The sequence below is a fragment of the Caretta caretta genome, chromosome 5 (genome assembly GCF_965140235.1).
Source record: "Caretta caretta isolate rCarCar2 chromosome 5, rCarCar1.hap1, whole genome shotgun sequence".
Classification (NCBI taxonomy): domain Eukaryota; kingdom Metazoa; phylum Chordata; order Testudines; family Cheloniidae; genus Caretta; species Caretta caretta.
The window spans coordinates 85,619,662-85,691,750 of record NC_134210.1 but is presented as its reverse complement, the minus strand read 5'-3'; the positions used below and the strand labels follow the sequence as shown (position 1 = coordinate 85,691,750).

General features: G+C 42.2%; 1 long non-coding RNA gene across 1 annotated transcript; it reads left to right on the top strand.

Moving 5' to 3' along the window:
- Positions 1-32,181: 32,181 nt before the first annotated feature.
- Positions 32,182-36,653, top strand: LOC142072024 (uncharacterized). Its single transcript, XR_012668306.1, has 2 exons — positions 32,182-32,316; positions 35,512-36,653. It is a non-coding gene; the product is annotated as an uncharacterized LOC142072024 (long non-coding RNA).
- The last annotated feature ends 35,436 nt before the right edge of the window (positions 36,654-72,089 follow it).

The following is a 72,089-nucleotide window of genomic DNA, read 5'->3' as shown; positions in this document are numbered from 1 at the left end:
TTTGCTCCTAAAAATTCTTTATTATGCTGCAGAATTAAGCAAGATTAGAGAAAGGTGTGTGGAACCTTTAATTGTTTCATCCCCAAGCATACAGTAAAATGCTTGTGAGGACCCAAACTCATCACAAACCTGGATGGGCACAATAGCATGCTTTTTTGCAGTCAGTGTAGAGCAACAGAAACCCTTTGCTGTAGAGTTATTTGGAATTTTTCTGTCAGAAAATGAATGGTTGAAATAGAAATATCTGGTAATATGATTTTGACAACTCTTTCAATGGAAATCAACCCTCAAATGATTTTGCAGCACTCACTAACATCAGTGACCGCAGCAAAGGATTGGCACTTAGTAAACACGGGACAGAGACAGTGGGCAGGGGCTACTGGAACTATTAATTGAGTCAGAGAGCTTTAAGCTATATATTTAGGACTGGGAAATTGTATTATTGCTGAGAAACATGGATATGTAACTTGCCTCAGGAGTCTCCTCTTGGTATTACCCCCTGAAATGGGCTAAGGGCTTGCCCTGCTTGGATAAAAGCATTGTTTTATTGCGGAGGGCCATGTCCATTCCTGGGGTCACCTCCTGCCTCCTCAGAGGAGGTTGATGCTGATCAGAAGCAAGGGGGTTGTCTCAGGTACGTGGGCTAGGACCCAAGATCCCCTCCACCAATCCCTGGGCCCCCTATTGACAGTGACATTCTCTGATTTCTCACCAGTGTTCTGTGACGTGACAAATCTCCTGTGTGCCTCAGTCTGGGTGACTGTCAAGAATTATAACCTTTGCTTACCTTACTTCACACTATTTTATTTTCTCACTCCCCAAATTCTTTTATTTGTTGATGTTTGCACTCTCTAAGAAGCAGAATCTTGACAGACTTGTGGGAATGGGTGGGGGAAGGGTCTTCTCTGCTGGAGCCCTGAGGAGCCCCCATTTTCTCCCTCAAGATTCTGCACAGAAATCATCATTAAGGCACAGGACTCCCTTCAGAGTCCATCACCTGCACTCCAGTAACTGGGGAGAGGGTTTGCTGTTTAGCTCTGTGAGGCTTTTCCTGCTGGGGCTGAGCATGCTGCCTTCACAGTGCTCTTGGCTCCTGTCCTGATTAAATACTGGCATTTGAGTGATGTCTGTCTTTCCTGAATTTCACAGGGGAAAGAAATTAGTCAGCATTCTGCTGCCACAGCTAGTCCTTCCCCTACCGAATGGTACTTGAAGCTGAATTTAACGTCTTGCAACTTCCTCTCTTACCATTATGCCACATACTCAGAGGTTTTTTCCTTTTTGCAGGCTGACAGGCCTTCTGTCACTGGCAGAAACTGATTCTGAATTCCTAGAATGTACATAGGAGGAGCCTTTACATCTTGAGACTGATCATCTTGAGACTGATCACCATGCACTTCAGGGAAAAAGCATTTGCTCTGCAAAGAAATTTCATCCTCTACCTCACCACATGATTCTGCCCAGACTGCAGCAGCATTGGGGACTCCTCCTACCTGTGTTTTCCCCCACCCCCGCAAAGTCTTTCCAGTAAGGGTAACCTCTAACAGGCTGAGGAAACCTCAGGGCCGTTTCCTGTGCATGAAGCTTCTGGTAAGCAAACGATTTGCGTTCCCTTCCTTGTCTGCATCAAAGCTGGAGGGACAGCAGTGTTTGAGGAACGCACGGCCGCTGAGACCAACATGCTTCTATTTGCCTTGCACTTAGGAAACAAAAAATATTTTGAAAGCTCCCATGATTGCCTGCTATAAAGCTCAGCAAGGAAGTGCTTTGGCTGTGGTGCTTGATTCATGTGTGTGTGGGTGAGACAGCAAAATTACCCTCTGAAAACCCCTCGTCTGCTCACAGAATAGAGGCTGCAGGCTAATTTACAAGTACTTGTGGTACAAGAACTCTTTGTATTTAAAATACATTGTGGAAGGTAACATAACCTAAGTAAAACAAGTTAACACATTTACCTGCAGTCCTAAAACGCTCATTATTGTGAAACACAATTAATTTGTCATGACTTGTATACACAAGAGCCAGGGTCACAATAATTTAAGCTTCTCTTTAATTGAGCTAGTGTTTGAAGATCTTTCCTGCTATGACTAGACAATTGTCCAATGATTCTGGTTATAATATTTTGGTTTGCTCTATATTTTTTGTCTACCCTTGAATGGCAATCCAAGGTAAAATTACTTTTCATTGTCTTGCTGTACTGACTTTGGGCCTAACTGTTCTCACTTACATCACTTTTACACCATTTTACTCCTTTCATTTCCATGGAGTTGCTCCTTTTTTTACGCCAGTTTAAGTGAGATGAGAATCAAACTGCTTTGTTATTTTTCCTGTTTAAATTGTGCAAACTAATGTGCAAAACTGGTACAAAGTTGTATTACAATTGTGACATATTGGCATGATAATCCATTGTAAAGAACTGGGAGCAACATTTTGATTGAATAACACAGCTGTTACGCTGACTTGCTACCAAATTTCAATAACTTTACTAATATGTACTAAACTTCCCTCTTTAATTATGCATAGGAAGTTAGGAGTAAAATAACACACTATCTGAAATCTATTCTCTTTTAGGTCATATGATACCCAACCAGGGGTGAAAGTAATATGAAACACTTACCGGTACGGGGGCCTGGCTCCTGGCCCTGGAAGGGGCGGAGCCTCAGACAGAAGGGACGGGGCTGGGGGTCAGCCTCCTCCAGCCAGCCCATCTGCACTGCCTGGCCTGCGCTTCCCAGGGCTCTGGCAATGATTTAAAAGGGCCCGTCAGTGGCCCGGGGTAGGGGAAAAGGGGCAACAACATTAAAGCGCTGTCACGGCAGCACTTTAAGGAGGGTCCGTTGCTGTGGCGGCTCTTTAAGGAGAGTCCTTAAAGTGCTGTCCTGGCAGCACTTTAATGTTGCTGTCCCTTTTGCCCCCCTCCTCCCCCCCAATCGGTGGCCCTGCCGGTAGTGTGGGGCAAAAGGGGCAGCGACGTTAAAGTGCTTTAAAGTTGACTGCATGCAGGCTGATACTGGCTTCTTACCGGCCTGTACTGGCCTACTTTCACCCCTGTACCCAACCCATGAAAGCCATCCATCTCTTGTTTCACTGTGACCACTCCCCTCCATGGTAGCTGTGCATCCTATCTACCATTGAGCCTTCTTGAAATATGGATCCACCCTGTTAGAGGGTGGATTGGCCTTTTAAGTCATAGGCTTGCCACACCTATGACTAAGGCTGCGATTTTGGTCACAGAAGTCATGGAATCCGTGACTTCCAAAGACCTCCGTGACCCCAGCCAGCGTGGGCTCGGAGCTGCAGGGTCCCCTGCTGCCTCCAGAGGCAGGGAGCTGTGGGCTACCCCTGCTGCCCTGGGCGGCGGGAGCTCCCTGCCGCTCCCGGCTGCTGTGGGAGGTAGGGGGGACCCTCACAGCTCAGAGCCGCCAGCGGAGCTCCCAGCTCCCATGGGTGATAGGGGCCCCTGGAGCTCCCAGCCCTGGCCCAGTTGTCCAGGTTCCTCATTTTGTCATGGATATTTTTAGTAAAACTCAGGGACAGGTCATGGACTTCTCTGAATTTTTCATTATTTCCTGTGACCTGTCTGTGACTTTTACTAAAAATATCTGACAAAATCGTAGCCTTACCTAATTAACTACATCCCAGGTGATTGGTTTGAGGCCAGGGATCAGATGAGAGCATGCAAGTCACCTGATCCTTAAAAAACCCAACAAACCAACCAAAAAACCACCCCCAACAAGCTGCTTAGTGGGAAGCGAGAGCTACTGGGGGCCAGATTGGTCTTATGCAGGATCCTATCCAGGACAAAAGAAAAAGGCCTAGTTGAACTGTTTGATTTATGTTGGACAGTTCTGGTGTTGAGAAATAAACCCATCACTGAAGAAAGCAAGAGATTTTATTCCGCCACAGCTGGGAGCTGTATTTGATGCACTGGCCAGTGAGATGGCCTACTGGTTTATACACTCTATAAAAGGTTTGGCTTAAAAATTGTCAGCGCTCTGAAACATTTTATAATTCGGCTGTGAAATGTTAGAAATAGAAATGTTTGTTCCTTTCTGGGTTCACAGAGGCCAGATCTTATGTGTGCATCACTGAACTTGGGTTTTATGGGGATGTGTTGGCCCTATTCTAGCAAATGCTTTAAGCCTGTGCATAAAGTTTAGAAGCGTGAATAGTTCTATTGTGGCCAATGGGACTACTCCATGTGCTTAAAGTTGAGCATGGGTTTAAATTGCTTTGCTGGATTAGAGCCATATACATGTATGTCTGGATTTTCTACACCTAGATTGACCTCACTGCTCCTATATGTCAAGCAGCTCCCCTCTTTTCTTTCAAATCCCTTCTTATGTCTCCCCTTTTGGCTGTCTCCACTGCCACTCAAGGCAAATCTCATTCAGATGTATATATACATATTTAAAAAAAGTTGATTAAAAAAAGTTTATATGCTGAATAAGATGAAAACACAAGTTAATAATAATTGGCTGAAATGTAGTTGTTAGGGTCATTGGCAAGTATTTCAAAAGGCTACTTTATCTGTGTCCCTTTATGCTAACTTCTTGCCTACCAGCAGGTTTTAGAACGTAAGAGTGGCCATACTGGGACAGACCAAAGGTCCATTTAGCCCAGTATCCTGTCTTCCGACAGTGGCCAATTCCAGGTGCCCCAGAGGGAATGAACAGGTAATCATCAAGTGATCCATTCCCCATCACTCATTCCCAGCTTCTGGCAACAAAGGCTAGGGACACCATCCCTGCCCATCCTAGCTAATAGCCACTGATGGACCTATCCTCCATGAATGTATCTAGTTCTTATTTAACCCTTTTACAGTCTTGGCCTTCACAACATCCTCTTGCAAAGAGTTCCACAGGTTGACTGTGTGTTGTGTGAAGAAATACTTCCTTTTGTTTGTTTTAAATCTGCTACCTATTAATTTCATTTGGTGACCCCTAGTTCTTGTGTTATGAGAAGGAGTAAATAACACTTCCTTATTTATTTTCTCCATACCAGTCATGATTTTATAGACCTCAATCATATCCCTTCTTAGTCGTCTCTTTTCCAAGCTGAGAAGTCCCAATCTTATTAATCTCGCCTCATACGGAAGCCATTCCATACCCCTAATAATTTTTGTTGCCCTTTTCTGAACCTTTCCCCAATTCCAGTATATCTTTTTTGAGATGGGGTGACCACATCTGCATGCAGTATTCAAGATGTTTAAAAAAGCTGGACGTGCACAAGTCCATGGGGCCGGACGAGTTGCATCCGAGAGTGCTGAAGGAATTGGCGGCTGTGATTGCAGAGCCATTGGCCATTATCTTTGAAAACTCGTGGCGAATGGGGGAAGTCCCGGATGACTGGAAAAAGGCTAATGTAGTGCCAATCTTTAAAAAAGGGAAGAAGGAGGATCCAGGGAACTACAAGCCAGTCAGCCTCACCTCAGTCCCTGGAAAAATCATGGAGCAGGTCCTCAAAGAATCAATCCTGAAGCACTTGCATGAGAGGAAAGTGATCAGGAACAGCCAGCATGGATTCACCAAGGGAAGGTCATGCCTGACTAATCTAATCGCCTTTTATGATGAGATTACTGGTTCTGTGGATGAAGGGAAAGCAGTGGATGTATTTTTTCTTGACTTTAGCAAAGCTTTTGACACGGTCTCCCACAGTATTCTTGTCAGCAAGTTAAGGAAGTATGGGCTGGATGAATGCACTACAAGGTGGGTAGAAAGCTGGCTAGATTGTCGGGCTCAACGGGTAGTGATAAATGGCTCCATATCTAGCCGGTATCAAGTGGAGTACCCCAAGGGTCGGTCCTGGGGCCGGTTTTGTTCAATATCTTCATAAATGATCTGGAGGATGGTGTGGATTGCACTCTCAGCAAATTTGCGGATGATACTAAACTGGGAGGAGTGGTAGATACGCTGGAGGGGAGGGATAGGATACAGAAGGACCTAGACAAATTGGAGGATTGGGCCAAAAGAAATCTGATGAGGTTCAATAAGGATAAGTGCAGGGTCCTGCACTTAGGACGGAAGAACCCAATGCACAGCTACAGACTAGGGACCGAATGGCTAGGCAGCAGTTCTGCGGAAAAGGACCTAGGGGTGACAGTGGACGAGAAGCTGGATATGAGTCAGCAGTGTGCCCTTGTTGCGAAGAAGGCCAATGGCATTTTGGGATGTATAAATAGGGGCATAGCGAGCAGATCGAGGGACATGATCGTTCCCCTCTATTCGACATTGGTGAGGCCTCATCTGGAGTACTGTGTCCAGTTTTGGGCCCCACACTACAAGAAGGATGTGGATAAATTGGAGAGAGTCCAGCGAAGGGCAACAAAAATGATTCGGGGTCTGGAACACATGAGTTATGAGGAGAGGCTGAGGGAGCTGGGATTGTTTAGCCTGCAGAAGAGAAGAATGAGGGGGGATTTGATAGCTGCTTTCAACTACCTGAAAGGGGGTTCCAAAGAGGATGGCTCTAGACTGTTCTCAATGGTAGCAGATGACAGAACGAGGAATAATGGTCTCAAGTTGCAGTGGGGGAGGTTTAGATTGGATATTAGGAAAAACTTTTTCACTAAGAGGGTGGTGAAACACTGGAATGCGTTACCTAGGGAGGTGGTAGAATCTCCTTCCTTAGAGGTTTTTAAGGTCAGGCTTGACAAAGCCCTGGCTGGGATGATTTAACTGGGAATTGGTCCTGCTTTGAGCAGGGGGTTGGACTAGATGACCTTCAGGGGTGCCTTCCAACCCTGATATTCTATGATTCTGTGATTCTATGTGGGCATACCATGGATTTATATAGAGGCAATATGATATTTTCTGTCTTATTATCTATCCCTTTCTTAATGATGCCCAACATTCTGTTTGCTTTTTTGACTATCACTGCACATTGAGTGGATGTTTTCAGAGAACTATCCACAATGACTCCAAGATCTCTTTCTTGAGTGGCAACAGCTAATTTAGACCGTCATTTTATATGTATACAGACGCTCCCTGGGTTACACAAGACCCGACTTATGCAAATCCGCACTTACGGAAAAAGTTCTGTAAGTTAGAAATAGCAGGGTGGTGGGTTTTTTGGGTTTTTTTGCGTAATGGTCGGGTATATGTTTCCGACTTACACAAAATTTGAGTTACGGAAGGCGTTCCGGAACGGAACTATTGAGTAAATCGGGGAGCATCTGTAATTGGGATGATGTTTTTCAATGTGCATTACTTTGCATTTATCAACATTGAATTTCATCTGCCATTTTGTTGCTAAGTCACCCAGTTTTGTAGCTCTTCGCCATCTGCCTGGGATTTAACTATCTGGAGTAGTTTTGTATCATCTGCAAATTTTGCCACTTCGCTGTTAACCCTCTTCCAGATCATTTATGAATATGTTGAATGGAACTGGTCCCAGTACACACTCCAGGGGGACAACACTATTTACCTCTCTCCAGCCTGAAAACTGACCATTTATTCTTACCCTTTGTTTCCTATCTTTTAACCAGTTACCGAGCTATGTGAAGACCTTCCCTCTTATCCCATGAGAACTTACTTTGCTTAAGAGTCCTTGGTGAGGGACCTTGTCAATGGCTTTCTGAAAGTCTAAGTATACTATATCCACTGGGTCCCCTTTGTCCACATGCTTGTTGACCCTCTCAAAAATTCTAACAGATTGGTGAGTGATAATTTCCCTTTACAAAAACCATCTTGACTCTTCCCCAACAAATTATGTTAATCTATGTCTGACAATTTTATTCTTTACTATAGTTTCAACCAGTTTGCCTGGTACTGTAATTGCCAGGATCACCTCTGGAGCCCTTTTTAAAAAATTGATGTCACATTCACTATCTTCTAGTCATTTGGTACAGAAGCTGATTTAAATGATAGGTTACAGACTACAGTTAGTTCAATTTGAGTTCCTTCAGAACTCTTGGGTGAATACCATCTGGGCCTGGTGACTTATTACCTGTTTAGTTTATCAGTTTGTTCCAAAACCTCCTCCAATGACACCTCAGTCTGGGACAGTTCCTCAGATTTGTCACCTAAAAAGAATGGCTCAGGTTTGGGAATCTCCCTCACATCCTTAGCTGTGAAGACCAATGCAAAGAATTTATTTAGTTTCTCCACAATGGCCTGATTGTCCTGAGTGCTCCTTTAGCATCTCAATCGTCCAGTGGCCCTACTGGTTGTTTAGCAGGCTTGCTGCTTCTGATGTACTTAACGTTTTTTTTTTGCTATTACTTTTTGAGTCTTTGGGTTGCTGTTCTTCAAATTCTTTTTTGGCCTTCCTAATTATATTTTTTACACTTCATTTGCCAGAGTTTATGCTCCTTTCTATTTTCCTCACTAGGACTTAGGCATCCTTTAAAAAGTGGAAGTTTTTTGCCTCTCACTTAGTTCAATGAACTGATTTAATATTACTGTTTGAAAATACTGCCTGCTAATATTATCCCCAGGAAATAATTTTGTCCTCTGCACAGATAATACAAATTGGAGATGCCCACAGAATTCCTAATCTCCTTCTCTTGCAATGAGTTAAACTCCCTTTCCTGATCTACTCCCTCAGTCAATATTTAAAGATACATTAATTTAAGCATTAAAAACAAAACCTGGCTAGCATAGCAAACTTGACCCAAAGTTGTACCATGCTGGCAACATTTGTCCTATGTAACAAAGCTCAATAATAAATATCCTGGAACATACTCATGCAAAACAATGCAGATAAATGAAGCACGTCAGTCTAGCCTGTTTTTGATTGCATGTGTATAGATCTGACCTGCAAGCAAACATTGGTTTAAAAAAGAATCATCTAACAACTCTTCTGTCTCATAGTAATTGTTAGAAGACACTGCACCATGAAAGGAATGATAACAAATCAATTCTAAAAACTGCCTGTTTGTATTTTAGCTCCTCCCTTACTATAGTGCACCAGCACAGTTGGAATTTTCTCTAGGGTTGTTCACCTTTTGTTTTTACAATTCATGGCACTTAGAATGACTTGTCAAACAAAAGAATAGGCCTGATTCTAAGAAGAGCAGAGAAATTCAGGTCCCACTGAAGTCCATGGTAACTGTGTGTGTTCAACAACTTAAACAAGTAAGCAGGGCCACAAAAATGTGCCTGAATGTATTTTCTTGCAATATTTATATTTATACATGGAAATGGGAATTTAGATAACACTCTTCTTCATTTTGTGCGCACAAATATGCGGTTTACATGTCCAAAGTGTGCACATGCAATTTTTTTTTGAGACTACCAAGACACCCTTATCTAAAACTTTGGTTCACAGAGTGGATTTCTTTTGTTAATTTTTTAAAAAAAGGGAATTTAGTGTTTCTGAAAGCAACTGGATTGTGAGACCTGGTGAAGAATAAAGTCATATTTATATAATGTCATTTGTACAATGTCAAGGAATATATTTAATTTCATGTAATCAAATAATACGCACACTTGTATGTGTAAGACATACATACACATGAAAATGAGAGACTTTATTTACCAGCCATCATAATATTGTTTTGCTGAAAAGTGTTAATAGCTGCCATCAAGTGCGTCTTTGATCATTAGAAAATCACAGACCTGGTTAATTTTGATGGGTGGGATAAGCACCCTTCATTCAGATAAAGGGAAGAAGCAGTTAAGTCCCTTTTTATGCCAAGGCACTGAGCTGCATGGGAAGAACTAACCTAGGGAGAATACGAGGAGTTTCCCAGGGGCTGGTTGCAAATGCAAGGACTAAGGGATTGTTTGACTGTGTCTAGGGCCTGGTCTACACTTGGGGGGGAGTGGGATCGATCTAAGATATGCAACTTCAGCTACGAGAATAGCGTAAAAGTCGACGTATCTTAGATCAACTTAAAATCACTTACTTCACGTCCTCGCGGTGCGGGATCGACAGCTGCCACTCCCCCGTCAACTCCGCTTCTGCCTCTCGCTGTGGAGGAGTGGGCAGAAAACAAGAGAAACAGACTCAGTTGTTAGTGTGGTGGGGGGACACAGAGCTCCTCGGGGCCGGGAGTTCACTGGAAAGACAAGCTTGTGAGGAAGGAAACTGCCTGCTGTTGTCTGTTTTTATTGTGTTCAGGGAAACTGGACTTTGTGAATGTTCTGTGTAAACAAACAGAATTGTTAGGGGGCTTATTCCTTCAGCCACTTACTTCCCTGGTCCTTCTCGCATGAACAGAGAGCAACGATACTCAAAGTCCAAAGTGCAAACAATTCGATGTTTATTGGGGTGAACTTCCAGCAAGCATGATTCCAATTTCCTTCCTTAGTGTCCCCCTTCCCAGCTCTGACACCACAGAGCCTTACAACTGTGTCCATGTTACCATTCCCCACCCCTTAGCAAAACATGATTCCAATTTCCCCACCCCCATCATGAGATTTTCTGTTCATTAAAACACAGTAATGCTAGCAACAAGACAAACACCACAGACAAACACAAAACACAGATCCATGGTATTGTGGGTTATTTTTCCCGCTGGCGCCAGCTCGCTTGTAGAGTGTCTGAAAAACAAAAGAAACAATTTCCACCCCCCTGGTGGGGACAGATTATAGCTTAATAATAATACTTTCTTTTACAAATTTCCTTGCTAATTGCAGGGAAAACAGAAGAATTACCTCCAGGCTGTCCTTATTTTGTTCTATTGTCAGGCTAGTGAATTACCCCACTCACTAGTCATTTATGAAATTCATGAGGTGGTGTACCTCAGTTTCCCCTCTTGTACAACAGACCATGTCTGCAATAGTTTCTCTGCTGTACCAAGCTTTAAGTTTGCAGATGATGCAAAGCTGGGAGGTATTGCCAATTTAGAGAAGGACAGGGATATCATACAGGAGGATCTGGATGACTTTGTAAACTGGAGTAATAGTAATAGGATGAAATTTAATAGTGAGAAGTGTAAGGTCATGCATTTAGGGATTAATAAAAAGAATTTCAGTTATAAGCTAGGGACGCATCAATTAGAAGTAACGGAGGAGGATAAGGACCTTTGGAGTACTGCTTGATCATAGGATGACTATGAGCTGCCAATGTGATATGGCCGTGAAAAAAGCTAATGCGGTCTTGGGATGCATCAGGCGAGGTATTTCCAGTAGGGATATGGAGGTTTTAGTACTGTTATACAAGGCACTGGTGAGACCTCACCTGGAATACTGTGTGCAGTTCTGGTCTCCCATGTTTAAGAAGGATGAATTCAAACTGGAACAGGTACAGAGAAGGGCTACTAGGATGATCCGAGGAATGGAAAACTTGCCTTATGAAAGGAGACTCAAGGAGCTTGGCTTGTTTAGCCTAACTAAAAGAAAGTTGAGGGGAGATATGATTCCTCTCTATAAGTATATCAGAGGGATAAATACCAGAGAGAGAGAGGAATTATTTCAGCTCAGTACCAATGTGGACACAAGAACAAATGGATATAAACTGGCCACCAGGAAATTTAGACTAGAAATTAGATGAAGGTTTCTAATCATCAGAGGAGTGAAGTTTTGGAATAGCCTTCCAAGGGAAGCAGTGGGGGCAAAAGACCTATCTGACTTTAAGATTATACTTGATAAGTTTATGGAGGAGATGGTATGATGGGATAACATGGTTTTGTTAATTAAATATTCATGGTAAATAGGCCCAATGGCCTGTGATGGGATATTAGATTGGGTGGGATTGGAGTTACCCAGGAAAGAATTTTCTGTAGTATCTGGCTGATGAATCTTGCCCATATGCTCAGGATTTAGCTGATCGCCATATTTGGGGTCGGGAGGGAATTTTCCTCCAGGGCAGATTGGAAGAGGCCCTGGAGGTTTTTCGCCTTCCTCTGTAGCATGGGGCACAGGTCACTTGCTGGAGGATTCTCTGCTCCTTGAAGTCTTTAAACTACAATTTGAGGACTTCAGTAGCACAGATATAGGTGTGAGGTTTTTTGCAGGAGTGGTGGGTGAAATTCTGTGGCCTGCGTTGTGCAGGAGGTCAGACTAGATGATCATTATGGTCCCTTCTGACCTAAATATCTATGAATCTAAGTTTATTCTCAGGTAATAGCTGAGACACAGCTTCAGATTTTAGCACTGTACACACACGCACACCCTTAAGGTTAACCTGTCCCCCTTATTTTCAGGCTTGACTTGTTTTTTCACCTCCCTTTCCTGTAGGGCCATAATCTGAGTCTTCTAGTAGCTTGTTTGCTGACCAGATGTATTCATTATTTGCAGTTCCTTTGTGCCCATCAGCTAGGTAATTTGCATTTACACAGAGGCTTACTAGCGTGCTTTTCAGAGTATGTCAAGGTTCCTCCCCCACTCTGAACTCTAGGGTACAGGTGTGGGGACCTGCATGAAAAACCTCCTAAGCTTATCTTTACCAGCTTAGGTCAAAACTTCCCCAAGGTACAAAATATTCCACCCGTCGTCCTTGGATTGGCCGCTACCACCACCAAACTAATACTGGTTACTGGGGAAGAGCTGTTTGGACGCGTCTTTCCCCCCAAAATACTTCCCAAAACCTTGCACCCCACTTCCTGGACAAGGTTTGGTAAAAAGCCTCACCAATTTGCCTAGGTGACTACAGACCCAGACCCTTGGATCTTAAGAACAATGAACAATCCTCCCAACACTTGCACCCCCCCTTTCCTGGGAAATGTTGGATAAAAAGCCTCACCAATTTGCATAGGTGACCACAGACCCAAACCCTTGGATCTGAGAACAATGAAAAAGCATTCAGTTTTCTTACAAGAAGACTTTTAATAAAAATAGAAGTAAATAGAAATAAGGAAATCCCCCCTGTAAAATCAGGATGGTAGATACCTTACAGGATAATTAGATTCAAAAACATAGAGAACCCCTCTAGGCAAAACCTTAAGTTACAAAAAAGATACACAGACAGAAATAGTTATTCTATTCAGCACAGTTCTTTTCTCAGCCATTTAAAGAAATCATAATCTAACACGTACCTAGCTAGATTACTTGCTAAAAGTTCTAAGACTCCATTCCTGGTCTATCCCCGGCCAAGACAGAATATAGACAGACACACAGACCCTTTTGTTTCTCTCCCTCCTCCCAGCTTTTGAAAGTATCTTGTCTCCACATTGGTCATTTTGGTCAGGTGCCAGTGAGGTTACCTTTAGCTTCTTAACCCTTTACAGGTGAGAGGATTTTTTTTCCTCTGGCCAGGAGGGATTTTAAAGGGGTTTACCCTTCCCTTTATATTTATGACAGAGTAGCAGCCATGTTAACCCCGGTCTACACTAGGACTTTAGGTCGAATTTAGGAGCGTTAAATCAATGTAAACCTGCACCCGTCCACACAATGAAGCCCTTTATTTCGACTTAAAGGGCTCTTAAAATCGATTTCCTTACTCCACCCCTGACAAGTGGATTAGCGCTTAAATCGGCGTTGCCGGCTCGAATTTGGGGTACTGTGCACACAATTCGATGGTATTGGCCTCCGGGAGCTATCCCAGAGTGCTCCATTGTGACCGCTCTGGACAGCACTCTCAACTCAGATGCACTGGCCAGGTAGACAGGAAAAGAACCGCGAACTTTTGAATCTCATTTCCTGTTTGGCCAGCGTGGCAAGCTGCAGGTGACCATGCAGAGCTCATCAGCACAGGTGACCATGATGGAGTCCCAAAATCGCAAAAGAGCTCCAGCATGGACCGAACAGGAGGTACGGGATCTGATCGCTGTTTGGGGAGACGAATCCGTGCTATCAGAACTCCGTTCCAGTTTTCGAAATGCCAAAACCTTTGTGAAAATCTCCCAGGGCATGAAGGACAGAGGCCATAACAGGGACCCGAAGCAGTGCCGCGTGAAACTGAAGGAGCTGAGGCAAGCCTACCAGAAAACCAGAGAGGCGAACAGCCGCTCTGGGTCAGAGCCCCAAACATGCCGCTTCTATGATGAGCTGCATGCCATTTTAGGGGGTTCAGCCACCACTACCCCAGCCGTGTTGTTTGACTCCTTCAATGGAGATGGAGGCAATACGGAAGCAGGTTTTGGGGACGAAGAAGATGATGATGATGAGGAGGTTGTAGATAGCTCACAGCAAGCAAGCGGAGAAACCGGTTTTCCCGACAGCCAGGAACTGTTTCTCACCCTAGACCTGGAGCCAGTACCCCCCGAACCCACCCAAGGCTGCCTCCTGGACCCAGCAGGCGGAGAAGGGACCTCTGGTGAGTGTACCTTTTAAAATACTATACATGGTTTAGAAGCAAGCATGTGAAAGGATTACTTTGCCCTGGCATTTGCGGTTCTCCTAGATGTAGTCCTAAAGCCTTTGCAAAAGGTTTCTGGGGAGGGCAGCCTTATTGCGTCCTTCATGGTAGGACACTTTATCACTCCAGGCCAGTAACACGTACTCGGGAATCATTGTAGAACAAAGCATTGCAGTGTATGTTTGCTGGCATTCAAACAACATCCGTTCTTTATCTCTCTGTGTTATCCTCAGGAGAGTGAGATATAATTCATGGTCACCTGGTTGAAATAGAGTGCTTTTCTTCAGGGGACACTCAGAGGAGCCCATTCCTGCTGGGCTGTTTGCCTGTGGCTAAACAGAAATGTTCCCCGCTGTTAGCCACAGGGAGGGGGGAAGGTTGAGGGGGTAGTCACGTGGTGGGGGGAGGCAAAATGCGACCTTGTAACGAAAGCACATGTGCTATGTATGTAATGTTAACAGCAAGGTTTACCCTGAAAGAGTGTAGCCACTGTTTTATAAAATGTGTCTTTTTAAATACCGCTGTCCCTTTTTTTTTCTCCACCAGCTGCATGTGTTTCAATGATCACAGGATCTTCTCCTTCCCAGAGGCTAGTGAAGCTTAGAAAGAAAAAAAAACGCACTCGCGATGAAATGTTCTCCGAGCTCATGCTGTCCTCCCACACTGACAGAGCACAGACGAATGCGTGGAGGCATATAATGTCAGAGTGCAGGAAAGCACAAAATGACCGGGAGGAGAGGTGGCGGGCTGAAGAGAGTAAGTGGCGGGCTGAAGACAGGGCTGAAGCTCAAATGTGGCGGCAGCGTGATGAGAGGAGGCAGGATTCAATGCTGAGGCTGCTGCAGGACCAAACCAGTATGCTCCAGTGTATGGTTGAGCTGCAGCAAAGGCAGCTGGAGCACAGACTGCCACTGCAGCCCCTCTGTAACCAACCACCCTCCTCCCCAAGTTCCATAGCCTCCACACCCAGACGCCCAAGAACGCGGTGGGGGGGCCTCCGGCCAACCAGCCACTCCACCACAGAGGATTGCCCAAAAAAAAGAAGGCTGTCATTCAATAAATTTTAAAGTTGTAAACTTTTAAAGTGCTGTGTGGCATTTTCCTTCCCTCCTCCACCACCCCTCCTGGGCTACCTTGGTAGTCATCCCCCTATTTGTGTGATGAATGAATAACGAATGCATGAATGTGAAGCAACAATGACTTTATTGCCTCTGCAGGCGGTGATTGAAGGGAGGAGGGGCGGGTGGTTAGCTTACAGGGAAGTAGAGTGAACCAAGGGGCGGGGGGTTTCATCAAGGAGAAACAAACAGAACTTTCACACCGTAGCCTGGCCAGTCATGAAACTGGTTTTCAAAGCTTCTCTGATGCGTACCGCGCCCTCCTGTGCTCTTCTAACCGCCCTGGTGTCTGGCTGCGCGTAACCAGCAGCCAGGCGATTTGCCTCAGCCTCCCACCCCGCCATAAACGTCTCCCCCTTACTCTCAAAGATATTGTGGAGCACACAGCAAGCAGTAATAACAGTGGGAATATTGGTTTCGCTGAGGTCTAAGCGAGTCAGTAAACTGCGCCAGCGCACCTTTAAACGTCCAAATGCATATTCTACCACCATTCTGCACTTGCTCAGCCTGTAGTTGAACAGCTCCTGACTACTGTCCAGGCTGCCTGTGTACGGCTTCATGAGCCATGGCATTAAGGGGTAGGCTGGGTCCCCAAGGATACATATAGGCATTTCAACATCCCCAACAGTTATTTTCTGGTCTGGGAATAAAGTCCCTTCCTGCAGCTTTTGAAACAGACCAGAGTTCCTGAAGATACGAGCATCATGCACCTTTCCCGGCCATCCCACGTTAATGTTGGTGAAACGTCCCTTGTGATCCACCAGAGCTTGCAGCACTATCGAAAAGTACCCCTTGCGGTTTATGTACTCGGCGGCTTGGTGCTCCGGTGCCAAGATAGGGATATGGGTTCCGTCTATAGCCCCACCACAGTTAGGGAATCCCATTGTAGCAAAGCCATCCACTATGACCTGCACATTTCCCAGGGTCACTACCCTTGATATCAGCAGATCTTTGATTGCGTGGGCTACTTGCATCACAGCAGCCCCCACAGTAGATTTGCCCACTCCAAATTGATTCCCAACTGACCGGTAGCTGTCTGGCATTGCAAGCTTCCACAGGGCTATCACCACTCGCTTCTCAACTGTGAGGGCTGCTCTCATCTTGGTATTCATGCGCCTCAGGGCAGGGGAAAGCAAGTCACAAAGTTCCATGAAAGTGCCCTTACGCATGCGAAAGTTTCGCAGCCACTGGGAATCGTCCCAGACCTGCAACACTATGCGGTCCCACCAGTCTGTGCTTGTTTCCCGAGCCCAGAATCGGCGTTCCACAGCATGAACCTGCCCCATTTGCACCATGATGCATGCATTGGCAGGGCCCATGCTTTCAGAGAAATCTGTGTCCATGTCCTGATCACTCACGTGACCGCGCTGACGTCGCCTCCTCACCCGGTATCGCTTTGCCAGGTTCTGGTGCTGCATATACTGCTGGATAATGCGTGTGGTGTTTAATGTGCTCCTAATTGCCAAAGTGAGCTGAGCGGCCTCCATGCTTGCCTTGGTATGGCGTCCGCACAGAAAAAAGGCGCGAAACGATTGTCTGCCGTTGCTCTGACGGAGGGAGGGGCGACTGACGACACGGCTTACAGGGTTGGCTTCAGGGAGCTAAAATCAACAAAGGGGGTGCCTGTACATCAAGGAGTATTTCAGGCAGGACTTCACGGAGGGGTTCCAATAAGAAATGGTGCACCTAAGTTATCGTTCTTATTGGAACAAGGAGGTTAGCCTGGCCTCTGATTGATACATGGCTAGATTTACCTCGCTGCACCTTCTCTGTGAGTGACTCCAGTGTGACCTAGAGGAATGAGTCCCCTAGACAGGGGAGGAGGCAAATGAGTACAAAACAAATCTGGTCTATTTCTTGTTTTGACCCACTCCATCTATCTTTTACATCTTTGGCTGGCAGCAGATGGTGCAGAAGGACTGCATGCCATCCACATCTCATGGCTGCTCGGCAGAAGATGGTACAGTACGACTGCTAGCCATCCCCATCTCTTGCCTGCCTGGCAGAAGATGGTACAATACGACTGCTAGCAATCCTCATCTCTTGCCTGCCTGGCAGAAGATGGTACAGTACAACTGCTAGCAGTCCGTATCGCCTGCCTGCTCACCATAAGACGGTTCAATAAGACTGACTGCAGGACTAAAGAGAATGACCTGGTCAAGTCACTCCAAATTTAGTCCCTGCGCCCATGTCTGCCCAGGCGCTCCCAGCCGACGTGGCCAGGAGCACCTCGGACACGACGAGGACGACTACCAATCGTATTGCACCGTCTGCTGCCAGAAGGCAATGGGTTGCTGCTACTGTTTAGCAATGCCGTACCGCGTCTGCCAGCACCCAGGAGACATAGGGTGACGGTTACCTGAGCGGGCCCCATGCTTGCCGTGGTATGGCGTCTGCACAGGTAACTCAGGAAAAAAGGCGCGAAATGATTGTCTGCCCTTGCTTTCACGGAGGGAGGGAGGGAACGGGGGCCTGACGATACGTACCCAGAACCACCCACGACAATGTTTTAGCCCCATCAGAGTGCTCCATTGTGACTGCTCTGGACAGCACTCTCAGATGCCCGATTGTTTGCCGTTGCTCTGATGCTGGGAGGGGCGCTTACAGGGTTGGCTTCAGGGAGCTAAAATCAACAAAGGGGGTGGCTTTACATCTAGGAGTATTTCAGGCAGGACTTCACGGAGGGTTCCAATAAGAAATGGCGCACCTAAGTTATTGTCCTTATTGTAACAAGAAGGTTAGCCTGGCCTCTGATTGATACATGGCTAGATTTACCTCGCTGCACCTTCTCTGTGAGTGACTGCAGTGTGATCTAGAAGAATGAGTCCCCTAGACAAGGGAGGGGGGGAAGCAAATGAGTACAAAACAAATCTGGTCTATTTCTTGTTTTGATCCACTCCATTTATCTTTTACATCTTTGGCTGGCAGCAGACGGTGCAGAAGGACTGCATGCCATCCACATCTCATGGCTGCTCGGCAGAAGATGGTACAGTACGACTGCTAGCAGTCCGTATCGCCTGCCCGCTCACCATAAGACGGTTCAATAGGACTGACTGCAGGCAGGACTAAAGAGAATGACCTGGTCAAGTCACTCCAAATTTAGTCCCTGCACCCATGTCTGCCCAGGCGCTCCCAGCCGACGTGGCCAGGAGCACCTCGGACATGACGATGACGGCTACCAGTCGTACTGTACCGTCTGCTGCCACAAGGCAAGGGGTTGCTGCTACTGTGTAGCAATGCTGTACCGCGTCTGCCAGCACCCAGGAGACATAGGGTGACAGTTACCTGAGCAGGCTCCATGCTTGCAGTGGTATGGCGTCTGCACAGGTAACTCAGGAAAAAAGGCGCAAAATGATTGTCTGCCCTTGCTTTCACGGAGGGAGGGAGGGAACGGGGGCCTGACGATATGTACCCAGAACCACCCGCAACAATGTTTTAGCCCCATCAGGCATTGGGATCTCAACCCAGAATTCCAATGGGCAGCGGAGACTGCGGGAACTGTGGGATAGCTACCCACAGTGCAACGCTCCAGAAGTCGACTCTAGCCTCGGTACTGTGGAAGCGCTCCGCCGAGTTAATGCACTTAATGCACTTAGAGCGTTTTCTGTGGGGACACACACACTCGAATATATAAAACCGATTTCTAAAAAACCGACTTCTATAAATTCGACCTTATTCCGTAGTGTAGACATACCCTTAGTCTTTATTCACAAAAAGAAAAGGAGTACTTATGGCACCTTAGAAACTAACACATTTATTTGAGCATAAGCTTTCATGAGCTACAGCTCACTTCATCAGATGCGTTCAGTGGAAAATACAGTGGGGAGATTTGGATCCAAAGCTATTAGCAGCTCAGAGACTTAAAAGGGAAACATTCTACTTCCACTAGAGTTCTGATTACTTTCCACTTTCATCTCCTGCTCCAAAACACACAGAGATCTGAAAAAGAAAGCACAACCTATTGTGGCCCCTTTTGGAGCCCTAATAGGATTTTAATTAAGCACCATGTTTTGTTTGCATTTCTTTTACCCCTTTTCCAATATACACTGCACACGTCCTGGGAAAATGCACATTCCTTCCATAGTTTAACCTCCATAACATTATATTAGCCATATTCATTTTACACAAGGTGTAACTGCCTCCCATGCCCACAGAGTTTTTATGCACACCCACCAAAGCAACAATCTGATCCCCCAGAGCCACCTCAAGGCTCAGTGTTCCCATCAAGGATTATACCACACAATATACCCGACACATATAATTAACTCCTCTTAATGAAAATAACAGGGCAAAACCTTGAATATTGCCTAACTGTTCAGCCAAGGGGCAATAGTATGTATAGTGCAACTTTCAGGGAGTGAGGCTTCTAGCTGCCCTTTGTGTCTTCTGAAAATCTCCCACATGTGAGTATATGGATAACCTGTGTACTGAATAGGGCAGGGGTTTGTGCAGCACTTAGCACAATAGGGCTCTGATCCTGAGGGGGCCCCTGGGTGCTACTGTAATAAAAATGGCTGACTTCAACCAGATTTGGACAAGTGCCTTATATAGACCGCCTTGAACTGTCAACAAGCCCTTTAAAAATGCTTCTAGAGCATGCGGCAAGTACAGATTCAACTGTTCCTAGAAATAACAAGATCTCAGGTCAATCTGAACTGAAAACTCGAAAAGACACAATAGCTTGCTGTTTGTCAAAGTCAAATCCTGCTGGATCTGGTTGTTTTGAGGGAAGCAAGAATGGGTTTCCAGCAGCTGACAACTGTTTAGTGACTTATGTGCAAATGTGTTTGTGATCTCCATCGTTCCTAGTGGAAAAGCATTCACATCCCAAACACAGTGACGGTTGGTATCAACAGCCACTATTGCTAATAGTTTTGGCATGAAAAATGTACTCCCATTTTTCTTGTGGTCATGGTTCCTTTGTGTCAGGGTTGGGGGATATTGGCAGATGATGAAGGGGGAACTTGTACTGCTATTGTCTGTGCTTTACCTGTCAGTAATTAGGGCCCCCGTCTGGCAAAGCACTTAAACATAACTTTAAGCATGTGAACAATCTTATTAATTAAATAACTGGGTCTACTCATGAGCTTAGAGTGAAGCATGTACTTAAGCACTTTGCTGGATCAGGGCCTAGGGGGAATTTATTTTTCAGTGGTGTCAGTTTGACAGCTTTCTCAAGCACCAAAATCACTTTATAAAAATCAACTGTAGGTGTGGTAAAAATTGAACGTGGCAGAAACCAGCTTTCCAGCAACCAGTACTTGTGTTGCAGTTCTACTGCTGCAACGGGTGTTATTTTGTTAAGACCTAGGGATCAATAACTACATTTATAGAAAAGCCAGCTTCTTAATGGTTAGTGGTTGGTTGTAATATGTAGAACATTTACTGCTCTAGGTATTCAGTGAACCTATGGAATGTTATCACCCCATGTCCGCTTATATCCGTCTTCTTTTTCTGCTATCCCGGAAACAAAAGGGAGAAAAATCTGCAAAGTAGCTTCACTAATGTTAAAGAGGCAAATATGACATGCTCTTTGCATGTATGAAAACTGACATTTGTGGACTGCAGTTTTCATTTCAGATACCACCATAGTATAATGTAAAATCTGGGACAAGTACGATGTGTAGCACTTCTTTGCGTGATGTGGGGGACAATGCTGGGGACATGTCAGTCAAGAGTGGGTGAAGAGCAGCTGGAACAAAGAATACAATCATGCAGGTATAATTTAAGACAAACAATGCTTCCCTCTTCCCCCACCCCCACCGCCATTGGGAGAGGAATGAAAACTTCAGCTAAATGAAGTGATGTAGAAATGGCAACAGCAATGTTCTCATCTCATCCAGGAGTTGCACTAAGAAAAAAGTAGGGTGCACCCAGTCTCAGAAGCATAGAAATGTCCCTTGCGGCAAACTGATGAACAAAAATATGACCGGGTTTGCTTTTTGGACAACGCAGACAAAGAAACCAAAACCTTCATAATGCACCTCTGTAAGCACTGGACCGTTAAAACACTCAGGAGCTCCCAAGTGATTGAAATATATGGAGAAAGTGCAGAACTGCAGATGATTCCTGCTAAATTGTATAAAGACAGATTCAGGCTATGAAAGGAGAACATAACTATTCTACTCTTTTAAGTTCTTTTAAGGTTAGGTGTTATGAACATGACTTGATATCTGAACTTTTTTACTTATCCTATATTTCGGAGGAGGGGTAGCTCAGTGGTCTGAGCATTGGCTTGCTAAACCCAGGGTTGTGAGTTCAATCCTTGAGGGGGCCATTTAGGGATCTGGGGCAAAAATTGGGGATTGGTCCTGCTTTGAGCAGGGGGTTGGACCAGATGACCTCCTGAGGTCCCATCCAACCGTGATATTCTGTGAACTATAAAATGAGTCACCTTAACATGCCCAGAACTGAGAAACAAGGGTTTGAAAGTAAAGTGTGGTAAATTAGGCCCAAAATAGAGTTATTTTTTGTTTGTAGTTTTTATAAAGTTTAGCACAATAGAGAACTCTTTTTAAAAGGAATTAAAAATTATACAGTGAAATCAGTGTTTTTGTTGGGAATTGAACAGAGGCAACCCAAACACTGAACCATTGCACTGGGCCCATGAGAATCAGAGAAGGAAACTGAGTCATAAAAACAATTAAAACTGAATAGTGTGGGGTTGGTACTACAGTGTCTCAGATCACAGTACAAATAATCTGATTTCAGTGCCTGTACTAAGAACCAGATTGTGCTCTTACTCTGTGGTTGCACAGAAGAGGTGGAGAGAGAGCAAATTGCACTCCTCGCCTGTTTTTTTGAGCTCCTGAACAGTCTGTGTTTCCCTGGACTTCAGGGTCTGTTCCTTCCTTACATCTCCCAGGGTGCAAGGCACTCAAAAAAGGTTAGAGAGGAGGTGGGGCCATCAATACACCCTCACCTTACACACAAGTCAGCATTGTTGGCTAGCAACAATAGGGAATCAGCTGCAGCAGCTTGCATTCTATCATAGCTTTCCCTGGGGTGAGTGTCTCTGCACTGCTCCAATGTGGTGCTCTATCTTAAGTGCCTGATACAATGCCCATTAAAATCAATGGAAAGACATCTATTGCCTTTGATGGGTGCTGGATCAGATCCTGAAGGCACATCTGAACCCTGAATGAAATGCAAAATGGTGAAAAGTGAATGAAACCTCAAACAAATCTTTCCCTTTCATTGCTCTAAGAGATGTAAGTAAAGCAGGTAAAGGCCCTTTTTAGGAAACATTTTTTTTAACCTAATGAACATCCATTCTGAATTTCAGCATAAGTGGATTCATGCTGCCAGTTGGTTTAGTAATCTGAAGAGATGTGAGAAATGACATGTTCCTAGCATGCTTTGGACTTTGGGCTCCAGAGGGTTTTTGCCAGATTGCATGTGCCTTAAGAAAAAAACGTTTGTGGGCAAAAAAAATTCCTGCCTGAAATACCTTCTCTTGGGATCCCTCCTAAAAAACTAACAAAGAGTTTGGGTGGTTTTCGCTGGGAGTTACATAATGTTGTTTTCTCAACACCATAATCATATGCCATTATTTGCAGACCTGAGCTGGTTTAATAGTTGCATTACTTTTCTTCATTTTCTGTTCAGCGACCTTGTGCACCTGAGGGATTTCAGTCTCGACATGTCATTAAGTTCGATGAGCAAATGCTTAGTTGTCTCTTTTTCGAACAGGAAAAAAAATATAATAAAACTGCCTGATTTAAAAAGTAGAAGTTTTTTTTTTCTTCAAAAGTTACTATCTGTTAAAACAATTTCTGTAAACTCTAGTCATGATTTATTCATTCCATCTCAGTAGATAGTTCTGCACACTTTTCCCAATTGTTAGCTTATTAGAGGCTCTTTTACCACAGCAATTTAAAGCTGAACTGCAAAGCTATTATGAAAATCTTGCTAACATTTAAAGCCTCACTCACTAAGAATGTACATGTAGACTGGAACCTTCTAAATACATTTGCATTTGGAACAGCCCACTCTTGAGTTCAGAATTTTCTCTTTCCATTTTAATGGTTGATGGCAAACCCTTAAATTGAATCTCTTGCCAGGTCTGATGCTGTCAGCTGTTGCAGTGGAAGAAAAAAAATCCTGAACTCAGAATTTAAGGCAAGTCACTCAAGAAAAACTAAATTGACAAATATTCTAGTATAAAGTTCATGTGCCCCTGATTTAAAATGTAGCACTTTCTCCCAATGGCTGATTTCAATACTACAGTCCCTTTGCCTTCTCTTCCCATAACCTAAAGAAAACAAATGGAAGAACTCTGTCAATGCTCCAGTCATTTCTAACTACAGTATTTAATAATGACCATCTCACTTATTACTTCCTGTTTTAACTGCTACTGTCATAGGACCTTATCCAAGTCACAGGATACAGAATGTGGCCTTCTGGAGTTTACATATCAAGCCAAACTAATCAGGAGAATGTCAGCTCAGTATGCAAGGCCACTTCCTGAGCCAAACTCCACAGCTGCTTGAGGAGCAGCATATTCACCTAAATGACCTCTCCACCCCTTAAAGTGCTACTACAGCACCTCTTCAGTATTTTCTGCTGACATTGAGCCCCCAGCAGCTTGCTCTTTTCTTTGGTATATCTCTAAGACTGCTTTAACTGTCTCCCCGCCCTGAGCAGCCCCAGGTTGGTGTGAAGAAAAGCAAAGTCTCCTCTTCCACGGGGCTCTGATTTTAAAAAATGCACATGTTGATGTGATGGCTTCTTTCTCCCCCACTATTCCTGCTAGAGCTAGTGGGAGGGTGATCCTACCCCCGAACACTTGTCTGATGGTCAGGGCACCTGCTCTATTATGGGGGTTCTGTATTCCTCTTTGCTTCCCTATCTCTATAGAGGAGGGGCACAATCATTAGTCTGATGGGCCTTTCCTCTGCTGGATTATAACTTTCCAGCCAGTAAATTTTTCATGACCTCTTTAAGAACTTTCCTCTGCTGATTGAACATTCACAAAAAGAAAAGGAGTACTTGTGGCACCTTAGAGACTAACCAATTTATTTGAGCATAAGCTTTCGTGAGCTACAGCTCACTTCATCGGATGCATACTGTGGAAAGTGTAGAAGATCTTTTTATATACACACAAAGCATGAAAAAATACCTCCCCACTCTCCTGCTGCTAATAGCTTATCTAAAGTGATCACTCTCCTTACAATGTGTATGATAATCAAGTTGGGCCATTTCCAGCACAAATCCAGGTTTTCTCACCCCCCTCCCCACACATATAAACCCACTCTCCTGCTGGTAATAGCTTATCTAAAGTGACCACTCTCCTTACAATGTGTATGATAATCAAGGTGGGCCATTTCCAGCACAAATCCAGGGTTTAACAAGAATGTCTTGGGGGGGGGGTAGGAAAAAACAAGGTTGAAATAGGTTATCTTGCATAATGACTTAGCCACTCCCAGTCTCTATTCAAGCCTAAGTTAATTGTATCAAATTTGCAAATGAATTCCAATTCAACAGTTTCTCGCTGGAGTCTGGATTTGAAGTTTTTTTGTTGTAATATCACAACTTTCATGTCTGTAATCGCGTGACCAGAGAGATTGAAGTGTTCTCCGACTGGTTTATGAATATTATAATTCTTGACATCCGATTTGTGTCCATTTATTCTTTTACGTAGAGACTGTCCAGTCTGACCAATGTACATGGCAGAGGGGCATTGCTGGCACATGATGGCATATATCACATTGGTGGATGTGCAGGTGAACGAGCCTCTGATAGTGTGGCTGATGTTATTAGGCCCTGTGATGGTGTCCCTTGAATAGATATGTGGGCACAGTTGGCAACTGGCTTTGTTGCAAGGATAGGTTCCTGGTTTAGTGGTTCTGTTGTGTGGTATGTGGTTGCTGGTGAGTATTTGCTTCAGGTTGGGGGGCTGTCTATAGGCAAGGACTGGCCTGTCTCCCAAGATTTGTGAGAGTGTTGGGTCATCCTTCAGGATAGGTTGTAGATCCTTAATAATGCGTTGGAGGGGTGTTAGTTGGGGGCTGAAGGTGACGGCTAGTGGCATTCTGTTATTTTCTTTGTTAGGCCTGTCCTGTAGTAGATGACTTCTGGGAACTCTTCTGGCTCTATCAATCTGTTTCTTCACTTCCGCGGGTGGGTATTGTAGTTGTACGAATGCTTGATAGAGATCTTGTAGGTGTTTGTCTCTGTCTGAGGGGTTGGAGCAAATGCGGTTGTATCGCAGAGCTTGGCTGTAGACAATGGATCGTGTGGTGTGGTCAGGGTGAAAGCTGGAGGCATGTAGGTAGGAATAGCGGTTAGTATGTTTCCGGTATAGGGTGGTGTTTATGTGACCATCGTTTATTAGCACTGTAGTGTCCAGGAAGTGGATCTCTTGTGTGGACTGGACCAGGCTGAGGTTGATGGTGGGATGGAAATTGTTGAAATCATGGTGGAATTCCTCAAGGGCTTCTTTTCCATGGGTCCAGATGATGAAGATGTCATCAATATAGCGCAAGTAGAGTAGGGGCGTTAGGGGACGAGAGCTGAGGAAGCGTTGTTCTAAGTCAGCCATAAAAATGTTGGCATACTGTGGGGCCATGCGGGTACCCATAGCAGTGCTGCTGATCTGAAGGTATACATTGTCCCCAAATGTAAAATAGTTATGGGTAAGGACAAAGTCACAAAGTTCAGCGACCAGGTTAGCCGTGACATTATCGGGGATAGTGTTCTTGACGGCTTGTAGTCCATCTTTGTGTGGAATGTTGGTGTAGAGGGCTTCCACATCCAGAGTGGCCAGGATGGTGTTATCAGGAAGATCACCGGTGGATTGTAGTTTCCTCAGGAAGTCAGTGGTGTCTCGAAGGTACCTGGGAGTGCTGGGAGTATAGGGCCTGAGGAGGGAGTCTACATAGCCAGACAATCCTGCTGTCAGGGTGCCAATGCCTGAGATGATGGGGCGCCCATGATTTCCAGGTTTATGGATCTTGGGTAGTAGATAGAATATCCCAGGTCGGGGTTCCAGGGGTGTGTCTGTGCGGATTTGATCTTGTGCTTTTTCAGGGAGTTTCTTGAGCAAATGCTGTAGTTTCTTTTGGTAACTCTCAGTGGGATCAGAGGGTAATGGCTTGTAGAAAGTGGTGTTGGAGAGCTGCCGAGCAGCCTCTTGTTCATATTCCGACCTATTCATGATGACAACAGCACCTCCTTTGTCAGCCTTTTTGATTATGATGTCAGAATTGTTTCTGAGGCTGTGGTTGGCATTGTGTTCCGCACGGCTGAGGTTATGGGGCAAGTGATGCTGCTTTTCCACAATTTCAGCCCGTGCACGTCGGCAGAAGCACTCTATGTAGAAGTCCAGTCTGCTGTTTCGACCTTCAGGAGGAGTCCACCTAGAATCCTTCTTCTTGTAGTGTTGGTAGGGAGGTCTCTGTGGATTAGTATGTTGTTCAGAGGTATGTTGGAAATATTTCTTGAGTCGGAGATGTCGAAAATAGGATTCTAGGTCACCACAGAACTGTATCATGTTCGTGGGGTGGAGGGGCAGAAGGAGAGGCCCAAAGATAGGACAGCTGCTTCTGCTGGGCTGAGAGTATAGTTGGATAGGTTAACAATATTGCTGGGTGGGTTGAGGGAACCATTGCTGTGGCCCCTTGTGGCAGTAGTAGTTTAGATAGTTTAGTGTCCTTTTTCTTTTGTAGAGAAGCAAAATGTGTGTTGTAAATGGCTTGTCTAGTTTTAGTAAAGTCCAGCCACGAGGAAGTTTGTGTGGAAGGTTGGTTTTTTATGCGAGTATCCATTTTTGAGAGCTCATTCTTAATCTTTCCCTGTTTGCTGTAGAGGATGTTGATCAGGTGGTTCCGCAGTTTCTTTGAGAGCGTGTGGCACAAGCTGTCAGCATAGTCTGTGTGGTATGTAGATTGTAATGGATTTTTTACCTTCAGTCCTTTTGGTACGATGTCCATCTGTTTGCATTTGGAAAGGAAGATGATGTCTGTCTGTATCTGTACAAGTTTTTTCATGCAGTTGATAGATTTCCACTCCATACGGCTAAATGCAGTGCCTTGCATAATGACAGGTTTCAGAGTAACAGCCGTGTTAGTCTGTATTCGCAAAAAGAAAAGGAGTACTTGTGGCACCTTAGAGACTAATCAATGTATTTGAGCATAAGCTTTCGTGAGCTACAGCTCACTTCATCATAGAATCATAGAATATCAGGGTTGGAAGGGACCCCTGAAGGTCATCTAGTTCAACCCCCTGCTCGAAGCAGGACCAATTCCCAGTTAAATCATCCCAGCCAGGGCTTTGTCAAGCCTGACCTTAAAAACCTCTAAGGAAGGAGATTCTACCACCTCCCTAGGTAATGCATTCCATTGTTTCACCACCCTCTTAGTGAAAAAGTTTTTCCTAATATCCAATCTAAACCTCCCCCACTGCAACTTGAGACCATTACTCCTCGTTCTGTCATCTGCTACCATTGAGAACAGTCTAGAGCCATCCTCTTTGGAACCCCCTTTCAGGTAGTTGAAAGCAGCTATCAAATCCCCCCTCATTCTTCTCTTCTGCAGGCTAAACAATCCCAGCTCCCTCAGCCTCTCCTCATAAGTCATGTGTTCTAGACTCCTAATCATTTTTGTTGCCCTTCACTGGACTCTCTCCAATTTATCCACATCCTTCTTGTAGTGTGGGGCCCAAAACTGGACACAGTACTCCAGATGAGGCCTCACCAATGTCGAATAGAGGGGAATGATCACGTCCCTCGATCTGCTCGCTATGCCCCTACTTATACATCCCAAAATGCCATTGGCCTTCTTGGCAACAAGGGCACACTGCTGACTCATATTCAGCTTCTCATCCACTGTCACCCCTAGGTCCTTTTCCGCAGAACTGCTGCCTAGCCATTCGGTCCCTAGTCTGTAGCGGTGCATTGGATTCTTCCATCCTAAGTGCAGGACCCTGCACTTATCCTTATTGAACCTCATCAGATTTCTTTTGGCCCAATCCTCCAATTTGTCTAGGTCCTTCTGTATCCTATCCCTCCCCTCCAGCGTATCTACCACTCCTCCCAGTTTAGTATCATCCGCAAATTTGCTGAGAGTGCAATCCACACCATCCTCCAGATCATTTATGAAGATATTGAACAAAACCGGCCCCAGGACCGACCCTTGGGGCACTCCACTTGATACCGGCTGCCAACTAGACATGGAGCCATTGATCACTACCCGTTGAGCCCGACAATCTAGCCAGCTTTCTACCCACCTTATAGTGCATTCATCCAGCCCATACTTCCTTAACTTGCTGACAAGAATACTGTGGGAGACAGTGTCAAAAGCTTTGCTAAAGTCAAGAAACAATACATCCACATCAGATGCATACTGTGGAAATTGTAGAAGATCTTTTTATATACACACAAAGCATGAAAAAATACCTCCTCCCACCCCACTCTCCTGCTGCTAATAGCTTATCTAAAGTGATCACTCTCCTTACAATGTGTATGATAATCAAGGTGGGCCATTTCCAGCACAAATCCAGGGTTTAACATGAACGTCTGGGGGGGGGTAGGAAAAAACAAGGGGAAATAGGTTATGCATCCGATGAAGTGAGCTGTAGCTCATGAAAGCTTATGCTCAAATAAATTGGTTAGTCTCTAAGGTGCCACAAGTACTCCTTTTCTTTTTGCGAATACAGACTAACATGGCTGTTACTCTGAAACCTGATTGAACATTGAGCTTGTTCCTCTGACACCATTCCTTAGGGCAAGTAAGAGAGAGTTACAAGCTTATTGTCTGGGAAGGGGAAGTCATGACTGGTCACATTAAGTCTTATGTGGCTGCTTCAGAGTGGGAATTTTCCACTCGGAATTAGCAGCTGAAATCTGTGTTGCAGAAAAGAGGACGGTTATGGAGCCAGAGGCTCTGTTGCCATCTGTTTAGGATGACACATTTTAAGAGGTGTGCCATGGCTGTGGGAACGGTATGAGGAAGAGAGTCGTGATGACTCCGTCAGAAGAAGCCAACTGGCCAAAACATCCCATATTCTGAAGTCCTTTTCCTAGTACACAAGTGTCAGAAGAGAGTATCCTAGAGAGAAGGCAAGTTCCTTGCCTAGAAAAGAGAAACCAAACAGAGGCTCGGAGGAAAGACAGAACAATGTAAAATGACTTAGGGAAAGGGGATCTTCTTTGATTTATGGGTGGAACACAAAATAATCGGTTGCTTGAAATGCCAAAACAGCTAGCGCTGACCTACCAAAAATCTCTGCAGAGTTGCAGAAACACAGGCAACTGTATGCAAAATAGATCCCTCAGTTCAGAAGGGCAGCTATCATGCCTTAAACCACACCTCCTGAAGCAGTCTTTCAGCTTTGATGACACCAGAACACTACAGTAAGTTCAGCTATACAGAAACTGTGTACTTCATCACCCTAGCTTGATTTCTCCCCTAGATTTCTCTAATTCCTGACATACTAGGAACTGCATGCACTTCCTTTTTGTATAAAATGACTTAGATTGCTTTATACTCTCTCCCCTATTTTAGTCAAGGCAAGTTCAAACAACAAAGGACAAGATCCTTAATTAAGCTCCTGTGAGAAGTCAGTCACAGTTCATGACAGGCCTCAGGAATCTGCTGGAAATTAATAGGAACATTCTACATATATTTATATCCTATTAATGAATTTTATGACACCTATTTTTCAAGGAAGGGATGGGTCGTGGGTTTAAAAAGAATCAAGCGACTATAAATGAATATAACACTCCATCTTGTAGTGCTAACAGTGATATTGCCAGCTCTAAATGTGGTTTCTGAGCGTTTGGAATCTGGTAGATAAGTGACATCCGCAGTGCAGAATGCAAAAATTCTTGGCCCTGGAGTACAGCTGTGTCATCATGAGGCTGGAATGTACAGTATATGCTGTCCATGAGCACAGCTCTAAGCAGAGAAATGTGTATACGATCAACAGCACCTGCCTCCTAATGGAACAGTTCAGCTGTTGTGATAGCTGATGATCTAAATTTAAGGTTTGCACATGCTTGATTCTATTTAATACCAAGCAAAATAACTGTACAGGAAAAAAAAGAACAGCTTTGGGGCTTGCACTTTGTAAATGAAGTATACACAAAGTATTGAAATATTTTTTCTCCTTTATGCTTAAATTTTTAATTGGCATGATCTGAAGACAAACCTTTCCTTTTAAGCGTATATCATGCTGTGGGGTGCCCTAACTCTCCTGAGATATTGCTGGAGAAGTCACACTTATTAGTAATAGCTGGGTCTGTTTTGTTCTCCTTGGAATTCACAAGATCTCCTGTCACCCCTACACAATTCCTCAAACTGCTCCCCCCCCCAACCTAGAATGCAGCTCATTCTCATTCTTGTTGAATTTAAGATGTACATTAGGAGGGTTTTTGTTGGCATTAATTTCTACATTACTTCCAAAGGGGAAGAGAGAAGGAGGGGAGCATTATGGATGATATTCAAAGAGATATTCAAAGCAGCAGAGACCTGTGCTAAATGTGGTTTGTTAATCATGGAGAGTATTGAGACACTGCATATAAGCAACATGCTTTCAACCTGAATATGGGCCAAAAAAGCCTTCTTTGCATTCTTCTCTGGCTCGGGCAAAGCACAGCAAACCATCCCACCACAGACATTTCATGGGCATTTGTTGAGTACTGATTGCAATAACAGAGAACTTGAAGGAGCCTTAAAGGTGAAGTACATATACTTTTTGGAATTTGCTAACAGAATAAATGCTATCCTCCACATACAGAAATATGACAATATGCCATGGTGCTGTCCACCCACAAATACTGAAGGACATTTGGATTACAAGAAAATCAAGCTTCATATTACAAGCCATATTGCCATATTTTTCATAACTTTCTGGTACTGTATATAATAAAATCATACTGGATAGCGATCAGAGGTTACCTCAGGTCAACTAGAGATACCTGAGTCCAATTAAGTGCTGCCTGTGACCTTTAAAAACCTCTGTTCTGATGTGAGAGAGAAAGAAGAGATGAGAGAGAGAGACATTGACTGACTGCAGTAGAGAGAAAAGGCTTCTTCTAGGTGGAAGGCTTCTCTCCACCCCATAGGGGAAGCAGGCAAGCTAACTGTGTTTGGGTAAGGGCTGGCACTCAGAAGCCAGCATAATAAGGCAACACCCTGGAGAGAAGGCAGGGAAAGTTATTCCTTTTTTGTGTAGGAGTCTCTGTTTTGTATAGGAGTCTTTGTTTGGTTGAAGATTACTGTATGGGTCTACCCCAAGACCCACTTTGAAAGTACCAAAAAATAAAGCAGACTGAGGGGGATAAAACCCCTCTGGAGTAAGACTGATTTACTCTAGGCCCCGTACCCACTAGACAGGGGAGATGCTGAGGCTGACAAGTTGAAAAGACTGCCTTGCCATAATATAATATCCTTTAGAGACTATTGTTCAGAAGTGAAATTCTGGCCCATTGAAATCAATGCCAGAATACCCATGGAATTCAATAGAGCCAAGATTTCACGGCAGGTATTCAAGTTACTTCAAGTTCCCTTCACCTTCTGGTATATATGTATGTTTGGGGGTGTGTGTGCACACAAACATATACACACATTCTCAAATCACTGAAAGAGGATAGCAAAGGGATACAGAAGTAAAATGTGCATGTCTTGTTTTATCTATATGCAGAGCAGAATGCAGAAAATCATGGCTGGAATGGTCCTTGAACTCTAACAGCTTACAATAAAAACCTTAAAATGCAAAATTTGCCACTACTTTAAAAAATAAAATAAAACTGACATTTATTTTCAATCCACATAGTAATTATGTTCTGAAAATGGTACAGTGTGTTTCACTCTTGGCATGCATCTCCTGAGAAACTGATTCTAGTGGGATTTTTGTTTTTTATAACCAAAGAGAGAGAGAGAGAAGAAAACGCTGCACAACAGTGTGTTTGGGCAAGCAAATGTTTGCAGCAGGCTGAATCCTGCCCTGCATTTATCGTAAACAAGCAGGAGAAGGGATGGTGCCATGATGACTAGCTGGTTTACAGGATCAGGTATTGTATGTCAACAGCACTGCAGTGTCAGAGCCAAGTTACAGTTGCAAAAATTTAGCACCTTGCAAACTCGTGACCCTGAAAAGGCCACGCCTGCATGTCACAAATGTATCACAATTGATTTTGTGGGGTGAGCAAGGGTAGAAGTCCCTATACATACTGGGGATCATTTCATCATAGATATGTGGTTATAGGTCTTTGATTTATGCTCTTAGGACTGGATAGCTCAGAGTTATCAGTGATTTTGTGTTTTGAATTGAATAGCTAGATTGCTTTTCTATTTACTTGATTTAGAGAGATTTAAAGTGAACAGCTCTTCCGTTAAAGCTTAAGAAAAAAGGGTGTAAACAAAATTATATGTGCTGATCTGAGAAAGGTAATGAGTCTTTTGTGTTTTGTAAGTAAAAATGATGAGAATTTTACAGGGCTGTAAAAATGGATGGATTGCTTTCGAGGAATAATTGGTTAGCACAATACAAAGTGAGTTATTCATAATTAATATATGTTATAATACAAGTCACAATGTTAGTGGTGATTTTTTAAATGCAAAATGGAGTTGCCTGTCTAATCTGGCATGGGTGCTACTGAAAGGTTAGCTGGCTCTTTCACACACATTTCTGCTCATTTCAGTGGGAATTTTTTTAAAATGAGGTTTTGAGTAAGTAAACTTAAACCAGCACTCTTCTGCTTCTTAGATGTTTTGAATTATCTGCATGTATTTTGGTGACTACTAGGGAGAAGGAGGAAGTTGGCATGTAGTTTGATGATATCTAGGGAGTACTCATCATTGTGTGTAACAGCACAATATGAAGTGTTTTATACAAGTTGTCATTGTCAACCTCCAGTCACATTTCAGAATTTATCTGAACACCATCTCACATATTCAGTCTTACCAGCATGATACACAGTGTACAAGGACTGGTCGGACAGTTTAAATGAATGCACTGGTTTTTTCACTATACTAACATGTGCCACAAGTCTTGAATCCTTTTTGGCGAGTTAGGTATTTGAGAGAAACCAACTGTCAACAACAATTAAATAAACATAGTATGTTTACTCACATTCAGGTGTTGGAGTGATGCAGCAATTATGGAAATATTGCAAATGTTAATCGGGCTACTGGCAGGAGTTTTGAACTGTGTAACAAATATTCTGATGACTGGCCAAGTATTCCCTTTCATAATGTGCTTTTTCTCTTTGCACTCTTTGCTCTTCTACTTTTCACATGCATCTGCTGAAGATTATAGATGAGAACATAGGAAATGTACTATATGTAACAAATAATTTCAGGTTTATGAGTATGAAAAAGACACTTCTCATTAATCTGCCTCACTCATTAATATATATTTATGCCTCTACTACGTAAGAAGGGTGAATGGTCCTAATGTGATTTTAAAACTGTTCTCCAAGAACTATGCTGGGAAGGCTCTTGAGATAATGTGGAATGTTGCTAATGTGATAACTTCACCTCTTGCTTGCTGATTAAAATATGGCCTAATATTCAGTTCTACTGTGGGCCCAGCCCAGCAAGTTGGGGAGCATCCTCAACTTCCCTTTAATTCAGGGGGAGTGCTGCATGTTGCAGGAGCGGGTGCATCATTCCTCTTTGATAGCTCTTCTGTGGCCTCTATGAAATGAGTTGATGGCCTCACTACCCTTGAACAGGTGCCCACACAACCATAACATCACCCTTCTTGGTAGTATCAGCAAAGAGATCAAAGACAGAATGGACACAGGGAATAAACTATTTTCTACCCAAAAGCTGGTGCATCCAGTAGAAGGGTATGGAGGACAGTGATACAAACTTATTAAATCAACTTCTGTGCACCTCCTACTAAGCGATGCTGTGGAATTTTACGATAAATCTAGAATTTCCCATAGTCTTAAGGTGAACAGTGCTTTGGTATGGACTTTGGTCAGAACTGTGGAGCTCAGCCCATTCCTTATTACTGTCCTGCCTGGCACATCATCTCATACTAAGCAGGGTGACTGAGTAGATGGCACAGCGAAGAAGGCAAAGAAACAGAGTAGCACACCACTATGGTGGGCCTTGAACAAATAGAGAAGTAGAGTGTCATCACTGGAATCAAAGTAAACTGCCTTGCATCCAGAAACTAAAAGATTGTAGGGGAAGGTACACTGAAAAAAGCTTTGCCCAAATAAGAAATAGTTAAATGAAGCCATTTTCCTTAAATAAAAGGAAACCTGTACCACTCTCTCTTGGTGGGTTTAGAATTCATTGGCTGCTACGGGATAGTAATGGGCCCAGGAATAAATATTATATAATTAAATATGTATCAGTAAAACTATGTACTGCTGACAGGGTGATTCTTTTACCTCTAAATGTGGAAATTGCTTTGGGTACTTGAGTTCAATGAAGGTAACATTAGTTTGGTATTTATTATGTTTCCACTCTGTTGCATTATTTGTGCCATGCTCCTTAACTTGAATGACCCAACACCTCACCTAATATAACGTAGGAGATGGACAGTCCTATTGTCACCCGTTTAAGGAGATACCAGTTTTTAAAAGCAGTGCAGAACCTGTATTTATCTGCTGCAGCTGCTTCTGAGGATTTTGTTATTCCCTGTGAATAAAATCAGTGTCATTTATCCTAATAATCTCTCTCTGGTGACTCCAAATGAGAGGTGTTTCTCCTCCCTTTTCCCTTGGCCCCAGGAAGCAAGTTGGCTTAAAAAAGAACACAAAACTACTTAAAAACCCCACAGAATATAAACTCCATTTTCAAATAGGCCCTACTTATTATTATATCATAGTAGCCTCCAGTGCTCCAATCAAACCCTTATGGAGTTAGGGGCTATTTAAACTTAAAGGTAGACATGGTCCCTGCCTCAAAAAGCTTACAAGCTAACTTTTATCATACAGAACAGACAAAAAAGGTTAATAATTGATAGTGATAGTGGTTTTAAGAAGTTGATCCCTAGTAAGAGCCGGGATCCATTATCTGCTGTTTAAACATACCATGTTTGTCTAGGTACAATAGAATCAGGCGTGTCTTAACTTTTTTTTGGTTTATTTCACTCTTCCCATTTGATTGCCTGATACATTTTTATGTTTCATATTTACAGTGATAAGACATAGCCTGATCACAATTTTCTTTAATGTATGTATGTGCTATATAAGATGAAGAAAATATTTTTTTTTACCTTGATTTTTCCCTCTGTCATTGTGCAGTGTACAAGCTCATGTATCGAGTGATACGTCAATGCCCTCAGCTGGACGGATTATCAGATCAATTCAAGTGCTGATCAGTTTGCTAAACTATACAACGATGGAGCCCTGAGAAGAGGTTTAAGAACTAATACTACTGATAAGTAATGGAGAGTCATCATCTTCCTTTTTTAAAATTTTTTTCTTTTTTCTTTTCCATTTTTTACTGCTTGAGAATGGTACTGGATACTCAACATTGGTGATATTGAAGTCTTAATTATCTGCAGGACGGATGCAGAAGATGGAAAGCTCCATTACACTACCCCACCAATGCTAAACGGAGGTTGAAGGGAAAATAAAATCTCCATGCCCTCTGTTCAGACTTTGGCTGCTCTTCTGAGTTTGAAAATGAGGGTGCTAATGTCAATGCTGAGTTTTGTGATATGGATACCTATCTTCTGGAAACTGGACTGAACCCCTCCACCCCCAAAATAATGTCACATAGGTGTTAAAACAGCCAATGGAAAAGTAACAATTCTTGGTCACTAATGTTCTGGGCTGGATTACAGCTGGCAATATACATGTCACATTGTCATTCCTTTTTAATATTCACCTAACTCAAATTATATTCTTGTCTTGTTACAGCTAAAATCATTAGTTTAATTTATGCACTCTGGAGGGAGGAAACATGTCTACCTCTCTATCTGCACATCACTTGGCACAACAGGCTCCTGATGCTGACTATAGATAAATAATGTAGCAATATTAATAATTAATGGAGAAGGGCTTTCTATTGCCCCAATCCTGCAAAAATATGTGCCACCCAGACACTTGGTCCCAGGTATAGTTTCCCTGACGTCAGTGGAACTCCGCGTAGGCAGAGTCCAAATATTTAGGCCACCCCATATCATGAAATGGTATTATCTTTAACTGTAATTTGCACAATCCCTTATGAAAACTGCAGTTAAGCAACGAGACCCCCTAGGCATGAATCCTGCAGAGACAACAGCATGTTTGTGTAAGACAAAAAGATGCAGATAGGGTGCCACAAGCAGCTAAGGATATACCAGGGGAACACACAGACTCCTGAGTGTGTTGATTATTCCAGAATGACATGTGAAATGATATCTATTAATGTGATTATAAAATAGCCCTAAATGATTTAATGATTTTTGTTTTATTTTTTAAAAAATATAAGGGATTGGGGTGGGTGGGAAAGCTGATTTTACTACGTATTCCAATTGATCTATTTTTTAAAAAAAAAAAATCAAAAACATTGTATAGCAGCTCTTCCCCCTCCATCCTACATTCTCCCTCCTCTCTCTCTATTTATAATTTCCAGGGGTTTTAATACATCTCCTAGTAAGGTTCCAGTAATGGTGGTGGAATGTCAGGACTATCAGGAATGTCACCACTCTATCAAAATGGCAAAACAGGGTTTATTAACTCCATCTGGCAATTCAGTTCACAAAGGGAGACACTGTGGGTAAAATCTTGACCTCACTGAAGTAATCTGCATTCTCTTCAATAAAGGAAAGATTTTACCCTTTATTTGCAACCATTATATATTTTATAAAATACCTTGCATGAATGAACCTTCTACCACACCGGTGCTACTCCACGCCATACGTATTATCATTTAAAATAGTTTTTAAATGAAAGTTATACTAATAACAATATAGCATTAATAATGGGCTAGATCCTCAACAGTTTTATTGACATTCAATGTAGTGACACCAATTTACACCTTCTGAGGATATGGTATAGTATATGTAATACTACATTGTTGTGGCCTAATATGTGACTTTGAAAGAACAGTTCTGTTTCAAAATATCAGCTTGGTTCCAATGAGATGTTAGCTGAAATGTAAGGCTCAGTTTAGATCATAAAAATAATTTTGTGAATTCTAGAAGTAAATGTTTTGGTTTTGCAGGCAAGGTTATTTTTTAGTATCTAAATGTTGAGGGGTGGAAGTTTTTTGTCCAAGCCTTTTTTCCACTGAAAAATGCAGACTCAGGTTGATTCCAACTGATTTCAACAAATGGTTTCAATCTAAAAAACAAAACAAAATGGAAATGGTGAAACAGTTAATTTCAGCATTTCCAAAATGCAAAAATTTGACTTCTCATTTCAGAACAAAGTTTTGTTTTGGAATTTCCCTCATTTTTTTTTCAAAAAATTAAACCATATCTATTCTTAAAAAACAAAAGAACCACCAGCCCTCAAGATCTAAATGAAACATTTTGTTCCCAGTTGACCAAAAACAGTATTTGGGGTGTGAGAGTGAGGAAAGGGGTTTGCACCCAAACTGAATATTTATTCACATAGCCCTCTCCAACAATGCAATGTGGCTGATGCGTGCTGCTGAATTTTGAGCCAACTGCCTCCATCTATACCCTGGACCTAGATTACCTTTCCCTACTAAGAAGTTGATGCTAGGGGTTGTTTTGTTTGTTTTCTACTGACGTTATTCTGATTTTTTAAAATAGCTCCATATTTAGCAAGGAAAATTAATATGCAGTCATGAAAAATATCCTGTTTAATTATCTATGATTATGGCTTCAGAAGGTGTGCGGTCTGTTTCCAGAACAAGTAGTGAAGTTTCATTTGTTGTGAGTGAAAAATGTAGTAGTAGGTTCTACAGGTTTCAGAGTCATCCACACTTCAATTTGCACCAGGAATTTGTGATTGATCCTCTTAAAGTTGTCATCTTGATGGGCCATGTTGTATGTCTAATATACTACTAAGCACCACCAAGTTCATTTTCCATCTTTTGAGAAGATTCTTTGCTATTCACAGGTAAAATCTTAACTAACAACCTTCTTGAGTTTGAGGCACTTTTCTCAATTTGCAAATAATGAACTATGACTAACAAATGATATCATTACTCATTTTACTAAAAACTGTAATAAATAAATATGGGAACCAGATACTACATCAATAGCAATAAACATTTAACTTGTCTTCACTGAACACCAAACAAAAAATATTAAAATGTGTAAAATAGAAAGTGTCCAGTATAATGTTGGCTTTACATAATTTAAAAACATAAAATGAACAAGGAATTTGATCCTGGCTTCATCTTTCCTTACCTGCCTGCCTGTTTCAGATAATTGAATTGGATTTAATTCAGGTTTTCCACTAAGGATGGCATCAATGATGTTCCACAAATTGCCCTGCTAGAAATGCTGAAGAGCAGTGCTGTCTGCATGTCACTTTCTCATGTTGGACTAAATGCATTACCCCTGGGGTAAGCTTTATGTCTACCAGGATGAGAAGGGAAATCCCCAGCTGGCTGCCAGACCCAGGCACATATGACCCAGTGCTGTCAAGGCACCTAATAAAGCAATGCCTTTGTTTTCTTCCCAAATCTCTACCAGCCTTTATTCCTGTCCCAGATGTCCTTCTGCAGCTGCCCAATCCCACCCAATTCCTGTTTGCAATGCTCTCAATTAAAAAATTAGTAATTAAAATGAAGTATTCTTTGCACATATTACCGCCAGCCTTTACAGTGTTCCATCTGCCCATTCCCAGTCCTATCCTTATTTTGAGAAGACTCATTTGTATGTGATCTAATCTCTGCCAGGAATTCCCTAGGCCCATCTGCTCCCTTTCTGGATGATCAGTCCCACCCAGACAACTATTTACCCTATTCTCAGCTCCAACAAATAATTTTTAAAAAATGGTTTTTTTTTGAGAAGTACTTTATAATTCTCTACCAAAATCAACTCCCATCAATCCCTTTCCACATCGTCTAGAGGCCACATTGATGACAATATGTCTCAGATGGGCCAATATACTACCAGCTACGGGAGGAGGCATTATCTAAATAACATATCAGTTTTTCACAGATTGTGCAGTTGCATTCTACCCACTTATTAGTCTAGGGATGGAGAGTTTCCCAAATTCAGTATTCTGCTTTTGGGAACACAGTTGTGGTCACCATTAAGCCTCACTCGCAGCCAACATTTGAATTAAAACATTTAGCATTTTAAATAATGCTGTGTAAAGGTAAAACAAAGCAGATTCTCCATTTAAAGATACAAAATCAAATTATTTTACATTTTCTTTTAAATTTGACAGTTATTGTTTCTTCCATCTTTCAGGCTTCCCACTGTCTCATTGATTTCTTCTTCAGCTGTAGATGTACATTTTAGAAAAGAGTGATCTACCCGATGCTATGGCACCCAGACACTGGGCTAGAAAATTAGGTTGTGTTAAAACACAGCCTAGAGGAGTTGTGCCAATTACATGATGTTAAACATGACTTAACAGTTGGTGTACACACGGGCAAGATGTGTTTAACATTGTTAGCTAGTCATGGTTAACCCTATGGTTCCAGGCAATTGGAATGTTTGTCTGCTGAAGAGGCCAATCTCAATTTCCTCTTCTTCCTGATCAGAGAAAAATCTTCCTAATATGAGGGCTGGACATCCAATGGAAAAATCCAGTCCCTTAGGAGATGATTTGACATGCAGTCCAATTTATACCTATTCATATTCTCATCCAAGTGCTAAATATCCTTGGTATTAAAACCAGGGCCATGACCCAATTCAGGTAGATATTATTGTTGCTTAGTGGAATTGCAAACTCCTGTACTTGTTTATCCTTTCAACTCTACCCCATTGTGTGTTCTACATAAATGTAGTGTTCTACATAAATACCGTGATTTAATGTATGCAGTGTTCTACATAAATACAGTGATTTAATGGACAGTCTCATCTTTTCTCTATGAACTGACTTTCTATTTAATTAATGAGACCTTTTAAATCAGCATTTCTTTGGAAGGCATGCTCTGGATGTTAAAGAGCTCTATAATTCTGAGAAGGAGTATTTGCTTTTGGTCTTCTGATCATCATTAACCTCTTTCTTATGGGAAAGGCCAAGAAGGGGAGTCATTGGGTGAATTCCTGCCTCTATCATTTACTTCAGTGGGGCTAATATTTCACCCAAGACCTCTGAAGTTACAATTGCTTGCTGAACTAAAGCATTTATTGCGCTGAGGTGGCATCAACTCCTCTTTAATGTTAGGGACCACTCCACTCTAGACATAGCCACGTGCTTGCTGAAAAGAGTTGAAGGCTTGGTGAAAGATACATAAAGTTACATTTTGTTACCTTCTTTGTTCTTTTACCAGGACTTGGATTGAGATGTACAGTAGAACTTCAGCGTTACAAACACCTTGGGAATGGAGGTTGTTTGTAACTCTGAACAAAATATTATGGTTGTTCTTTCAAAAATTTACAGCTGAACATTGACTTAGTACAGCTTTGAAACTTTACTATGCAGAAGAAAAATGTTGCTCTTAACCATCTTAATTTAAATGAAACAAACACAGAAGCAGCTTCCTTACCTTGTCAACATTTTTTATATACTTTCCCTTTTTTAGTAGTTTACATTTAACACAGTGCTGTACTGTACTTGCTTTATCTCTTTTTTGGTCTTTTTTGTCTTTGCTGCTACCTGCTTGAGTACATCTAGTTCCAAATGAGATGTGTGATTGACTGGTCAGTTTGTAACTCTGGTGTTCATAACTCTGAGGTTCTACTGTACACACAGTGACCATACACTGATATTCCAGTGTCTCAGTGACTTCCTCCGGGACTCTTGAAATATCCTATTTTTCATTTAATCAATCAGACTGTCTAGTTTTCTTTTATAACAGTACAGTCATTCAAGACGCATTGCTAAAGTAGAATTTGCCAAGAACAAACAGACCAGTAGGGACAAGTGTTCAGTGTGAAGAATCATAATTGGAGTGAAGAGAAACATCTTATAGGATGTAGACTCTCTCAAAGCTGTTCTTTTGCTCAAAGTGAATACTAGTAACACCTATTCACTATTTCATGCTAAACTCACTCAGAACACTAAAGTTACTGGAATAACTCTTCCACTCCAAGAAATGTTGAGTCAGAAGTTGTTAGTAACAACTTTAATAAGGCTAAAGAGAATCTTAGGGATAATGGTAGCATGACAAATGGGAATGAGGATATGGAGGTAAATATTACCATATCTGAGGTAGAAGCGAAACTCAAACAGCTTAATGGGACTAAATCGGGGGGCCCAGATAATCTTCATCCAAGAATATTAAAGGAATTGGCACCCGAAATTGCAAGCCCATTAGGAAGAATTTTTAATGAATCTGTAAACTCAGGGGTTGTTCTGTATGATTGGAGAATTGCTAACATAGTTCCTATTTTTAAGAAAGGGAAAAAAAGTGATCCGGGAAACCTTAGGCCTGTTAGTTTGACATCTGTAGTATGCAAGGTCTTGGAAAAAATTTCAAAGGCGAAAGTAGTTAAGGACATTGAAGTCAATGGTAAATGGGACAAAATACAACATGGTTTTACAAAAGGTAGATCGTGCCAAACCAACCTGATCCCCTTCTTTGAGGAAGTAACAGATTTTTTAGACAAAGGAAACGCAGTGGATCTAATTTACCTGGATTTCAGTAAGGCGTTTGATACCGTGTCACATGGGGAATTATTAGTTAAATTGGAAAAGATGGGGATCAATATGAAAATTGAAAGGTGGATAAGGAATTGGTTAAGGGGGAGACTACAACTGGTCCTACTGAAAGGTGAACTGTCAGGCTGGAGGGAGGTTACCAGTGGAGCTCCTCAAGGATCGGTTTTGGGACCAATCTTATTTAATCTTTTTATTACTGACCTTGGCACAAAAAGTGGGAGTGTGCTAATAAAGTTTGCGGATGATACAAAGCTGGGAGGTATTGCCAATTTAGAGAAGGACAGGGATATCATACAGGAGGATCTGGATGACCTTGTAAACTGGAGTAATAGTAATAGGATGAAATTTAATAGCGAGAAGTGTAAGGTCATGCATTTAGGGATTAATAACAAGAATTTTAGTTATAAGCTGGGGACGCATCAATTAGAAGTAACGGAGGAGGAGAAGGACCTTGGAGTATTGGTTGATCATAGGATGACTATGAGCCGCCAATGTGATATGGCTGTGAAAAAAGCTAATGCAGTGTTGGGATGCATCAGGAGAAGTATTTTCAGTAGGGATAAGGAGGTCTAAGTACTGTTTTACAAGGCACTGGTGAGACCTCACCTGGAATACTGTGTGTAGTTCTGGTCTCCCATGTTTAAGAAGGATGAATTCAAACTGGAACAGGTACAGAGAAGGGCTACTCGGATGATCCGAGGAATGGAAAATTTGTCTTATGAAAGGAGACTCAAGGAGCTTGGCTTGTTTAGCCTAATGAAAAGAAGGTTGAGGGGAGATATGATTTCTCTCTATAAATATATCAGAGGGACAAATACCGGAGAGGGAGAGGAATTATTTAAGCTCCGTACCAATGTGGACACAAGAACAAATGGATATAAACTGGCCACAGGAAGTTTAGACTTGAAATTAGACGAAGGTTTCTAATCATCAGAGGAGTGAAGTTTTGGAATAGCCTTCCAAGGGAAGCAGTGGGGGCAAAAGACCTATCTGGCTTTAAGATTAAACTCGATAAGTTTATGGAGGAGATGGTATGATGGGATAACATGATTTTGGTAATTAAGTATTCATGGTAAATAGGCCTAATGGCCTGTGATGGGATGTTAGATGGGGTGGGATTGGAGTTACCCAGGAAAGAATTTTCTGTAGTATCTGGCTGATGAATCTTGCCCATATGCTCAGAGTTTAGCTGATCGCCATATTTGGGGTCGGGAAGGAATTTTCCTCCAGAGCAGATTGGAAGAGCCCTGGAGGTTTTTCACCTTCCTCTGTAGCATAAGACACAGGTCACTTGCTGGAGGATTCTCTGCTCCTTGAAGTCTTTAAACCACGATTTGAGGACTTCAATAGCTCAGACATAGGTGAGAGGTTTTTCGCAGCAGTGGGTGGGTGAAATTCTGTGGCCTGCGTTGTGCAGGAGGTCAGACTAGGTGATCATAATGGTCCCTTCCGATCTTAGTATCTATGAATCAGCACAGATTTTTTTCAAAGGTGTACTTTTGTCTGTTCTATGACTCCTTACTGACTGTAAAATACATCACCACAAAAGTGTCTAGTTTTTTATTTTGAAAATGTTTGCTTTACCTTAGCAGATGCAGCCTTTGACCCTGCAGAAGCTGAGAGGTTGTTTTCCCTGAAACCTTCTCTCCCCACAAATGATTTGTAGGAGTCTATAAGACCAATATCAACTGAAGAAATCTTACCTCAGATTTGAGTATCTTCACTGCAGCCATCACTTGTTAGCCTCCTTAATATTGCTGTTATTGACAGTAATGCATAGTTCATAGTGTTCATGTTACTGTTAAACCTTATTGAACTTGGTAAATATTGTCCCTTCTGCTCTCTAATCAAACCTAATTTATATTATAATTAAATATTTTTAAACCATCCCCTACCCTTCTTCAATAGTCTTTGCTATTATTGAACTCGCACTCCTTTTTACTAGTTTGAACTGAAAGGAGAGGTTATGTCATTGACATGTAATCCTTCTCCTCCTACCATGTTTCAGGGAATGGATTCACAATCATTTCCCACCCTGGAAACCAAAACCTGGGATCCCCAAATTCATTTGAGTCTGTGCCACACAGTCTTTTGCACTGTTTCAGAAGAAATGATAGTGCCGTATGGTAATACATAATAAATAGGCTGTTGAGTTTTCTTAAGGTTCATTGCACTATATATAGCCAAAGTAGGCATTAGATTCAGTGCATATAAATTTGGAAATTTCACATTTAAGTAATGTCTATGCATTCTTACAGGAAAAATCCATACAATGCATATTCCCCAAAGAATATACTAAATTAGGCCAATTATTGCAGAAATTTATATGTGGAAGGTTATTGCTGCAACCATAAAACCTAGGAACATAAATTTAAAAAAAAAGGAAATCTTAGATTCAGAAAATGCATAAAACCACAGAAAATAACTTTGTGATCCACCTTGGAGTTATGGTATCAAGGCTGAAAACCACTGCTACGCAGTGATTCAGAAGGGCGTTACTTTTTTTAACGTAAGGGTTTTTTTTAGACATTTCAAAAACAAGCTGTTGTGATTCTTTTTAAAAAAGTTTACATACATCTCCAGAGTTAATGACAAGGGATCTGGTGTATCATCTTATCTGAAGTACAGTGTGTAGCTGCATTCCAAAAAAAAAAAAAAGCAGATTGACAAAAAGTTAACAAAAGATAAGGTTCATATGTTTCAATGGACTCTTGCCAACACTCTTAACAATATTAGATTTTCTTTACATAAATTCTATACCTGAAAGAAACTGCCAAATTCTAAAAAGTCTGAAAGTGTGAATTGTTAAGGGATCCAAGCCATTTGCCCATTACCACAGTCCTTCATTACTTAATATCATTGCACCCAGAAAAATTCCTAGTAAAATTCTACCCTGGGATGATATGTGATGTGATATTTCAAACAGATTAGTTTCTTTATGGAAGTTTGGAATGTAGGAAATCAGGTTTAAAATCCATGACAGATACAATTATAAGATAGTGGTGGCCATTCAAACATCTCCTTTCTTTCTTCCAGACTGCCCCTTAGGAGTGGAAGAAACTTCCTTGAAAGAACCTAATAATGTCAAAGTCTTTGCCTTACCTTCCATCTAATGTCTTCTTTAAATTCACCTGCGCAGTGATGCCTACAAAGCACTGCCACCCTGACAACTGCAGACAGAGAGGTCTCATCTCACCTTAAGATAACAGAACTTGCTCACTTTACTGTTTCCTCCTCATCCCTTTCCCCTTTGCCTATCTGTTTGTCTCTTCTACCTGTTTTACTTTGTCCTAATCCAGATTGTGAACTCCCTGTGGCAGGGACTGACTTTATACCACGTGGCTGTAGAGCGACTACCACAGTGATCCTTGACTGGTGCCTCTAGGTGCAATTGCAATCCAAATAATTAACTAACGATAATGTTATGGGTAAGTTATGCTTCCTATAATGACACAGCTTTCAGTCTTTGCCCATCTCAACAAAGGAGCCCTGCACTCCTATTCAGAGTCCTTGAAACTGCTTTTCTGTTACACAGTGACACAAATGGAGCTATCTAACATTGCAAGAAGTCTGTGTCCTTGCCTTTCCTAAGAATGCTACCTGCACCAGCTGTTGCACATACATGCCTATGTATCACATTCCTTATGGTTAAATGTGAGCTAGCCTGGTTTTGGAAGGCCTGCATACTTGGCCTATGGCTTACAAACCTCATAGAATGTGATCTTAGAGGAAAATGTGATATTATGGCTCACAAGGTCAGGCTGCAATCTTTTAGTTCATACAAGACCCTTACTATCAAGATTACAAAAAATTTTTCAGAAAATGACAACTCTTTCATTATCCCATTTTCCCAAAGCTCATACGAGATATGCATTTCTCTCATATACAGACTACATCCCCTAATAAAGTGGAGTGACTGCTCCCTTCTTTTTTTCCTCTTTTATATCATCTCCTTAGAAACATTGTGAGCCCATTTTTGAAAGATGTGTACATAACGTACGGTGCCTAGTTCTGCATTTCAGCGCTCAAATCAGCATTTAAGCACTTAGAAAAGATATTCTGGTGCCTAAGCTCTGATCCGAGTGCCCGAATGCAGAACTGAGTACTGATACTTTAACGTGGCTCTCAAGGTTGAAAACTTAGCCCTATATTGCTAAAACTGTGTTTAGTATTGACCATGAATAGTGTGAAGATATTCGGCAGTTTTAATCTCTGGAGTAACTCCATCTATTTCAATTATGTCATGTTATATGATAGGCCTGCTCCTGCTTCCACTGAGCTCAGTGGAAGTCTTGCTAAGGCCATTTGTCTTTAAAAGCCTAGACTACTTTAAGGTTAGCTAGTATAGAGGCAGGGGGTGAAATTCACTCCTGTGCAGGGGTACAGCATTCAGGTTCTCAAAAGAGATGTTACATATCTTTATATATTTTATATAACAGATATATACATAGATATGTATATATGCAACTGTATCTTACTTTTCACTATGGATTGGACTCTAGTTCTGATACTTTGCCTGCACACTGTACTATTTCATTATGAACATGATGCAACATTGTCTGCTTCAGCGGCTTACAGTAACAATCCTTTATCCACAGCAGTGATTCTTGGTGACGGGATGTTCTGTATCTGCACAAGGTCACTGCACTGAGTCTTCTGCTCAGTTAAAGTTTAATTGATAGCACAGCAGCAAAAGCTGAAAGTTCAGTTGGGAAGTCCTGCAGTGTATTACAAAATCAATAGTCACCGCATAGTGTTTGCCTGTATTGAAGGATCATATAAGAGTGTCTTGCATTTCTCTGCAATATCATTTGGATTATTTGCACCCTTTGAGAACTGACATTTTTAAAGTTTTGTGGATTTATTCTCCTAATCTAGTGGTTTTAACTTTTTTGGGGCAACTGCACCGGTTCTAAGACTATTCTAGGGCCATGGCCATATTAGCCAGTGTCAGCTGGTTCCCATTTATTTGAGTATGCTGCCATCTGCCCTGGATTCTGGGTTGCTCTGAATCCGAGGTTGGAGTTTGTATCCTAGGATGCATCCTGGTAAAGGTTTCTACATAGAAGATGATCAGTATAAAAGGAAAAGGGAGGCTAGAATTCTAAGTAGTCCATCCAAGGAGAGTAATGTACCAATATATGAAGCAATTGCTGGGAACAATGGTCCTAATTTATTGACATGGTTAATTCACCAGCATAATTGCTGGCAAATAAAAATTAAAAGCATAGTCTCACCTCCTGATCTATAGGAGACTAGGATAATTTAAGGTTATTTGGTACAAACAGAAATGTATAAGTAGCTAAACACAAAAATCCAGTGCAAATTACAGTTTCATCATTAATAGGATAATGAAAAGAAGAGGAAGGAATGGAAATGATGGAAAAAGGAGTGAAAGCTTCTAAAAAGAGGGGTAAATTGAAACCAAGAGAATATGTAATACAATGAAAGAGAGACAGTAATTGCAGGGAACTTTAATGTACTTGCCGGCTCCGCACACTGGTGACTAACTGTACCATGATTTACTGTGCAGCCTCGAGCACGAAGGGCAAATTGAATTAATCACCTACCTGCTGCTGTCATAATAATTTCTCGGTGTCTCAGAGAAAGGCGGGAAAGTGATTCATTGGGAAGCTGCTCAGTAAGCTGTGGGAGTGCACAAATAACTTCATTGACCACAGAGGCAGCATTATCAAAATATATTACAAAAACAATAATACAGATGTACTCCACTAAAGAAAAAATACATTAGGAGAACAGTAAGGCTTTGTCATACCCAATTCACAATTAAAATACAAACACCCTGTGCTTTGGAACAACAGACACAACAGATGTGTATTAAGGTTACCCATTTTGCATACTTTTAAAGCCATTTTATGCTGAATACCAGGCTTTATTCCTCTGTTTTTCTTTAAAGACAGAAACTTCGTGAGCCTTCAATGAAGTTTTCATGGGCTTTCTGTAGGTTATTTAGATTATTAAAATCAAAAGTGAATTTAATGCTTGTAGAGTGAACATAGGGGAGACTGGTTTCAGAGTAGCAGCCGTGTTAGTCTGTATTCGCAAAAAGAAAAGGAGGACTTGTGGCACCTTAGAGACTAACCAAGTTATTAGAGCATGAGCTTTCGTGAGCTACAGCTCACTTCATCAGATGCAAGACTGGATGGAGACTGAAGTCCTCTGCTTGTCCACAGAGCAGGTACTACACAGGTAGCTGCTCTACGAGCTTTTTTACATTGTCTCATCAATGTGCCTCAGCCCTCTCTCTGCAAGAATCGTTTTAGGGGTAATAGGACAGTTCAACCTTCGGCCACCACACTTGACAGCAAACTGCCATCGCATAGTAAGAGCTTTTGAAAACATAACCATTGTTAGAATTAGATGATGTAGAACTATTTCAACTAAAGGTGGTTGTGGCTCATGCAGGTCTGAAGAAAATGTTTTGTGCCACATGTGCAAGACATCTACATAGAGCTGGACAGTGAGGACTTATCCATAAATATTTCCACCACCACCAGCAAAGGGGGTGGGGGGACTGTGTGAAGGATGTGTGAGCAAATATCAAACCTCTGTGCTAAAATCAATATGTCCAGTTCTACATTTGGGCACTGAGTTGAATAACAGCAGAATTCGGTGCTTTGATCTGAGGGCTCAGATTTAAAAATTAGGCTGTATAAGCTTGGATTCTGCAGATGCAGATGTTTATTGTTTAGATTTCTGCATTGCAACATTGTGATGTTGCATCATACTCCTGTGATTAGAACTTGATGAACTACTTGCAGTGAACAATTTATTCCGTGATTTTAGCCCTGTTTTCTGTTTATGAATTGCCCATGAATAAACTGTGATTTTTACATTTCTTTGCTGTTTGCCATTGTTCAATGCAAGGGTCAAATTCATTCCTGTGCACAGGGAGCCAGCAAAGCATAAGGCCCATGCACCATTTAAACCCTATTTTGAGGACTTAAGTGGGACTTCAATAGTGCTGGTCCTCTGCACAGAGGCGAATTTTATCCAGAATGGAGCTCTGGTGTGGCCTGATCAGTAATGAGACCAGCCAGGCCAGCCTAATAAAGAGCAGAGCATGTCTTCATAGCCCTTCCATAATCAGATCATGTGGGAGCCCAGAGGAGCTCTCTGTCTTCTTCTCAGAGCTCTGCAAATCCTGATTTCCCCCATGCAGGGGCTATGCAATTAATTACCCTCCAGGGGTAGCAGACCTGCCTGTGGACCTATCTATTCAGGAGAAACTGATGGGGAGCTGGGGACCCATTGTCAGCTCCCAAGAACACATTCAGAGGGGAGGTCCCATGAATCTCTGCTTCTGCGCCTGCTACTTCCTGTTTACATCCTCTTATCAGCGTTGACCCTCCAATTGTCAGCCAGCTCTGGTGCTGGGAATAGAGATGGGGAAGGGCTTTCTTGGCTCCTTACTGTCTCCTTGGCTGTAGATCATCAAGCTACGCCCTTCTCCCATCTTTATTGAGTTGTACTAAAAAATTAACCTAGCTGCTAGGTATTTTTAAACTCAATTTTTCATTTTTGAAGTTCATGCCATACAATCCTATATATATATATATATATATATATATAAAGTAGACATCTGACTATCTTTGAAACTGCTGGCTAACAATCAACAGTAATAGTCAATTGCAGTGCTTACATCTCACATTTACATTATATCATTTCCTTCTATTTATAGATTTTTGCATCCTTTGAGCTTTTTGATCACACACACAGACACCCAAAACAATCAGGGGAAATTGAACTTGCTTCTATTCTATATAGTTTTTTTTTTACCATGCTCATCAATGTAGTTTCCAAGTGCCTTCCAGTGGTACATTAAGTAACATGACCACACAGCTGTCACATGTTGTTTGCTCTCTTATCTTCTCCCCTGATGTCGAAGTGTGTGTATTGCAGTGTCTTGTTTTGGTAGGGTGTGGGATTTTTTAAATATAGATATACCCGTTGCTATGGGTTTCTGTAAGAGAAAGCAAGATCAAAGAAATTGCCCTGATGCTCTAGTCCCCTCTCCTTCTCTTCTGCACAGGTAGGTCCACAGACAGGTCTGCCCCTCTGGGACATAAATTGACTACAGAGCTCCTGAATGGGGGGATCAGAGTTTGGAGAAAGAAAAAACCCAATACCACTCCTCATGCTGGCAAATAAATGTGCAACTAAACCAATTTATTCTCAACAGCATCTAATAGTAGAGTCGGGGAAACCCAGGTCTTAAGATGCCACATTTAAAGCATGATCCCATATTGCCTGTGCATTTGAATTTGTGTTGATCTCCATGGGAATCATTTGTGTGCAAGGGATGCAGATTAGGGCCCTCATCATAACTGTGTGGGTTGTTTTCAATCAAAGGAATAAATGCTGATAAAGTTAAGGACAAACCCACAGTGTAGTAAGTAGTTTCCTACATGCACATCTTTGATTGTTGAAAGTGTCTTTATATTCCTTTTCTCTGCAGGACATTGTAGACTTCTTCTGTGCAGGGGAAGACTGGGCCCAACACTCTATGGATGTTCAAGAGGGCATGAAAAGGTGCAAGAAATCTTCCCTCTTTAGCCCTAGAGCAGGGACTGGGCACCATGACAGTCCTTGTTCTTAGGGAGATAAGAAACAGTGCACAGCTAGTGAAGACAGCAGTGCTAGACTCTCCAAAGAGATAAGAGGAGGGGGTAGGATTGAGTGGAGACTGGTTTCAGAGTAGCAGCCGTGTTAGTCTGTATTCGCAAAAAGAAAAGGAGTACTTGTGGTACCTTAGAGACTAACCAAGTTATTAGAGCTTAAGCTTTCGTGAGCTAAAGCTCACGTCATTGGATGCAAGACTGGATGGAGACTGAAGTCCTCTGCTTGGTCCCACACCAAGTTTACACTGGCCAGGTCATATGGCCTCACGTAGAAGAGACCTTATCCTGGACCCTTTTCAAAGCTACTCCTATCTGCACCTTCCCTAACATAGAGCTATGCCTGTGTGAATCCTCTGTATCAGTGCACTTTTATTTACATTTACCTCCAGGTTTAAACTTGGATAAAGGAATCGTAATTCCTGATTTAACAGGAATAAATGCACAGGTTACCACTGATTACCAAGTTAGATAGAGACTCTGTGCATATGTAGATCAGGGCACAGGGGCAAAATACATAACCTGAGTATGAAGGTGAAGAGAGTCTGGTGACTCTTATCCATAACTGAGTGCTACAGATAGTAATTGGACTGGAGGAGAGGTTTATATGTGTGGATAATGTGCTCTGCTCACAGTTTGAAGAAGGTATCGGACATTAATGTAGCTGTAATGTAGGCAGTTCACGGAGAAACTGCCTAGACATGACTTTTACTGTCAGCTTGATAGGACATGATTCAGATTGCACAAATCCATGAGATAATTTCTCTTTTAATGTACATTCATTGCAAACAACATGTTGGATGCTAGTGCATATGAGTGTAACATACAGATTCCTAATGAATTACTTAGGGAGGTTGACTCGGCACTGTTTTCTTGTTACGCAACATCTACACCAGCACATGCTGTAGCCATTATTTAGCTCCAGTGCAGCTACACAATGCTGTAGTGTAAACTGGCTTTGGTTATCTTTACCACCATAAGCAGGGTTAAATGACACAGTGGTAAAAAATGCCTGAGGCCTGTCTACGTATAGTTCCCAGTTCCTAGATTATACTGCTGCCACTTAAGGCTCTACTGAAAATCAGAAACCTCACTGACAGCGTAGTTTGCAATGTGCTGTGCCTAACCTTAAATAGGGGCACAAAAGAGAGAAGGTGTGAAGACCCTTCCCTTCCCTACTACCATGCACTGGGGCTGGCTGCAAGCAGAGTGCTTAAACCTGGAGACTGAAAGGACTGTGTGAGTGAGGAAAGGTCTTAAAGTGATGCTAGCTCCTGCAATGGCATGGCTGTTTATTGAGCTCTAATTCCACGGATTTTTGGAGGTAGCTTGAAATACAGTATTTTAAATGAATTTCAAGGACTTTTCCATGTAATTAAAGCCCCTAATTAAAGACTGTCAGATAGTATTAAGAATTCAAGGCACTACTTCCATAAGGCTCAAGACAAGGGGGAGAATCAGGCCCTTTGTGTATTTGGCAGCACTTGTGAACAATCAGTTCCCCTGTATGATGACCTAGTCATTTTTCCCCTGTTGTGGGTCTTTCACACACCCACAAGGGGAGACAAAAATATTTTTTTTAAAAATAATCCTAAAACAGTAAAACTTGCTTAGAGAAGGATAAAAATTTGCAGTGAGGAGAAAGGAGCAGGTTAACTTCAGCAAAATCAAATTGGTTCCTTCTGGTAAAGTTGACCACATTTGAATGGACTGTGCCCCTTTAAATATATTAGTGGTGTTTTGGCTGTTTCTTACCACATACATTTCATATGAAATCCCCAAAACCTCCACCCCTGCAGACTAAGCCTATAGCCTGGCACTGAAAGAAGCAGTTCATTGGTAGAGTTTCCCAGTAGGCCAGTATTAAAGGCATAAAAGTAGTAGACTATTGGGAATAGCGGAAAACTTGGCAGGTCTGCCTGTGAAAAGTGTTCTACTTGTGGTATTTCTGGTCTAACCAGAAGTAGGAAGGAAAATAAATTACACAAAAGAGCATACACGTATTTTCAAGCTAGTTTTGTAAGTCAAAGACATTTGGAAGAGTTTCTGATAGGCACCAGAAGATCATATGCTTTTCTGAACGTCACCTCTGACACTCTGGAGGTTCCCTTCGCTATCATAGTTGTGTAACTCACATTGCTGAATGAACTGTTTTTGTGTGATTTTAGAGTTCTGCTTCACTGATAAGGAGATAGCTCATGACTATGTCACAGAGTTCAAGCTGTGGTGTACAAGCCATATAACCTCTTCACTGCTTGTCAAGTTCTGTTTTACAGAAATAATACTTAGCACTTCTATAGTGTTTTATAGCCCAAACTTGCTGTGAACTCCATGTATTAGGAGTTTTGTGCCCAGGCGGAGCTCACTGCAGGATCAGGGCCTTTGAATATTGGGGTGGGGATATCCTCTGTGTAATAGAGCAGAAAGAGCATGCCTAGGGCATGGCAAATAGGAGGTTAACTTCCTCAGGTAAGGAGGATCACAGCTGCTTGCACTGAGTGCAGGATTTTTTTTGAAGCAGGATTGACCCAGCTGTGGAAAATAAGAGGGATATGCCGAAGAAAGCTGCTGGATGAGCCTGAATCAAAGCAGACAGGCTTATAGGAAGGCTGATGGGGATGAAAAGGGAGCTAGTGTTTTCCTCCTAATCCTTTTCTTCTTCACAAAGTCAAGTAGGTGACTTCTGCTGGATATTGTTGTGTTAGGGACTGTAGTTGTATAAATCTGCTCTTTAATGCTTGCTTTTTGGACTCTGTTTGAGGAATGCTTAGGTCTATTTATGTCTGGCTTTTAAAAGGGGGGAATGGCTTTTATTTTACGTGGGGTTCTCTAAATTTTCATCTGGCTGATGTCCAGTCTCGTGCACAAGCTTTTCAGTGGACTGCTGATGGCCCTTATGGAAAGGCTTTGTTTCACCTCTTTACTTAGCGGGGGCTAGGCTGTGAGGGAGCCTTATAAATGTGTGTGTGTGGGGGGGAGTTGAGCTTCCTAAGGCTTCCATGTCCCCCCTGTAGCCCCTCAAAGGTGTGGTTATGCTAGGAGTCCCTATGCTAGAGGGTTGCAGTGATGGGTATGCTATATGTCCCCCAGAGCAAAGGATTAGATCATTCCCACAGCTTCCCGTGGGACAATGTGGTTCCATGTCATTTCCTATTTGGGTCAGTGGCTAAATGCTTACCTTGTAGGCTCTTTGAGGCAGGCTCAGTTGCCTTGCTTTGTTGTGCAACCTGCTGGTGGATGAGTGTTTATAAGTTCTCCTTTATGCCAATCTACAGAGGGTATGAGTTTGTTTATAGCCCCAACATACAGAGCTTCAGCTCAAACTGTAGTAGCTTGTGCCGTTGGCTCTGGCGCCTAGTTCAATCCTTAGCATGTCAGCCAAAAGTCAGACTTGTGCAGTGCCTGCTATAATGGGGTCCTGAGCCACTGGAACCTGATTATGCTACTGTAATACAACTAGTAAAAGCTACACTTCAGCCTTTAGAATTTGAGAGACAAGGTAGGTAAGGTAATATCTATTACAGGGCCAACTTCCATTGGTGGAAGGTACAAGCTTTGGAACTAAAGTGTTCTGTGCAGTTCCAGAGCTTGTATCTTCCACCAACAGAAGCTGGTCCTGTAAAAGATATTACCGCACCTACCTTGTCTTTCTCTCATCCCGGGACCAACATGGCTGCAACAGCACTGCAAACAACTTCAGAATATAATGCATGGAGAAAGAACTGTTGGCTTGAATACTCTGGAAATGGAAGTTCTGTACCTTCAGAATATGAGCAGGATTTAATCAAGAACTTTGGAAAAGATATTGCTCTGTTTAAAATAACACAAAGCTGGCATATCTTAATGCACTTTGTTTTCATGGTATTGAGATGTCCTAGTTCAGTCTCCCATTTTCCAAGTAAAGAGAACTGAATTTCCTTGTCTGTTCCCACCCCCAGGAAATCACCTAAAACTTTTTTTCAAGTAGCTATCTCTAAGTCCACTCTCTTGGAATGTTTCACTTTTATTTATAGCTGGTCCAAACTGCTTTATGAGCCAAAATCTTTGTCCAGATTAAACATTTTATAAATGTTTAGTAAGTTTCAGACAATGAATATCCCAAGGTGGATAATGTGAGCTCTGTTAAAGCAGAAAAAAAGGTCTTAGTTCATGCCACTGGAAACATCATATCTAGTTCCTAAACTTGTCCTAATTTTTTAAAATGGAATAGCTACTTCCCACCTAGTAATTGGTGTAACTCACAAATAAAGTAGTATGTGCCTGCTAAAATCAGAGAGTATTTATCTTCACCAGAATGCTCATAAAATCAAAAGCGTGGACCTGATGATGCTACTGTAAATTGCCATACTAAGCATAATCCTTTCAATAGCATGTTTCTCATTGTTTAGAACACTTACAGCTATCTGAGTTTAATACACACACATACACACACACCCAGCTGGGTTTGGCCTATAGCTGAGGCATGATTCTATGTAGTGCTGGGTGCCCCAGATTTAATAGGGCCTTACCATTCTTACATTGATGCTGAGGAGAATTGAGAATGCTCGGCAGTGAACCATTATCTGGAAAATCCAGTGTCTTCCCCTCCTCCACTAAGGCTGCATAGGAGGAGAGCATGCTCCATCCAAAGGATAGCAGATTGGTCATGTCTTCTCCTTACCACCAAACATGCACTTCTGTGGGTTTTCAGGGTTGTTGTAGGTTATCTTCAAAAGAGCTCAGCAACTCAAACTGTGACAATCACAGTCCGATTTTTTCCCCCCCAAACTAGTTTGGTATGCAACATGCTGAACTCTTCTGAAAGTCTTGAGACCTTAATTAAAGCAAAACAAAACCCTGAACTAAAACCCTTTTCTCTTCTGTCCTGCAGAGCTCTATAAGGGAAGCATACGGTGACCGTCTTGCATCAAAAACAAGATTTTATTTATTTTAGTTCTGTTTCTCTCAGTGAAATATTGATGAGGTATACATGCTTTGGATCATTCCCTCCTCCCCACACCTGTACTGGCTTACATTTTTCCAAGCAAAATCTTGTTTTATTTTCTGCCAGTTTCTGTCCTGTTTAGGTTCCTTTGTGATATTTTTCTGGCCATGCTAGTGTTTTCAACTCTTTCCTATTTAGTATCCTCAGCAAATGTCATTAGCGTAGTGTTCACTCTCACTTTCAGATCCCCAAGTGGTGATCCTGCTAAAGAATGAAGATGGGGACAATGCAGTGGGTCACCTCACAAATATCTTGAGGGAAGAGCAGTTGAAACAGTGGTGGGCAACCTACAGCCTGCGGGCCACACACAGCCCATCAGGGTAATCTGCTGGCGGCCCGCCAGACAGTTTGTTTACATTGACCATCTGCAGGCACGGCTGCCCGCAGCTCCCAGTGGCCGTGGTTCACTGTTCCCGGCCAATGGGATCTTTGGGAAGCGGCGGCCAGCACATCCCTGGGCCCGCGCCGCTTCCCGCAGCCCCCATTGGCTTGGAGCGGTGAACCACGGCCAGTGTGAGCTGCAGTTGGCCAAACCTGCAGACGTGGCAGGTAAACAAACTGGCCCGGCCCGCCAGGGGTCTTGCCCCGGTGGGCCACATGCCAAAGGTTGCCGATCCCTGGCCTAGCCTCTTCTTCCCATTAATGCTGAGAGCATTAGTACGTGGACAGGAGAAGTAACTCCTGCTTGGATCCCTTCATCTCTTCTCTTGGTCTCCCAGGGAAAGGGTTACTACTCCTTCAATCCAGGACATGAGGTCTGCCACTGGCTACTGCCCTCTACCCAAGAAGTTGACAATGGACAGGGATCCCTGGCTTATGGGTGCTTTTTATACATAGTTGGACAGGGATCCCTGGCTCATGGGTGCTTTTTATACATAGTGTTGCAATGTCGATGGTGGGTTGTGGCATGCTCTGATGTGAAATTTTGCTGCAGTATGTTGGGGCTGGTTTACTTCTGAGCTTAATTTTTTGCTGTGTTTAGGCAATTTTCTTGCATACCTTTAGATGTATCTACATGCTAGATTGGTTTCTTTCGTGCTGGTACAAAATCTGTATATTGACAATGCTGGGGGATGGCTTTCAGAAGTTTGCTCCTATGTTTATTTTGGAAGTCTATAAAGATGGGATGACTTTGCTGTATTTTTGTATATTTGTATTTATTGAGTTTAGCCCACTGAGGGGGAGACTTGCAATGCTACCAATGGTATGTGTTCAGAAACTGAATCAGGCCCCAAATCTTGACTTCTATTTATTTGCCTTCTGGTGTCAGAGCATTTATGGCTCATGTCCTCAAGCTGTGCTCCACAAAACGGAGGGATAGACACTTAACTCTTTTTAATGAAAGTTGAGGTTTTTCACATAATCCCAACACTCCAGCAACTGGAGCTTTTAGAAAAATGCCATATTGTGAGATTCTCCATGAAATCATGTGAGCTGGGAACACTAAATTGTTGTGTCACTTCTTCACAAAAACAAAGTTGGGCTTTCTTGTACTGTTAATCTGGCACCGTTGGTGAGGGGCAGAGAGGCTGATATTTGGATTAGATGATATTCAGATCCCTGACTCAACACACCAGCCCACCATATGTTGCCCACAGCCGGTTTCAGGTACCCCTTCACTTACCAGGTGTGTGCAAATGTGCGCGGGCCTGCTGATCTTGTATCTATCCCTTATGGAGTGGCCCCTTTACTCATCTCCATATTTAGGGCATGGTAATGAACCTCTCTGTCCTGACCCCAAATCCATAGAAAGTAGTCATATGAGTGGGATGGTTGTCACCCCCTCCCACAACTTTGAAACATGGTGGGGGCAAGGAAGGCTACTGCTTTTGCCACTACTTGAAGGACCTTAAATTTCCTCACAGAAAGAGACTGTTGGATACAACAACACTCACACTGTGCAGTAACTTTCTTTCGTTAAACTTCTCTAAGCAGAGTTCACACTAAGCCACACTGCAATTTGCCTAAGGGGAAACAATTTGTCATTTTACTTGACTGTAAGAGTTTCTGGGTTCATCAGAAGCAGGTACCTCTATCTCTTTACTTGCAGTAGTAATCTTTACAGTTCATTCTGCATTTCAATCTATTTTAGCTTCTTTGGCCGCACTCTCAAGTTGAGGTAGATATAAAAACGTATCACACTACTTGCCTTATGTATGTTGAGAGAGGTGGTAGAACACTTGAACTTGGTATCAAACTCAAATTGAGTTAAAAGGTTAAAAAGGCAGTAATTACACTAACTCTTTATAATTGTATAACAAGGAAGAATAACCCTTCAAGACCATGACTGTTCAGGTGGAGCTCTTTAGCCTACAACAAAATGGAAGAGACCCTTAAAAACTGTTCTTAGTTGTATCTCAGATGTTCCACATTCGATACCGAAGTTTTAAAAATTCCCAGGATTGTCCAAAACTTGAATTAATCATGAAAGGGTCTTACTTGCTCTCTGGGAACATGGTGCTACTCCATTGCCATCTGCAACTTTTTGCTTTATGCTGCTGAAAGTTTTTAATATAGGGTTAGTTCCCCACCCACCCGATACCCACTTTTGCCAGAGAAATACTCTTCTTTACTTGGGACAACTGTACCTTTACATAGTGGAGAAGTGAGAGGTTAAATCACACATCTTAACTTAACACATCTCTCTTACACTAGTCATCACAGTAGATTATTCCTATAACCAAGTATATACTGTATGAAATACATAGATTTTGAGAGCTTACACCAGATACATCTATGACTTCTGCTGTTTTGCTTACAGTATTGAGGAGGTGAGCCTGATAGTGATTACATATCTTTGCATTTCTCTGGGGCTTACGCATTTACCAGATCAGTCTTTTGGGACATTAGTTCTTTTGTTTAAGAGAATTGGTAAAGACTAGTTGCCAAATGTTCTCTTGTACCAGTTGTTCATTTTGGGGACCTTCCTTGGCAAAATGGGGGATGGGGTGGGGGGAGGGGAAGCAATCAGCCTCCACATTGATAATTGAAAAAACATCCTGGGATAATTTATCCTGAGCATCACCACTGTAAAAATGGAGTGTTTCGAATGAATATTGGCTCTCCTGTTTCCTAAGAATTAAGCAGAATTGCACTGAACACAGAATAAATAAGGATGGAGCACATGCAGCAAAGAAGGAGAGACTCTTAATTTTCTGTGTAGTTAAAAAAAATAATTCTCATTACTAGCACTAAAGCCAAAAGTTGGGTCCATCATTTCTCTACCTCCTCCTTAGAATGGCTGTCCTGTTAGTCTGAGAAAAATCAATCAACTCCCTGAAACTGTGGTGCAGTGCCATCTGTTTCTCCCTGCTTTGTGTCTAAACACAGCATCTATATCTCTTCATGGTGGGACAGAATGTTTTAGCATAAAACATCTCAAATCCAAACAGTCTGGGCCTAAACATACATTCCAAGCCAGGCACTATGTGCTTAACATCTGCTAGCATCCACTTAAGTTATTATTGCCCATATGGTATGGGCATGAAAGAATGACATATCAGTGATGTAAGTGCCTGCAATAGCTGCTGATGCTTGCAGACGGCTTGGTAACTGAATGCAAGAGATAAATGATTATTCAGAATCATGTTACCGAGAAGAAATCTCTTCAGTGAGCACTAGGTTAATTTTCAAGTGTATTAATTATGTAGCTTTGCATGTGGTATCTGCTGTAATTCAGTGCAAGCTGTCTCCTGAATGCAGCAGGCAAAGAGAATTCAGTAAGGGATCAAACCATTTTTATACAAGCATAGAACTCCAATTTGTGAGGCAGGAAGAATGCTCAAATTACAAACCTCTGATGCCACACTGCTCAATAAAGACATGTTAGGATTGCAGCTCTCTTTGGTTTGCATTAGAGATGAAGAGGAAAAGTTGGTAGCAGCTTCACATATTCTGGGGACCTATAGAGTTTACAATCTAAAGATATAATCTCTTGCTTTCTTGTGGTCGACAAAACATTAACACTTTACATTTTAGGGCTTGCTTATATTGTGGGCTTTTCCATTGGTTCCACCCTGCACAGTATAGATATGCTGTGTTGGTGTAAAGCAGGGGAGGCATTGATGCAATTTTTCCTGACACAAATGTTGTTTTACACTGGCATAGCTACATCAAGAGGAAAAATGCCCAGGATAGGCCAGCCCTGAGTTTTGATTTCTTTACATGTATTATTCTTTTTCCTAGCTGGAAAGGCACTCATTTTTCTTCCCAGGGATGATATTCTTTTCTCCACTCTCAGCTGACACATACTTCTTGGATTAGGGGCTCAACTTCTCAAAATGTTGTTAGTGGCCTCAAACTAATAATGTGGTGTAATCAGATGATTTTGGTTGCAGTTATTTGGGCCTATAAAAACTAAATACACAACAACAGGGCTTGGTTTAGGCTAGGCTGACATTAATACTGTGACCAGCACTGGAAAATGGAGCATACCTGTGAGACTAATTGTTATTTTGAAAACCTAGTTCCTGGTCCTGGGAACACTTGGGCATGTTCTTAATTTTACTTCTGTGGGTAATCCCATTGATTAAAGTTAAGCATATGAATTTGAAGGACAAATTCAGTGTTAGTTGTCATCCTGGTTCATATCAGTAATTTGGCCAGTCCAGTATCCTGCATATGACAGTGACCAGTGCCAGGTATTTAAGAGGAAGTGTGTAAGAAGCCTTATAGTGGACAATTATGAAAATTCCTGCCCACAGGGGAAGAATCTTCCTAATCCCTTCAAACAATGGTTGGTTTATGCCCAGAAGCATGAGGGTTTATATAATTTCTATCTGATTTTTCAAATATAATCTTTTTAGTGTCTTGCTAAGCTCTTGGTTTTAGTGATATTTTCTGGTAATTAATTCCACAGGCTATGCTGAAGTACGTGACTTTTCTAAGCCAGGCATGGAGAAGTGGTGAGCACTATTCATCATCCTCCCCAGACTCAAGGGACTGGTTTCTGGAATGCAGGGCTCTTCTGACCACTCCATCTAATGTAGCAGGATGTAATGATGGCTGCATTCGATGCAAGATCATGATATGATGCTGCGGATTCCAGGCATCACAGCACAAAATTCTAACCCTCCGTCTGAAACAAACTTCCCATATTCAGATTTATTTCTGCATATACAAATATGTCTGTCTGGTTTTAAAAATCCGTCTGAACCATTCTCCTGTTCCTACTCTGGAAAACTTAGGGTGTGTCTACACAAGTGGGGGAGGTATTAATTCCAAACTTTTTTAATGCACTTCAGATAACTTGCACTATGCTAGTTGCACCAACTGTGTGCACATGAACACCTGTTTTTCAGTTTTCTATCATGTGAACACGTGGTAGCAGTTCGCTGCAGATTCAGGGCATAACATTCTCTGGGGGTATCCCATTGTCTCTCATTGCGCTGCTGAGCAGTGTGTATCCAGGGAATGTTTTAGCTGTGAATTGGGGGAAGGCAGGTGGCTCTGAATTTTTTTTGTTGAATCCCATGTTTCTGCTGTCTCTGCTTCAGGCTTTTCTGGGCTGGCTCACATCACTTCCAAACTGCTGTCAGCCAGCATGCTGCTATGGTGACAAGTGAAAATATGCACAGGGTGCTTGGACTGTGTTACAGCACTGAGCTGGATGAATTCGGCTCTGGATTTTGCCCCTCGCACCACTGAGCAAATGTTACTGGTCTATAGTCAACCAATTCAACATGAGGAGAGCTACTGGGGCCATTTCCAAGCAGATCTGCTAGGCCATTGGTACGGTGCTATCTAACTGGGTCACAAAGCGAGGTAATGCTCAGAATATTGACGGCTCTGCATACATAGGGTTCCCAAAATTTATTGGAGCAATTCATGGAACCCATCTGCTTATTGTTTGTGCTCTCCCTGCTGCTGCTAGGACACAGAATTTATAAACAAAAGGGTTTTTCTCCATTGTGCTCCAAGGATTGGTGGCCCACCATTGCAGGTTTCCTGGCACAAATAAGTGTGTGGAGGGGTGGGGGCAGGAGGGTCCTCAATGCTAGGATCTTTGGGAACTTGGTGCCATTTAAATGAATGGAGAGAAAACTGTCTCCACGGGCACTGAGGACACTAATGGTATGGAGGTTGGTCCAGTTATTCTGGGAGACCCAGCTTATCTGCTAGTGCCCTGGTTATTGAAGCCACACACAGGCTGCTTGGACAGAAGGAAAGAGCATTTTAATGATCACCTCAGCAGTTGCAGAATGGTAGCTGAGTGCATTTAGCTGTTTGAAAGCCACATGGCGCTGTTTGGGGACTAGGTTGGAAGCAGCAGAAAAAAATGTTCCAACCATTTTAACTGCAGGTTGTCTTGCACAACATTTGCGAGAGCAAGGGGGAAAGCCTTGCCAATGGGTACGAGGCCAAGGTGCAGAGACTTGCTGTGGGGTTTGAACAGCTCTTTCCACAGAGAAAACAAACAGCTGGGGGAATGCTGTCAGGGATGTCTACTGTTCACATTTTGAGTTGAATGCCTGAACATGTTAGCCTGTGGGGAGGATGTTGGGATCCAGACAATGTGAGCACTGGGGCATTGTGTGGGTGGTTGAAGTGTAATGTTCCCTATGTGCTTTTGTCAAAACCTATGAATTATTTTAGTTTTAACACAGAGAATCCTTTAAATAAATGCAACAAAGACCCATAATGGAAGTATTGTAAACAGTTTTATTATGAAACAACAATAAAAAATAAGGCATCACTAAAAGCAATGGAAAAATGTCTTTGTATTTGGAAATACATGTAATGAATCAAACTTCTTAAGCAACCAATTATAGACATTTAATTACCGCAAGAATGCAAACAAAACTCAAAGTACAACAGTAACAGCATTCTAAGAACAACAAAATGGGAGTGGGGGGAGCAGGAGAAGGGAGTTAAAGGCAAATATATTCCTCACCTCTGGCTTTTCTTGTTCACATGAGTTCTGGGTTGAGTGCCTCACCTCAAAATTTTCAGTGACATTTTGGCTCTAGATCGCACCCAAGAGTTGCCTCTGAATCTCTTTTTCTGTGATCTCTTTTGCATTTGTGATGCTGTCCTTGGTCACTGCCGTGATCTTCTGAGAGAGCTGCATTTCTTTTTCCCTCTGGGGCCTCATGTACAGCCTTTCAGCCAGCCTGGGTATCCTCTGACTCGGCCATGTGTTTGGCCAACCTGAGGAGATGTTTGCCATTCTGTCAGCAGCACATAGAGGCCCTTTCCTTGATGGTCTGACTGTTGTAGGTGCTGTGGCTGTAGGAGTACGGGGGTGTGTGCGGGGGGAACAGTTGCTTATTATTCATATCATGGGCAAGTCATGATAGCTTTTCTTTTTTTTTTCTTTCTTTCTTTTTTTTTACTGTGTACATGGGTATGTCTACACTGCAATTAGACCCCTTTGACTGGCTTGGGCTGTAGGGCTGTTTAATTGCACGTTGGAGTGGACTTCTGGGTTAGGGCTGGAACCCAGGCTCTGGGACCCTGCAAGGTGGGAGGGTCCCAGAGTTAGGGCTGCAGCCCAAGTCCAGAAGTCCACACTGTGATTAAACAACCCCTTAGCCCAAGTCAGCTAGCACAGGTCAGTAGCAGGTTTTTAATTGCAGTGTAGAAGACACACCCTTAGCGGTCTTTCCTCCTTGAGACTTCCCATTCTTGAGGAAAGATCAGAGGTTGTGTGCGTGGAGGGTGCTGGGTGCATTTAGATATCAATCACCTATGTCTGCTTTCATGCTGTTAGCTCCAATCAACCACCCCACCTGACCCCAGGTTCCAGGTTGGCTTGTGCAGTTTTGTTTTGTGTGCTAGAGGCACTATTATAGTGTTGGAGGTGTAAAGGAGGAGTCATGGAGGGGTGGTGAGCTGGATAGTGATCTTCTTGACAGCCTAAAGTGGATACACTCACTCTCAGTGACATTATGCTGAGGTGGGTGGTTAGGAGGCAGAGAATGGCTTTATTCCAAAAGGTAAAGGGCAGACCTGTGAGATATGCTGTGAAATATTTCATCAGGATGGTCCCCTCCAACCCCTGAGAAGCACTGCGGGAGTGAAGAGGCTTGCAAGCTATACTGGGGGTAGAGGGCATGTGACTCCTCCCTAAAATATGCAAAACTGAGCTATTTCTCAGTCTTAAGTTCTGCTATATTTCACTGCAGACATAGAGAAAGTGCAGAGAGAAATAGATAGGATCCTACAAGGTATGCTACAGAGCATTTGTACCTCAGCGAGGTATTGTTTGTGCCTTGACTGGGTGTGCAAAGTGCACTCATACCTCATGTAACCTACAAAAACTAACCAAACTTCCTTTCCTGTAAGCAATGTCTCCATGGATTCTTTAATTTTGTACAAAAAATGCTTCAGTTCAAATCTGCTACAGGAAGAAGGACAGAGAGGAGGCGGAGTATAGAATGTGACGGTACCATGCTGGGGATGCCATTTTGAAGCAGCACAAGATGAAGTATAGAAGGGGATGGGAACTCCTAGCTCACATCCTGCTCCACCTCCACCACCAATAATACCAAGTTGTGAAGATGGGTATGTACATGACCAAGTTCTGTCTGGGGGATTTGACTCTTCTGTGCCAGCCTGGGTTTCTGCTTGGGGCTCAGCTGATGCAGGGTTGAAATTGCAGTCTGCTATAGCAGGGTAGGCCTGGGGCTGGCTTTCCAGCTGGCTGTCATCAGGGTCCTGCATCACAAAAAGATCCTGCCTCTCAGGGGGAAGTTCCTCTCTGGCATCTTTCTGCTCATCCTACGATGGGTCTAGCCAGTTGTCCTTGGTGTGGGGAAGAGTGCAGGCAGCAGGCTCCGATAGTGCCTGGAACAGGTTATACTATAATTGTGTAGAATCCTGTCCAGTTCATCAAAAAATGAACAGATCACATGGCCCTTACCAGGTTGTCTCTTTATCTCTTATTTCAATGTACTTTCTCCTGAGTGGCTTGCTCCTTAGCTGGCACCGGTTGGTGTCCTGGTCATGACCCCTTGCGGACCTCTGTTTTACAATGTCCACAAAAAGGTCCTTATTTCTGTGGCTGGCTATAATAGTTTCCTGAATCAACATTTCTTCCCAGATGGCAATGCGATTCAGCACGACTCCATGCAGCTGCACAAGCTTTGCTGTGGGGTTTCTGGAGCACTATTGCAGTTGTATTGCCAGATTAACGATACACTGGGATCTGGGAGCAAATGGGCAATATCTGTCTCTAGGCACCTTTTAAAGGGGAGAAGGATCATCCTGAACACTTGACGCTAGGACAGAGAGAGAGGGCACACAGGTAAATGGATAGGTCAGTAATGATCAACCTGCAAAGCTTTGTGGGATAGTCATTGGCAGAATGTACAAAGTGGTATGCAGCAATTGTATGTACATGAACAAAAGACCAAACATAGTCCACTTTACAAGAGGACTCCAGAGTTCCTGATAAACATGGAGTTGGTGCGCAATGATGGGTTGCGTTGTGCGTCCACAAGCATTTTCAAAATGGATTAACTTAAGTAGATCTAGTTTGAAAACACCCGTGTAGACAAGCCCTTAGAAAGGTCCCTCTTCCGTCTTCTCTCTGACTCTCACTTCTATAGAGCAACACTGTAACTTGTATTTACTTACACAGAATCACAGATCTTCTTCACCTCTGCCTTCTGTCAGGTCACTTAGGCCCTGACACTGCTAGATTGTTCCCTATGGTACATTTAACAGTATTAGTTTAAAATGTCTCAAGCAGTGGAGCTTATGCTAACTCTCTTTAGGAGGCCTATAAAATGTCTGAAATAGACGACCAGGAGAGTTTTTGATGAACCATCCATCTTAACATTTCCTTTTAATATCCTCCCATTACCACTACTTATACTCGCTTGTATTTAAACAGTCGTTTCCCTCCTCCCCCCAAAACTGAGTGTTTACACCCTTCTGATGGCTTCTAGTTTGACTCCTGCGTGTCTTATTTTGTACACAGTTTATTGGGTTATATTTGTGCCTAACAAATTGTGAAAGGTGCTTTCTCATTGTCAACTCTCATGGTATGTATTAATGTGATTCTGAGTGTCTGTTGGTGTTGGCATGGAATGCCTACTGCCACCTCAGAAGAGGGCTTGTAGCAGGACCAGATTATAACAATCTGAGGCCCTAAACTATGTCAAATGTAAGAGGCCCCATACCATTAAAAAATGAATTTATTATTTTCACAGAAAGGACACTGAATATATAAACACGAAAGCTTTATATTTGCGCATATATATATATATATGGTGAAGTTGTAAAAATAGAATAATAATAATTTTCAGCAGCCCCCGTTGTAACAATGACATCATGACAAATAAATTTTAGACCAATTCTTTGAACTAATTGTGTATGTAAAGTAGAAGCAAACAAAACAATATAAAAAAATAGAAAATAAAAAAATACAGTAAATAATACAATTTACTAGATGAGTTCTCAGGAAATTTTTCTTCTGTGTTGGGGCATCTAAATTGTGGAATTCCTTTTCTGAATATGCAGTGAGACTCTTGGCAATCAAGGATATAAGAGGCAATAGAGGATATAGGATGTGGATAACCCACAAGCTTCAAGCTCAACTATTAGTTATATTTATCTGAATTACACTCAGGTAATAACAGATTTCAGAGTAGCAGCTGTGTTAGTCTGTGTCCGCAAAAAGAACAGGAGTACTTGTGGCACCTTAGAGACTAACACATTTAATCTGAGCATAAGCTTTCGTGGGCTACAGCCCACTTCATCGGATGCATAGAATGGAACATATAGTAAGGAGAGAGAGAGATCACATATACAGAGACTATAAGGTGGCAATTTTGCAACAGAAAAGCTTCAAAAACAGACTCCAAAGAGAAACTGCTGAGCTTGAATTAATACGCAAACTAGATACCATTAACTTGGGTTTGAATAGAGACTGGGAGTGGCTGGGTCATTCCACATATTGAATCTATTTTCCCCATGTTAAGTATCCTCACACCTTCTTGTCAACTGTCTAATTGGGCCATCTTGATTATCACTACAAAAGTTTTTTTTTTCTCCTGCTGATAATAGCTCATCTTAATTAATTCGCCTCTTACTTCACCTTTTCATATTGTGTGTGTGTGTGTATCTATATCTATCTGTATCTATATCTATATCTCCTTACTATATGTTCCATTCTATGGATCCGATGAAGTGGGTGTAGCTCTCAAAAGCTTATGCTCAAATAAATTTGTTAGTCTCTAAGGTGCCACAAGTACTCCTGTTGTTTTTACTCAGGTAATAAGCCAACCGTCAAAAATTGTATGCGGGTTGTATTTTTCCAATAAATTGTATTATTTTGTAGAAGGTTATACCGAATTACCTAATATTAGTACTAAAATGAGTAGCAGAAAGCTTTTTATTGAAACAACTAAAAAATTTAATTTTAATAATAAATATTGAGATGTATATATCTATGCAACAACAAATATTTTTATTAATATATATATATATATATTGAAAGCCTCTGTTATATTAGCAGGATATTTCTGTGAAAGTTAGTGCTACTTTATCTATGTTCTCACAGGAAAACGAGAGGCTATATAATCTTTTTTACACCATGAATAACGAAAATTCTCCTTTTCATATGAATAAATGAAAAAAAGTTAAATTTTGTTTGGAAAATACAAAATTTATCCAGACTATATATAAAATATATTTACAAATGTTTATTCTGATTTAATTTTCACTATGAAATAATGAATTGTTGGGATTTTTATTTTGCTATACTATAAAAGTACAATGTATTATGCACATGATATGTGATTTATAAATCTATATAGGAATTTTTACATAGCATACTACCTGTAATAAAATATTATCTTGCGTGCTCCAAACCCGGTGAGCAGAAAATCCCAGTCTTTTTTTCTAGGCAGACATCTCTTTGCATTTGCTTCTCTATCCTCTGTCTCCCCCAGAACCACTGATTAATCTCAAGTAAACACCTTGGACACACACAGAGTGACAACAAGCTATATGCGCAGAAAAAAGACTACTAATCTCTATACAGGCATTGAGATAGTGAGAAAAACTAGCCTATATTCAAACAAATATAATGAATATTATAGGCTTTAATAGCCTATAAATCATATATGCACATCGTTTGAAATAACTTGCTCACCAAGTACTCAGAATATTTGATATATATCTACCTCTTCCTTCACTTCTCTCAAAACCCTCTATTCTTTCATCAGCACTCAGTGCTGAGCACTTACTGATCTGGTGTACAATAATTAACTGAAATCCAGGATAAAGTTATGTAGCATGGTCTAGTGGCTTGTGTGTAATACCAGGAGCCAGGAATTCTTACCCTGGTTCTGACTTTGCTGTGCCTTTGCCTCTAGCTATTGATTTACCTTCTCTGACCCTTGCCCTATCTATATAGTGGAGGATAACAACTTAACTACCTTTTGAATGTTGTGAAGAATAATTACAAACATTAACTAAGGTGTCTTAAAGAAGAGAAGCATGAAGGACAAACCAACCTCTAGTTTTACATGCAACAGTACACTTTTCTGGGATTTAGGAAAGAACATTCAAAAAGAGACAGAGGCAGTGGGTATAATAGGCTAGGGGAGGCTAAGCCTCCCCTCATGCAGTCACCACCGAATGCCAGGGCCACCACGGCCCAGGTGTCCAGCCTGTGCTCTGCCTTTTCCAATATCTGCTCCAAACCTTCCTTGAGGCCCACACTGCCCGCTGCTGCGTGAGTCTCTCGTCTCGTCTCATCTCATCTTCTTCGCTTCACACCCCTCCACCATGTCCCTCCTCTCCTCACCTCGCCATGAGGTTGCTTGCTGCATCTCTGCGAGTGGTGGAGGCCTCGTGGGGAGGGAGAGTGGACAGGAGGGACATAGGAAGCGGTGGTCATGGAGGGGAGCAGGCCTACGACTGAGCGAGGATGGAGTGTGGGAGAGGCCATGGGTGGAAGAGGTGGGACAGGGAGCTAGCCTCCCCCTGGGGAAGCTTCACCTGCCATCCATGAAAAGAGGCCCCAAAGCTTAGGACCCTTCATTTTATACAAAATACACGGAGTTATTTTTTTGGCGTTAGTGTAACGTGATGTAACAGGAATTGGGAATAATTTTTTTCAAAACACCATTACGAAAAGTTTCAGTAGATACTCAACAATCTCCAGAAGCAGTTCTCTTCCTTGTTCTGGAGGCTAGCTTTCCATTACAGCAGTCAAAATCAATCTGTCCCTACATGTGACACTTAACTTAAACATAAAATATGGGAACTTTGAAAAATTGATCTCTTTATGCCTCTAACATTCCTAGGTGGCTTGAAATGACAACCAGTGTATTTGTACATCTCTGTTTCTCATTAAAGACAGGTTCATGTTGAAATATTTATTAACCAGAGGGGCTAGAGAAATGCCCGCAGACAAGCTAGATAACAGACCTGTTTAGTAGCAGTAATAGTTACTCGTATGTAGAACTTCATCTTCAGAATGCTTTACAAAAAGAAATAGGCCCAAACCAGACCTTCAATTGAACTTTAGCATTTTGGATAATAAAAGGAAACTTGGAGCTGAACTACTCCTGGATTTTCTGTTTTGTTTTCACAAAATCAAGTTCAAGTCTTGCAAGACCATGATGTGGTCTATGCGTACTGACAGTTTTTTGTCCTGGCTCATATATGGAAATACTCATGGAAACTTAAGCTGTCAGTCATGATAAGGGCTGGTCAGAAAGCAAGAATTCTGTTTTGTGAAAAATTGAGGTTTTCAAACTTTCATTCCTTACTGGGGCAAAAATGAGGCATTTGAAATTTTTCAAGAAAATACACGACACTCTCTCACCCTAGAATAGCCAACAGTAGGAATTTGAGACCTTGGCTCTCCCACATTCCCAGGTGAGTTCTCTTACTACCAAGCTATTAACTATTCTTGTGTCTGTCTGTCTGTTTCTCTCTCTCTCTCTCTCTGCAAAATTTCTGTTGAAATGGATACATTTCTGCCAAAAAATTCAGTTTTGCTGAAACAGCTTTTTCCAACAGAAAGTTTTATCAATTTTTTCGATCAGCTCTAGGCATGATCACTCAGTGTCACAGTAGTTTTGTACATTTTTAGCAGTAGCCTTAATTATTACAACATTCTGGTTTTTGTTTGGGACTGTGCCAGTAAACTGTGTTAAGGACCATACAAAGGAGGACTGTTCTGTTTGAAAAGCTGAATTCATGGATGAGAGACTTACAAGGTTGCTCATAGTTCCAAATTGGTGCTGCAACTTGCAGAAAGTTGACCTGTGTGGGGTGGGAGGGAGATACAATCTTTGGAAGAGGCTCACACTCAATTTGTAGATGATGCTGGTTGCTGGTTTTTACTGTTTTCATTGGGTTGAAACTGTGGTCAGAAATATCATTCTTAGTGTATATACGACTGGAGGATGCAAAATATTAATTGAGCTTCTGAATCTTAAAAGATTTGACTCATGTTTTGTTTGAACTTTTAATAATGATGTTGAATAAAGTTAGTCTGGAGAGTGCTTGGGAGGGCTTGTGGACCCTAGCTCTAAACATTGTATCCCATGCTGCTTTCTTCCCCTCTTTAGAGACGGGCAGTCGAGTTCCAAAAAGGGGGAGGAGGGAGAACAAACCTGAACCTCCTGCAAATTTGGAACAAAAATTAACCTTAACCTTTTTTGAAGTAGTTCAAGTAGATACCGTCCCACCCCCTAACTTTGCTGAAAGCCATTTTTTGCTTGTTGCTGTCTGGTTACCTTCTGTCTTCAGATTACGGGCTGGGGATCTAAAAAGGCAGTATGGAAAGTTTCTAACCATGGGAATCTTCAGTGCACACAACAACTGAACAAAGCAGAATGTGACACAGTTGGGTTTGAAGACTCTAAAGGGAGGCAGTGAGAGGGACTGGGAGGTTGAGGGTCAGCTGGAGATTGGGGAGCCTGATTTTGGTCAGGGAGAGGGAGCTGAGCTGTAGGTGTGGTCTCGTTGGGTATGACTACACTGCAGTTAGACACCCACAGCTGGCCCATGCCAGCTAATTCCCAGGCTCAGGGGGGCTCAGGCTAAGGGGCAGTTTAATTGCAGTGTAGACATTTGAGCTCTGTCTGGAGCCTGGGCTCTAGAACCCTGTGAGGTGGGAGGGTCCCAGGGCCCTAATATCTATGATGCAGCCCATGAGCCACAGTCAGCTGGTTCGGGGTAGCTACGGGTCTTTAACTGTAGTGTAGACATATCCTATGAGGTCAACGAGATCGTTGATACCCCTGGGAGCTGTGATTATGGCCGGCTCGGACAACAAGAGGAGGAAGTCAGGCATCCAAAATTTTGGGAGTCAAGCAAATCTTTAGTGATAGCTGAATATCCAGGTCCCTAATCTGTAACATATTGCTTTATCATTTCAGATACCTTAAAATCCAGCCAGCATTCAGGAGCCTGATTTCTAAACTGAATAATGTCATGCTGTCTTTAATGCAAAGATGTATTTTTAATCTTTAATTGAATGAAAACATTTATTTCCTTCTCTAGCTCTTCCCTCTGACCTATCCCCCAACTCACCCCTCCCCCCAAAAAAAAAGATAGTGGATACCTTATCAGTAGGGCTCCAGTAAAGTGCGGACCACCAAAGCAGACACAGCAGAGCTACTAATCAAGAAATACTTGAGAATAATAATGGCCTGAGCAACAATGTGACAGCAGAATTACCTTCCTAGGTCTTTTTTTCCTTTCTCATTCATCTACCTGCAATCTCATTCATCAGGAAGGAAGCTTATAAGTTTAATATTAAAGAGAGAACCCACAGTGAACAGTTTACAAAGACTATCAAGTGTGATTCCATGTGCTTGTATTATCAGCTTTGAGCTTCCAAATGCAGACAGAGTGTGGAGTAACATGTGTTAAATCATAGTAAGCCACAGAGCAGACTACAGCTAGTGGGGGGGGGGGGAGATTCAGTTTATTGTTCAATGGAATGAATGCTATTCTACAGCGACAGCTGGTGCTCTGAGTGACACACAGTGACTGCTTCACTGACTCACAACAATAATACCTGACGAGCTTTGCACATTAGTATGTCTCAGGGGAACGTAGAGAGAAGGATTCTGAAAAAGATCTACTCTCTCTTTTATGAGTGTGGGCACCACTTGATGAGCAATATGCTTCTGATAGTGCAATATCTTGTTTAAAACAGTAAAATCTGTTTGCTATTACAGACTTTCTCTCTAACTTCTATAGAGTCCTTTAATTATTTACCCCAGTATTGTTAAATATCCCCTCCCCTTCCTCCTTGATCTCTGAAGATCCAGTACTGGAGTTTTTGAATCAGTAAATTAATTGGTATATGTCAGATTACCGCACTTTCTCTTCTTTCAGACCTGAAATTCTACCTTTTTCTTAAGCTGGCTGTGATATATATCTGGGAGGTTACTGTACGACATTTAGGGCGTCTTAATCCAGTGTCTCCTGAAATTTACACCTAATTTACTGCTCACCCATTATTCCCGTTAATTGCTAATAATTAATCATCAATCACTTGTAAACACACAGAAATGAGATCTACTGGGTTT